The sequence below is a fragment of the Salvelinus fontinalis genome, chromosome 27 (assembly GCF_029448725.1).
Source record: "Salvelinus fontinalis isolate EN_2023a chromosome 27, ASM2944872v1, whole genome shotgun sequence".
In the NCBI taxonomy this organism is placed as follows: Eukaryota; Metazoa; Chordata; class Actinopteri; order Salmoniformes; family Salmonidae; genus Salvelinus; species Salvelinus fontinalis.
In genome coordinates, this window is record NC_074691.1 from 11,139,706 (window position 1) to 11,196,702 (window position 56,997).

Below are 56,997 nucleotides of genomic sequence, written 5' to 3' on the forward strand. Positions count from 1 at the left end.
TACTGTATATTGTGTGCATACATCAGTTATGAGATGGAGGAAAATCAAGGGATATACAGTATCATGTGAAGTATAAATTACAATCTTCAAAAAATAGTATCAAAGAAAACATTGCACATTATCAACAAAAATACTTGCATTTCAATAATATCACCTAAGTGCAAACATGTTTTCACCATGTCATTTAGACATTTATTCAGCTGGAGTTACAAAACAATTAACACAAAACTGAAAGGATACTACATCCACAGAGATCCTATAAAAATGTACTGTGTGTGTGTGTGTGTGTGTGTGTGTGTGTGTGTGTGTGTGTGTGTGTGTGTGTGTGTGTGTTTGTGTGTGTGTTTGTGTGTCTGTGTGTGTGTACTGTTTGTGTGTGTTAGTATGTATAAGATATGGGAGAGGAGAGGCTAACTCCTACTAGATGACATGGATTGATTTCATGTTTTGGGGCCAACAGGATTATACTTGTTTTTTAAACCTACACACCTGTGTCTGATATGGTTTAATAAAGGACTGAGAACAAAGGCACATGTCACACTTCTTTGTCAGTACTGATTTTAGACATACAGTGAGCTCCAAAAGTATTGGAACAAATTCACTTATGTGTATTAAAGTAATAAAAAGTTATGTTTTTGGTCTCATATTCATGGGACGCAATGACTACATCCAGCTTGTGACTCTACAAATTTGTTGGATGCATTTGCAGTTTTTTTCTCGGTTGTGTTTCAGATTATTTTGTGCCCAAAAGATATGAATGGTACATAATGTATTGTGTCATTTTGGAGTCACGTTTTATTGTAAATAATAATAGAATATGTTTCTAAACACTTATTTTGTTGTTATATTTTACTGCCTTTTTCTTCCCAATTACAATCTTGTCTCATCGCTGCAACTCCCCAATGTGCTCGGGAGGCGAAGGTCGAGTCATGCGTCCTCCGAAACATGACCTGCCAAAACCGTGCTTCTTAACACCCGTCCGCTTGACCTAGAAACCAGCTGTACCAATGTTTTGGAGAAAACACCTTTCAACTGACGACCAGAGTCAGTCGCTAGAGCTCAAGTAGTCGCTAGAGCTCGATAAGCCAAGGAAAGCCCCCCCCCTGGGCAAACCCTCCCCTCACCCGGACAACGCTGGGCCAATTGTGCACCGTCCTATGGGACCCCCGGTCTGCAATGACGCCTCAAGCACTGTGATGCAGTGCATTAGACCACTGCGCCACTCGGGAGGCCCATTTCTAAACACCTCTACATTAATGTGGATGCTATTATGATTACGGATAATCCTGAATGAATCGTGAATATTGATGAGTGAGAAAGTTAGATGCACAAATATCATACCCTCAAGACATGCTAACCTCTCACCATTACAATAACGGGAGGTTAGCATGTGTTGGGTGTATGATATTTGTGCGTGGTAACTTTCTCACTCATAATTTAAAGTAAAAGTGACAACAAAATTACACAACACATTATTTACCATTCATTTCTATTGATAGAATTTGTAGAGTCCCAAGCTGGATGTAGTCATTGTTGCGTACAATGAATATGGGACCAAAAACCAAACTTTTTACTACTTTAATGCACATAAAGGTGAATTCATTCAAATACTTTTGGTTTACTAAAATGGGTGGACTATGTACAAAATGGGCTGTAATTTCTAAACAATACACCCGATATGGTTCAAAATATCCTCAAATTTCAAATCCAAAGTGCTGGAGTACAGAGCCAAAACAACAAAACGTGTCTCTGTCTCAATTATTTTGGAGCTCACTGTATTTATTCTGAAAACAATTGTATTTCTGAAGAGTCAGGTTGAAATATTTGACCAGAAATTATAATTCTAAACGCCCTCCTGAACCAACTGTAAAAGAATGCATACACCATAGGATTAATGGTTGAATTCAAATAGCCAAGCCATATAAGTGTTTCAAACAAAACGGGTGGGGTAGAGTAACTAATAAAAGGATCAATGCTGTTGATGACAAAAAAGGGTGTCCAGAATGATAGAAATACCCCCATAATGATAGCAAGTGTTTTGGTGGCCTTCCTCTGTGATTTGCCTACAGAGTTCTGATTGGTTGTACCCTGAATTGAGCGTGCCTGTCTCTGTGCTATTAGGAAAATCTTTAGGTAGATGCTAAGCATCCCTACTCCTGGGATGTAGAATGAGATCACCGAAGCCACAATACTCGAAACTTTGTTTTGAAACAAAATACATCCTCCCTCACAGGCAACATTTTTATAGTAAAAATCCTCCATGCCCCAAATATTGAGCTCCAGAAATATCATACAAAACCCTACTCCGGCAGAAACAGTCCAGGTGACCAGAATCATAATCAGAACAATGTGAACAGTTATTTTAGTTCTATAAAGGAGAGGGCGACACACTGCATAATACCTGTCAATGGAAATAAAACACAAGTTAAGAATGGATGTATTGCACAACATGACATCAGTGCTGGTGTAGATTTTACAGAATAAATCCCCAAAATACCAGCAGCTTTCCGCTGAATATACCATTCTGGGAGGCATCACTAAAACCCCCAAGAGGAGGTCTGACACAGCCAGAGAGAGGATGAGGTAGTTGGTCGGGGTGTGAAGCTGTTTGAAGTGGATGATGGGGATGATTACAAGAAGGTTGCCACACACTGTGAGAACAGACATTGAGCCAAGTAAGAGATAAAGTAATACTCGTATTGTTGGAGGAAAGATTGATCTTTTGCAAGACCCATTCACTGATTCAAAACATAGAAGTATATTCTCAACAATATCAGCCTTGCTGAGACTGATTCCTGGTTCCATGGTCGTGGTTGAAAGAATCTTATCTGAAATATGAAAGATACATTATTGTATGTTAACATCAATTAAAGAATATTTGTTGGAAATTATTACATTATGATGGAGGATTTAATTAAACAAATTCAAATGCTGTATTTTTGTCACTTGATAAAATGTATTAAAATGTACAATACTTTTGCTTATTCGTTGGAAATATTACCACAAACACCGAAAGGGAAGTGTTTTGCCATTTCAAAAGATAGTTAATACATTTTTTCTGTTCAATTCAGCATACCTTACCTCTCAGCCATGCAGATGGTGATGTATCACATGTAAACCATTTTTCTCTGGTCGCAATGTGATGCAAATGTGAACTTGACTCTTGTGCTTTTGTACCTGTAGTCTATTACCATAATGATGATCCCAATATAACGTTGACCAATCAGACATTGCTACGTTCAACTCTACATAAAAAATCTGTAGCAGAGCACTAAAGTTAATGATGTCATACTTGTAACCACTCCCTTCAAGAGGATATGATAGTCTCTTTCATCAGCCACAAGGCCATCCAATCAGTTAGTTCATTAAACATTTGACTGTTTTTGCCAAATTCGCTACAATAAATTGTTTTAAGGTGCTGGATTCAATCCGTATTGCCAAAGTTCCGCATTGTAGCCCAATTGACATTTAAAAGCAATGTTCTATTCACAGCATTATCAGGAATTACCTTTACATTTTAAGAGCACTACAGCGCAGAATTTCAGAGATAAGGCTTGAATCCAGCACTACCCCACAAGACCAGACTTGTGGTTACACGTAAGAGAAATGACTGATAGGGTTATAATACCTACAGTAACCCCCTCCTCATTCCAAATATTGGTGATCCAAATGCACCTTGATCCTGAATGATTTGTTTGCTGATATGGTAGTAGGTTACACAGAATACACAGAACACAGAGCCATTTTAATGTGAGATCATTGCTCAGCTCTTTCGGGTTACTAGGTTCTCGTCATGTTCAGGCAAGTGCACAGATAGGGCTCAACCAGCGCCCGAGCAGCTGCTCTTTTGCCCGCTTATGAAAAAGTGTCCTTGCAGCTTGGTGGATTTTTAAAAATTGTATGAATAATACAAATGTAATAAATTGTCTCTTTTAATTTTTAATATAACGAATTGCACATCAAACTAGCTAATTTCATGAGCTCCCGAATCTCAGAAAATGTCCCCTTCACCTGCCCTAAGAGTGCACTCGTTTGACTTGCATGTAGTGGCCACTGGCTGGCGACGCCGGGTGGGGAGACTTGAATGCTGGTAGGAGGCTATTATTGAGTTGAATCTGTCATATGTGTCTCTCACCGTTAGGGACAACAAATGGGCTAATTCTACTACTTGTTAGTAAGAGGCAGATGTCAGAAGCAGAACAAACTCAAATCATGTAAAACTAGTTTATTTCAACAGCATAGCTAACAGAAGTGTAAAGTAACTATACTGACCAAAAATATAAACGCAACATGTAAAGTGTTTGTCTCTTGTTTCATGAGCTGAAATAAAACATCCCAGAAATGTTCCATACTTACAAAAAGCTTATTTCTCTCAACTGTTTTGCACAAATGTGTTAACATCCCTGTTAGTGAGCATTTCTCCATTTCCAAGTTTATCCATCCACCTGACAGGTGTGGCATATCAAGAAGCTGACTAGACTAAACAGCATAATCTTTTCACAGGTGCACCTTGTGCTGGGGACAATAAAATGCCACTCTAAAATGTTCATTTATGTCACACAACACAATGCCACAGATGTCTCAAGTTTTGAGGGAGTGTGCAATTGGAATTCTGACTGCATGAATGTACGCCAGAGCTGTTTCCGGAGAATGTAATGTTCATTACTCTACCATAAGCCACCTCCGATGTCGTTTGAAAGAATTTGGCAGTACGTCCAACTTCAGACCACATGCAACCTTGCCAGCCCAAGACCTCCACATCTGGCTTCTTCACCTGCAGGATTGTCTGAGACCAGCCATCCAGACAGCTGATAAAACTGTGGGTTTGCACAAGCAAAGAATTTCTGCAGAAAACCGTCTCATGGAAGCTCATCTTCGTGCTCTTCACCAGGGTCTTGTACAGGGAGTACAGGAGGGGACTGAGCACACACCCCTGAGGGGCCTCCATGTTGAGGATCAGCGTGGCAGATGTGTTGTTGCCTACCCTTCCCACCTGGGGGCGGCCCGTCAGGAAGTCCAGGATCCAGTTGCAGAGGGAGGTGTTTAGTCCTAGGGTGCTTAGCTTAGTGATGAGCTTTGAGGGCACTATGGTGTTGAACACTGAGCTATACTCAATGAATAGCATTCTCACATAGGTGTTCCTTTTGTCCAGGTGGGAAAGGGTAGTGTGGAGTGCAGTAGAGATTGCATCATCTGTGGATCTGTTGGGGCGGTATGCAAATTGGATTTGGTCTTGGGTTTCTGGGATAATGGTGTTGATGTGAGCCATGACCAGCCTTTCAAAGCACTTCATGGCTACAGACGTGAGTGCTATGGGTCTGTAGTCATTTAAACAGGTTACCTTAATGTTCTTGGGCACAGGGACTATGGTGGTCTGCTTGAAATAGGTTGGTATTACAGACTCAGTCAGGGACAGGTTGAAAATGTCAGTGAAGATACTTGCAAGTGGATCAGCACATGCTCGGAGTACACGTCCTGGTAATCAGTCTGAATATTAACCTGTTTAAAGGTCTTACTCATATCGGCTACGGAGAGTGTGATCACACAGTCTCTTCCGCATGCTTCAGTGTTACTTGCCTCAAAGCGTGTGTGGAGTAAAGGTGGACTGGAGTTTTTTTCCCCTCTGGTTGCACATTTAACATGCTGGTAGAAATTAGGTCAAATGGATTAGAGTTTCCCTGCATTAAAGTCCCTGGCCACTAGGAGTGCCGCCTCTGGATGAGCGTTTTCCTGTTTGCTTAAGCCCCTATGCAGCTCATTGTGTGCGGTCTTAGTGCCAGCATCGGTTTGTGGTGGTATATAGTCAGCTACGAAGAATACAGGTGAAAACTCTCTTGGTAAATAGTGTGGTGTGCAGCTTATCATGAGATACTCTACCTCAGGCGAGCAAAACCTCAAGACTTCCTTAGATTTCGTGCACCAGCTGTTGTTTACAAATATACATAGACTGCCAGCCCGTCTTACCAGAGGCCGCGGTTCTATCCTGCTGCAAAGCTTAAATCCCGCCAGCTGTATGTTATTCATGTCGTCATTCAGCCACGACTCTGAAACATAAGATATTACAGATATTAATTTCCGTTGGTAGGATATACGTGATCGTAGTTCATCTATTTTATTATAGATTGATTGTACATTGACTAATAGGACCAATGGTAAAGGTATATTACCCTCTCGGCATCGGATCCTTACAAGGCACCCGGACCTTCTTCCCCGATATCTCCATCTCTTACTCCTGTTAATGACGGAGAGGAAGACCTTGTCGGGCGTTTGTAGTAAATCCTTCCCGCCCGACTCAATGAAGAAAAAGTATTCCTCCAGTACGGGGTGAGTAATCCCTGTCCTGTTATCTAGAAGCTCTTTTTCGGTCACAAGACACGGTGGCAGTAATATTATGTACAAAATAAGTTACAAATAACAGGAAAAAAACATACACAAGAGCACAATTGGTTACGGGATCGCAAAAAAACGACAGCCATCTCCTTCGGCACCATTAACCTCTACTTCATCACCCTCCTGGATCCGGGATCCTCCTCATCAGTAAAAGCTGACTAGCATAGCCTAGCATAGCGCCACAAGTAAATAATAGCATATAAATATCATGAAATCACAAGTCTAATACAGCAAATGAAAGATAAACATCTTGTGAATCCAGCCATCATTTCCGATTTTTAAAATGTTTTGCAGAGAAAACACAATATGTATTTCTATTAGCTAACCACAATAGCCAAACACACAACCGCATATTTTCACCGTGTTTCCACCGCATAGGTAGCTTTTACAAAACCGACAAAATAGAGATAAAATTAGTCACTAACCAAGAAACAACTTCATGAGATGACAGTCTTATAACATGTTATACAATACATTTATGTTTTGTTCGAAAATGTGCATATTTGAGGTATAAATCATAGTTTTACATTGCAGCCACCATAAAAAATAGCACCAAAGCAGCCAGAATAATTACAGAGAGCAACGTGAAAAACATAAATACTCATCATAAAACATTTATGAAAAATACATGGTGTACAGCAAATGAAAGATAAACATCTTGTGAATCCAGCCAATATTTCCGTATTTTTAAGTGTTTTACAGCGAAAACACAATATAGCATTATATTAGCTTACCACAATAGCCAAACACACAAAGGCATTTATTCACTGCAAAGGTAGCTTTCGCATAAACCAGCAATAGATATAAAATTAATCACTAACCTTTAGAAAACTTCATCAGATGACAGTCTTATAATATCATGTTATACGATTCATTTATGTTTTGTTCGAAAATGTGCATATTTAGAGCTGCAAATCGTGGTTATACATTGTGAATACGTAGCAACATTTCCGCAGAATGTCCGGAGATATTTTGGACACTCACCTAATCTGACCAAAGAACTTGTCACGTTCCTGACCTGTTTTCTGTTGTTTTTGTATGTGTTTAGTTGGTCAGGGCGTGAGTTGGGGTGGGTAGTCTATGTATTGTGTTTCTATGTTGGGTTAATGTGTTGCCTGATATGGTTCTCAATTAGAGGCAGGTGTTTGACGTTTCCTCTGATTGAGAACCATATTAAGGTAGGCTGTTCTCACTGTTTGTTTGTGGGTGATTGTCTTCCGTGTCTGTATGTATGTTCGTACCACACGGGACTGTAGCGTTTGTTTGTAGTCTGTACCTGTTCGTGCGTTCTTCGTGTATTTGTAAGTTCTCATGTTTTAGGTCAGTCTACGTCGTTTATTTGTTTTGTAGTTTGTTTAAGAGTTTTCGTGTTTCGTCGTTCTGTTAATAAATATTCATTATGTATTCATCACCCTCTGCGCCTTGGTCCGCTCATTCACCACAAGACGACCGTTACAGAACTCATCATAAACTTTACATAAAAATACTTGTTGTATGGCAAATGAAAGATACACTGGTTCTTAATGCAAACGCTGTGTTAGATTTAAAAAAATAACTTTAGCACAACATACAGCTTGGGTTATTGTGAGACAGCGCTCACCAACACGGCGGAGAATAGGCATCAACATATTACACAGAAATACGAAATAACATCATAAATGTTTTCTTACTTTTGCTGAGCTTCCATCAGAATGTTGAACAAGGAGTCCTATTCCCAGAATAAATCGTTGTTTGGTTTTAGAATGTCCATTTCTTCTGTCGAATTCGGGCCACAATGCTAGCCAAGGTTGCTAACATTCCCATCCTCTCTTGGCGCAAAGAACGGAAAACTCCAAAAGTCCCAATAAACGTTGAATAAACTGATAAAACTCGGTTGAAAAAAACCTACTTTATTATGTTATTATCATATGTATCAAATAAAATCAGAGCCGGAGATATTCGCCGTGTATACCGAACGCTTTTCAGAAGACAATGTCGAGGTCCCTCGCGCGCCGTCGAAGACAAAGAAAATACCGGACCTGTCACTCCAAAAGCTCTTGTTCGGCCTCAGATCAAGCTAGACACCCCATTCAACCTTCCACTGCCTGTTGACATCTAGTGGAAGGCGTATGAAGTGCATACATATCGATAAATAAAAGCCAGTTGAATAGGCAGGCCCTGAAACAGAGCCTCGTTTTCAGATTTTTCACTTCCTATATGGAAGTTTGCTGCCAAATGAGTTCTGTTTTACTCACAGATATAATTCAAACAGTTTTAGAAACTTGAGAGTGTTTTCTATCCAATAGTAATAATAATATGCATATTGTATGATCTAGAACAGAGTACGAGGCCGTTTCATTTGGGCACGATTTTTTCCAAAGTGAAAACAGCGCCCCCGTATTGACAAGAAGTTTTAACCACAAGCCATTTTACGAGAGCAGAAATCAGTGAAGCAGATATCAGAGGACAAGTTAGAATTGGGTCTAGCAACAGTAGATGGGCCACGATGTACATGCACATTTCCAGATATCATCAACAGTAATACAATCAAGGCACGGCAGAGGACAGGGAGAGCTCTGCAGTGTTGATTTATGACATTTGAATGTGCATTAGATGGCAACAAGATCATATTGTACAGCAATTTCATCAGGTAACATGAATACAAAGCCGGTGAGAGGTGGTTAGAATAGAATGGGGGGCCAAGATTCCGTGTAACCAATAGAGAGTCAGAGTCCTGAGTGTAGGAACAAACATAGTCTGTCCCACAGTTGGGTAACAAGAAGGTTCATAGTCAACAAAGCATGCAGGCAATCATGAGGCAAATAGCAAAATACACAATAAAAAAATAGAATGACTTGGGGCTCAGTGTCACTCGCTCCAACACTGCCTGTGTGCTGGAGGCGAGCGAAAGTTGGGAAGAGAGGGGGGAGTGTGGTGGGGGTACCTGTACCAGACAGGGGGAGACAGGCCAGGGAAGACCATGAACAGATCGCCAGGTGGAATCCAAGCACCAGTGCAGCAGGCAACGGGAGTAGGTGTCACACCCACTTGGGAGAATCTTTTATTTCTGGGGACAGATTTCTTGTAGAAAATGACATGTCTGTGAATGACGGTAGAGGGCATGTAAGACTCCTGCCATTTGTTTGACTCAAAGGCTTTGACACCTTTCACTTCACACCTCAGTGCTAATTGAGGTTGTTGGTCAGTTTCTTTCCTAGCAGCTTGGTACTTTGTAGCCTTATTTATTAAGCTTTATATAACACATTTCTCTAGAGATTATTGTCTTTTACTTTTAGCGTTCAGAAGTAGGTTCAGACTGAACTTTACTCACTCAGTGTTGTTGCGGACGGTATTTCCAGGTTCCGCTGTGTTTCTTCTGCAGGTTTTGGTTTGTTAGAAGTTTTTTTATTTTTAGTCCTTGGTAGAAATAGTCCATTCAGGCAATTATGTCCAAAATCAAGGTGTTAAGTATGGAAATGTGATTTGGATTGAAGATTTTGATGTTGAGGTTAGTATCCTGTATAAGTCCTGGCGAAAAAAATAATAGTTTATCTCCATTTATCCAACTCTAATTCTATATTTTTCAGGAGAACTCAGGAGCCCATGCTCTCTGTGTGTGTCTCTCTCTCTTTCAGCTATAACCGTATGTCATACTCTATAAAGGGTTCATAAATGTGGCATAATTCTGTGACATAACCACCAATGTCAAATGTGATACAACCCACTATGACAAATATGACAAACGTGTTTTATAAAGAGTGGCATAAGCACCATTTAATAAAGGCTTTATAAATCATATTAAATTGTGTTCACAACAATGGTTAAACCACACCAGGGATGACTTTTGAGGTCTGTGAAAAATCTAAGAAACTTCGATTTTTGAGTGTAGGTGCCTGCTATTTCATAGGGCATGCCCTGCACAGTTTTTTGGGTTACCAGTGTTTCTGTAGCACAATAAGCGCACGGGATGAGTTCACAAATCAAATGACCACCTGTGGTGCCACTGGACAGCATAAAACGAACGAGTAAATTAAAATGTATTTATTGTAATTTAAATGAGTTTGTCGCAGTTAAGTGTTGAGTTAAATTACATAGCTGCCGTACCTCAATCGTTATTTCAAATAATTTCAGTGACTTCACAGCAGTTGCTTGCTACGTTAGCTAGCTAACAAAATGTATTTAGCTAGTAGGCTCAGCTAAATAATAATCCCCCAAGATACACCGACAGAGGAATACAATAGTACGATTCAAATGGAGTTTCCAATCTCCCCTTTACAGACATCCCCTTATCCAGATGGTGTGACAAAGGCATTTCCTAACAGACCTGCTAACTCTCTTTGTTGTTACTTTGAGGTTGGAACCAACATGCAGTACCTCCAGCAGGCAGAGAGTCAAGAACCATTCATCCGCCAGCTCAGAAACAAGCTACACTCTTCACATCCCTGTGTAATGTTCAATGTTATTGCATTGCTGAACTTTTTTTAAACTGAATGTATTTGTATTGTTTAAAAATGTAAAAATAAAAGGATGTATGTTAGTTATTAGTTATAATTCCCTAAGTGTTAATACATTTGTGTTTACATCATTAAGCCTTTATGTGTAATGAATGACCAAAGGTGTCTGACTTTATAGTAAGTACAGAGTCATATGATATAAGGGATTAATGTATGTGTTATAAAATACCAAAAGGGGTCTGACTTAAAGTAAGTACAGCATCATGTGCTATAGAGTCTTTATGGATGTGTTATGAATTATCAAGGTGTCTCACTTCAAATGAAGTGTTACAGGACACGACATAAAGTGTCAATGAATAGGTTATTAACGTTCTACTGATTTATGAAGGTTCTCTTATCATACACAGGTTACTGTAGGGTGTGAAAGGTATTTAAATGGATTGGGCGGAAGTCTCTGGGAACGAGATTAGGTGTAACGTCACTAACATGACTTCACTTTAGAGCGTGTGCCATCCTTCAGCCCAACATGTCACCCTTTATAAAGCACATGTTTATATCATATTCGACATATTGGGTTATGTCACGTTTGACAATGGTGTTTATGTCACAAAGTTATGCCACATTTGTGAAGCCTTTATAAAGCATTATGAAGGCTTTATGAAGCCGAATGTAATTTAAAGCGGGACCAAACATTTGTTTTTGGAACACTTCAGGTGTTCAAGTGAAATTCATGCAGTTTTCCGTAAGGGGTATATCGGCCTTCATATTGGTATGTGAACCTCATTCCGATCTTATGAACAGACTGCAGAGATCTGTACTTGTTTATGTGCGTTTGAATAAAATATTTATAAAAATGTATAAAAATACAATAAAACATCACATTGTATCGGTCTGGAATAAGTTGCCCATCTTGATCATATTTCTCTGCAAAACTGACAGGTGTTCTAGTGAAGAAGTTTAAAGATGATAAAACAAATAGATACAGTAAAGGCTTTGTTCATGCCTGGAGTATTTCAAATGCATTCAAATGTACCATTTCACGTTGCCATCCTTCCCGAGAAGCCTCGGCTTCAGAAGCCTAATGTACCATAACCTGTTTTCATCTCAGATCCAGATGGAAAACACAGGGCCAAATAAACAAACAAGGAAAGAATAAATGCATATAGCATATGACTTATCTGTTATCACATTACAACCTTCATTATGGGCCAGTTTCACAGATCCAGATTAATATGTACAGTACCTGTCAAATGTTTGGACACACCTACTCATTCCAGGTTTTTATTTGTACTATGTTCTACAGTGTAGAATAATAGTAAAGATGTAACGATTGTCATCTGGAGAAGGAGAAGAGGACCAAGGTGCAGCGTGGTAAGTATTCATAATACGTTTAATAAATACGAACACTTGACAAAATAACAAAGAGCACGAACGAACAAACAAAACAGTTCTGTATGGTGAAAACACAGACACAGAAAACAACTACCCACAAACAACAGGTGGGAACAGGATATCTAAGTATGGTTCTCAATCAGAGACAACGATTGACAGCTGCCTCTGATTGGGAACCATACCAGGCCTAACACATAGAAAATGACAACATAGAACAACACATAGAATGCCCACCCCAACTCACACCCTGTCCAAACCAAAATAGAGACATAAAAAGGATCTCTAAGGTCAGGGTGTGACAAAAGATATCAAAACTATGAAATAACACATAAGGAATCATTTAGTAACCAAAAACCTGTTAAACAAATCAATATATTGGCACATCAGGCAAAGGGTGGCTACTTTGAAGAATCTCAAATATAAAATATATTTTGATTTGTTTAACACATTTTTGGTTCCTACATGATTCCTTATGTGTTATTTCATAGTTTTGATATCTTCACTATTATTCTACAATGTAGAAAATAGTAAAAATAAAGAAAAACCCTTGAATGAGTAGGTGTGTCCAAACTTTTGACTGGTACTGTATATTGTGTGCATACTGTTGGTCAGTTGTTATGATATGAAGGAAAATTAAGGGATATACCGTATTATGTGATTTATAAAGTAAGATCTTCAAAAATAGTCAGTATCACAGAAAACATTACACATTATCAACAGACATAATCTTTATTTCAGTAATATCACCTAAGTGCAAACATATTTCACCATGTCATTTAGACAACATATTTTCTTTAGCTGGAGTTGCAGAGCAATACATCAAAAACTGAAAGGATACTACATTCACAGAGATCCTATGAAAATGTGTACGACTATATCCACTCGAGGCCACTAATGATGTTACCATCTCTGCATCCCATGTACTCTATGTATGTATGTATGTATGTATGTATGTATGTATGTATGTATGTATGTATGTATGTATGTATGTATGTATGTATGTATGTATGTATGTATGTCTGTCTGTCTGTCTGTCTGTCTGTCTGTCTGTATGTATGTATGTATGTATGTATGTATGTATGTATGTATGTCTGTCTGTCTGTCTGTATGTATGTATGTATGTATGTATGTATAAGATATGGGAGAGGAGAGGCTAACTCCTACTAGATGACATGGATTGATTTCATGTTTTGGGGTCAACTGGATTATACTTGTTTTTAAACCTACACACCTGTGTCTGATATGGTTTAATTAAGGACTGAGAACAAAGGCACATGTCACACTTCTTTGTCAGTACTGATTTTAGACATACAGTGAGCTCCAAAAGTATTGGGACAAATTCACTTATATGTGTATTAAAGGAGTCAAAAGTTAGGTTTTTGGTCTCATATTCATAGCACGCAATGACTACATTCAGCTTGTGACTCTACACATTTGTTGAATGCATTTGCTGTGTTTTTTCTCGGTTGTGTTTCAGATTATTTTGTTCCCAATAGAAATGAATGGTAAATAATGTATTGTGTCATTTTCGAGGCACTTTTTATTGTAAATAAGAATAGAATATGTTTCAAAAAACTTATTTTTTGTTGTTGTATTTTACCCCCTTTTTCACCCCAATTTCATAATATCCAATTATGATCTTGTTTCATCTCTGCAACTCTCCAACGGCCTCGGGAGAGGCAAGGTCCAGTCATGCATCCTCTAAAACACGACCCGCCAAACTGCGCTTCTTAACACCCGTCTGTTTAACCAGGAAGCCAGCTGCACCGATGTGTCGGAGGAAACACTGTTCAACTGACAACCAGCCCGGCCCGCCAAAAGTAGTCGCTAGAACCCGATAAGACAAGTAAAGCCCCCCTGGCCAAACCCTCCCCTAACCCGGACGACAATTGTGTGCCCTTCTAATGGAGTCCCGGTCACGGCTGGTTGAAACACAGCCTGGGATTGAACCCAGGTCTGTAGTGACACCTCAAGCACTGTGATGCAGTGTCTTAGACTGCTGCGCCACTCAGGAGGACCGTTTCGAAACACTACTACATTAATGTGGATCCTACCATGATTACGGATAATCCTGAATGAATCGTGAATAATGATGACTGAGAAAGTTACAGAGACACAAATATCATACCCCCAAGACAAGCTAACCTCGCACCATTACAACAACAGGGGAGGTTAGCATGTCTTGGGATTTGATATTTGTGGGTCTGTAACTTTCTCATAATTTAAAGTAAAAGTTACACCAAAATTACACAATACATTATTTACCATTAATTTCTATTGATGGAATTTGTATTGTCCCAAGCTGGATGTAGTCATTGTTGCGCGCAATGAATATGGGAACAAAAACCAAACTTTTTACTACTTTAATACACATATAAGTGAATTCGTCCTAAAACCTTTGGTCCACTTAAATGGGAGGACTATGTACAAAGTGGTGTAACTTCTAAACAATTCACCTGATATTTATCAAAATACCTTCAAGTGAAATCTGTAAGTCTGCACCTAAACCTCATAGTCATTGTACCAATTCAAAACCAAAGTGCTGGAGTACAGAGCCAAAACAACAAAACATGTGTCTCTGTCTCAATTCTTTTGGAGCTCACTGTATTTATTCTGAAAACAATTGTATTTCTGAAGAGTCAGGTTGAAATATTTGACCAGAAATTATAATTCTAAACGCCCTCCTGAACCAACTGTAAAAGAATGCATACACCATAGGATTAATAGTTGCATTCAAATAGGCAATCCATATAAGTGTTTCAAACAAAACGGGTGGGGTAGAGTAACTAATAAAAGGATCAATGCTGTTGATGACAAAAAAGGGTGTCCAGAATGATAGAAATACCCCCATAATGATAGCAAGTGTTTTGGTGGCCTTCCTCTGTGATTTGCCTACAGTGTTCTGATTGGTTGTACCCTGAATTGAGCGTGCCTGTCTCCGTGCTATCAGGAAAATCTTTAGGTAGATGCTAAGCATCCCTACTCCTGGGATGTAGAATGAGAGTACCGAAGACGCAGTACTTGATGCTTTGTTTTGAAACAAAATACATCCTCCCTCACAGGCAACATCCATGCCCCAAATACTGATCCCCAGAAATACTATACCAAACACTACTATAGCAGAACCAGTCCAGGTGACCAGCATCATAATCAGAACAACATGAACAGTTATTTTAGTTCTATAAAGGAGAGGGCGACACACTGCATAATACCTGTCAATGGAAATAAAACACAAGTTAAGAATGGATGTATTGCACAACATGACATCAGTGCTGGTGTAGATTTTACAGAATAAATCCCCAAAATACCAGCAGCTTTCCAGTGAATATACCATTCTGGGAGGCATCACTAAAACCCCCAAGAGAAGGTCTGACACAGCCAGAGAGAGGATGAGGTAGTTGGTTGGGGTGTGGAGCTGTTTGAAGTGGATGATGGGGATGATTACAAGAAGGTTGCCACACACTGTGAGAACAGACATTGAGCCAAGTAAGAGATAAAATAATACTTGTATTGTTGGAGGAAAGATTGATCTTTTGCAAGACCCATTTACTGATTCAAAACATAGAAGTATATTCTCAACAATATCAGCCTTGCTGAGACTGATTCCTGGTTCCATGGTTGTGGTTGAAAGAATCTTATCTGGAATATGAAAGATACATTATTGTATGTTAACATCAATTATAGAATATTTGTTGGAAATTATTACATTATGATGGATGATTTAATTAAACAAATTCAAATTCTGTATTTTTGTCTCTTGATAAAATGTATTAAAATGTACATTACTTTTGCTTATTCGTTGGAAATATTACCACAAACACCGAAAGGGAAGTGTTTTGCCATTTCAAAAGATAGTTAATACATTTTTTCTGTTCAATTCAGCATACCTTACCTCTCAGCCATGCAGATGGTGATGTATCACATGTAAACCATTTTTCTCTGGTCGCAATGTGATGCAAATGTGAACTTGACTCTTGTGCTTTTGTACCTGTAGTCTATTACCATAATGATGATCACAATATAACGTTGACCAATCAGACATTGCTACATTCAACTCTACATACAAAAATCTGTAGCAGAGCACTAAAGTTAATGATGTCATACTTGTAACCACTCCCTTCAAGAGGATATGATAGTCTCTTTCATCAGCCACAAGGCCATCCAATCAGTTAGTTCATTACACATTTGACTGTTTTTGCCAAATTTGCTACAATAAATTGTTATAAGGTGCTGGATTCAATCTGTATTGCCGAAGTTCCGCATTGTAGCCCAATTGACATTTAAAAGCAATGTTCTTGTAACGGCTGTCTCTCTCCTCATCCTCGGACGAGGTGAGGAGAGAAGGATCTTCAGACCAAAATGCAGCTTGAGGGAAATAAGCCATCTTTTTATTTATAACGCTGATGGCAAAACAAAACACTTTCAAAAATACAAAAACAAGAAAACGACGTAGACGAAACCTGAACATAAACTTACATAACTAACACGTAACACTTACGGACAGGAAACATACTACATCGAAACGAAACGAAACGAACAACCGAAACAATCCCGTATGGTGTAAGACATAACACAGACACAGGAGACAATCACCCACAAACAAACAGTGAGAACGCCCTACCTAAATATGACTCTTAATTAGAGGAAAACGCAAACCACCTGCCTCTAATCAAGAGCCATACCAGGCAACCCAAAACCAACATAGAAACAGATAACATAGACTGCCCACCCAAAACTAACGCCCTGATGAATTACACATACAAAAACAACATAAAACTGGTCAGGACCGTTACATAACCCCCCCCCTCAAGGTGCGAACTCCGGGCGCACCAGCACAAAGTCCAGGGGAGGGTCTGGGTGGGCAGGTGACCACGGTGGTGGCTCCGGCTCTGGACGCTGTCCCCACACCACCATAGTCACTCCCCGTTTTTGTCTTCCCCTCCCAATGCCCACCCTAAAACTCACATCCCCTAAATAAACATCCAGCACCAGGAGAAGGGGCAGCACCGGGACAAAGGGCAGCACCGGGACAAGGGGCAGCACCGGAACAAGGGGCAGCACCGGGACAAGGGACAGCACCGGGACAATGGGCAGTACCGGGACAAGGGGCAGCACCGGGACAAGGGGCAGCACCAGGATAAGGGGCAGCACCAGGATAAGGGGCAGCACCGGGACAAGGGGCAGCACCGGGACAAGGGGCAGCACCGGGACAAGGGGCAGCACCGGGACAAGGGGCAACACCGGGACAAGGGGCAGGTCCCGGCTGATAAACTCTGGCAGATCCTGGCTGAGGGACTCTGGCAGGTCTATGCAGGCTGACGGCTCTCGACGCTCATGGCAGGCTGACGGCTCTCGACGCTCATGGCAGGCTGACGGCTCTCGACGCTCATGGCAGGCTGACGGCTCTCGACGCTCATGGCAGGCTGACGGCTCTCGACGCTCATGGCAGGCTGACGGCTCTCGACGCTCATGGCAGGCTGACGGCTCTCGACGCTCATGGCGCTCTGACGGCTCTGGCTGCTCATGGCTCTCTGACGGCTCTGGCTGCTCATGGCTCTCTGACGGCTCTGGCTGCTCATGGCTCTCTGACGGCTCTGGCTGCTCATGGCTCTCTGACGGCTCTGGCTGCTCATGGCTCTCTGACGGCTCTGGCAGATCCTGTCTGGTTGGCGGCTCTGGCAGATCCTGTCTGGTTGGCGGCTCTGGCAGATCCTGTCTGGTTGGCGGCTCTGGCAGATCCTGTCTGGCGGGCGGCTCTGGCAGATCCTGTCTGGCGGGCGGCTCTAGCGGCTCCTGTCTGGCAGACGGCTCTAGCGGCTCCTGTCTGGCGGATGGCTCTGTAGGCTCATGGCAGACGGGCGGCTTTGCAGGCTCATGGCAGACGGGCGGCTCAGACGGCGCTTGGGAGACGGATGGCTCAGATGGCGCTGGGGGGACGGATGGCTCAGATGGCGCTGGGGAGACGGATGGCTCAGATGGCGCTGGTGAGACGGATGGCTCTGGCCGGATACGGCACACTGTAGACCTGGTGCGTGGTGCCGGAACTGGAGGCACCGTGCTAATGATAAGCACCTTCCTACTAGTGCGGGGAGCAAGGACAGGGCACACTGCATTCTCAAAGCCCACTCTATACCTGATGCGAGGTACCGGCACTGGTGACACCGGGCTGAGGACAAGCACATCAGGATTAGTAGGGGGAGAAGATACAGTGTGTTCAGCGCTCTGGAGACGCACAGGTGGCTTAGTGCGTGGTGCCGGAACTGGAGGCACCGGGCTAGATACACGCACTACAGGGCGAGTGCGTGGAGGAGGAACAGGGCTCAGGATACGCACTGGTAGCCTAGTGCGTAGTGTAGACACTGTAGGTACTAGGCTGGGGCGGGGAGGTGGCGCCGGAAATACCGGACCGTGGAGGCGTACTGGCACTCTTGAGCATTGAGCCTGCCCAACCTTACCTGGTTGAATGCTCCCGGTTGCCCGACCAGTGCGGGGAGGTGGAATAACCCGCACCGGGCTATGTAGGCGAACCGGGGAAACCATGCGTAAGGCAGGTGCCATGTATGCCGGCCCGAGGAGACGCACTGGAGACCAGACGCGTTGAGCCGGCCTCATGACACCTGGCTCAATACCCAATCTAGCCCTACCAGTGCGGGGAGGTGGAATAACCCGCACTGGGCTATGCACTCGTACAGGAGACACCGTGCGCTCTACTGCGTAACACGGCGCCTGCCCGTACTCCCGCTCTCCACGGTAAGCCTGGGAAGTGGGCGCAGGTCTCCTACCTGCCCTTGGCCCACTACCTCCTAGCCCCCCCCCAAGAAATTTTTGGGAATTACTTACGGGCTTTTTGGGCTTCCGTGCCAGACGCGTTCCCTCATAGCTCCGGTTCCTCTCTCCGGTAGCCTCTGCACTCCTCAGTGCCTCCAGCTGTTCCCATGGAAGGCGATCTCTACCAGCCAGGATCTCCTCCCATGTGTAGACACCTTTTCCTTCCAATAAATCGTCCCATGTCCATTGCTCCTTCTTCTCCTGTCCCTTACTCCGTTTATTTTTCCCTTGCCGCTTGGTCTTAGCGTGGTGGGTGATTCTGTCACGGCTGTCTCTCTCCTCATCCTCGGACGAGGTGAGGAGAGAAGGATCTTCAGACCAAAATGCAGCTTGAGGGAAATAAGCCATCTTTTTATTTATAACGCTGATGGCAAAACAAAACACTTTCAAAAATACAAAAACAAGAAAACGACGTAGACGAAACCTGAACATAAACTTACATAACTAACACGTAACACTTACGGACAGGAAACATACTACATCGAAACGAAACGAACAACCGAAACAATCCCGTATGGTGTAAGACATAACACAGACACAGGAGACAATCACCCACAAACAAACAGTGAGAACGCCCTACCTAAATATGACTCTTAATTAGAGGAAAACGCAAACCACCTGCCTCTAATCAAGAGCCATACCAGGCAACCCAAAACCAACATAGAAACAGATAACATAGACTGCCCACCCAAAACTAACGCCCTGACCAATTACACATACAAAAACAACATAAAACTGGTCAGGACCGTTACAGTTCTATTCACAGCACTATCAGGATTTACCTTTACATTTTAAACGCACTACAGTGCAGAATTTCAGAGATAAGGCTTGAATCCAGCACTACCCCACAAGACCAGACTTGTGGTTACACGTAAGAGAAATGACTGATAGGGTTATAATACCTACAGTAACCCCCTCCTCATTCCAAATATTGGTGATCCAAATGCACCTTGATCCTGAATGATTTGTTTGCTGATATGGTAGTAGGTTACACAGAATACACAGAACACAGAGCCATTTTAACGTGAGATCATTGCTTAGCTCTTTCGGGTTACTAGGTACTCGTCATGTTCAGGCAAGTGCACAGATAGGGCTCAACCAGCGCCCGAGCAGCTGCTCTTTTGCCCGCTTATGAAAAGTGTCCTTGCAGCTTGGTGGATTTAAAAAAATTGTATGAATAATACAAATGTAATAAATTGTCTCTTTAAATTTTTAATGTAACGAATTGCACATCAAACTAGCTAATTTCATGAGCTCCCGAATCTCAGAAAATTTCCCCTTCACCTGCCCTAAGAGTGCACTCGTCTGACTTGTATGTAGTGGCCACTGGCTGGCGATGCCGGGTGAGGAGACTTGAATGCTGGTAGGAGGCTATTATTGAGTTGAATCTGTCATATGTGTCTCTCACCGTTATGGACAACAAATGGGCTAAGTCTACTACTTGTTAGTAAGAGGCAGATGTCAGAAGCAGAACAAACTCAAATCATTTAAAACTAGTGTATTTCAACAGCATAGCTAACAGAAGTGTAAAGTAACTATACTGAACAAAAATATAAACACAACATGTAAAGTGTTGGTCTCATGTTTCATGAGCTGAAATAAAACATCCCAGAAATGTTCCATACTTACAAAAAGCTTATTTCTCTCAACTGTTGTGCACCGATTTGTTAACATCCCTGTTAGTGAGCATTTCTCCATTTCCAAGATTATCCATCCACCTGACAGGTGTGGCATATCAAGAAGCTGACTAGACTAAACAGCATAATCTTTTCACAGGTGCACCTTGTGCTGGAGACAATAAAATGCCACTCTAAAATGTTCATTTATGTCACACAACACAATGCCACAGATGTCTCAAGTTTTGAGGGAGTGTGCAATTGGAATTCTGACTGCAGGAATGTACACCAGAGCTGTTGCCAGAGAATGTAATGTGCATTACTCTACCATAAGCCACCTCCGACGTCGTTTGAAAGAATTTGGCAGTACGTCCAACTTCAGACCACGTGCAACCTTGCCAGCCCAAGACCTCCACATCTGGCTTCTTCACCTGCAGGATTGTCTGAGACCAGCCACCCAGACAGCTGATAAAACTGGGGGTTTGCACAAGCAAAGAATTTCTGCAGAAAACCGTCTCGTGGAAGCTCATCTTCGTGCTCTTCACCAGGGTCTTGTACAGGGAGTACAGGAGGGGACTGAGCACACACCCCTGAGGGGCCTCCATGTTGAGGATCAGCGTGGCAGATGTGTTGTTGCCTACCCTTCCCACCTGGGGGCGGCCCGTCAGGAAGTCCAGGATCCAGTTGCAGAGGGAGGTGTTTAGTCCTAGGGTGCTTAGCTTAGTGATTAGCTTTGAGGGCACTATGGTGTTGAACACTGAGCTATAGTCAATGAATAGCATTCTCACGTAGGTGTTCCTTTTGTGTGGAGTGCAGTAGAGATTGCATCATCTGTGGATCTGTTGGGGCGGTATGCAAATTGGAGTGGGTCTAGGGTTTCTGGGATAATGGTGTTGATGTGAGCCATGACCAGCCTTTCAAAGCACTTCATGGCTACAGACGTGAGCGCCATGGGTCGGTAGTCATTTAAACAGGTTACCTAAATGTTCTTGGGCACAGGGACTATCGTGGTCTGCTTGAAATATGTTGGTAATACAGACTCAGTCAGGGACAGGTTGAAAATGTCAGTGAAGATACTTGCCAGTGGATCAGCACATGCTCGGAGTACACGTCCTGGGTATCAAACAGAATATTAACCTGTTTAAAGGTCTTACTCATATCGGCTACGGAGAGTGTGATCACACAGTCTCTTCCGCATGCTTCAGTGTTACTTGCCTCAAAGCGTGTGTGGAGTAAAGGTCGTCTAGAGTTTTTTTCCCCTCTGGTTGCACATTTAACATGCTGGTAGAAATTAGGTCAACTGGATTAGAGTTTCCCTGCATTAAAGTCCCCGGCCACTAGGAGTGCCGCCTCTGGATGAGCGTTTTCCTCTTTGCTTATGCCCCTATGCAGCTCATTGTGTGCGGTCTTAGTACCAGCATCGGTTTGTGGTGGTATATAGTCAGCTACGAAGAATACAGGTGAAAACTCTCTTGGTAAATAACGCGGTGTGCAGCTTATCAGGAGATACTCTCCCTCAGGCGAGCAAAACCTCAAGACTTCCTTAGATTTTGTGCACCAGCTGTTGTTTACAAATATACATAGACTGCCAGCCCGTCTTACCAGAGGCCGCTGTTCTATCCTGCTGAAAAGCTTAAATCCCGCCAGCTGTATGTTATTCATGTCGTCATTCAGCTACGACTCTGTGAAACATAAGATATTACAGATATTAATTTCCGTTGGTAGGAAATACGTGATCGTAGTTTGTCTATTTTATTATAGATTGATTGTACATTGACTAATAGGACCAATGGTAAAGGTAGATTACCCTCTCGGCATCGGATCCTTACAAGGCACCCAGACCTTCTTCCCCGATATCTTCATCTCTTACTCCTGTGAATGACGGAGAGGAGGGCCTTGTCGGGCGTCTGAAGTAAATCCTTCCCGTCCGACTCGTTGAAGAAAAAGTATTCCTCCAGTACGGGGTGAGTAATCGCTGTCCTGATATCTAGAAGCTCTTTTTCGGTCACAAGACACGGTGGCAGTAATATTATGTACAAAATAAGTTACAAATAACAGGAAAAAAACATACACAAGAGCACAATTGGTTACGGGATCGCAAAAAAACGACAGCCATCTCCTTCGGCACCATTGACCACAAGCCATTTTACGAGAGCAGAAATCAGTGAAGCAGATATCAGAGGACAAGTTAGAATTGGGTCTAACAACAGTAGATGGGCCAGGGTGTACATGCACATTTCTAGATATCATCAACAGTAATACAATCAAGGTACGGCAGAGGACAGGGAGAGCTCTGCAGTGTTGATTTATGACATTTGAATGTGGATTAGATGGCAACAAGATCATATTGTACAGCAATTTCATCAGGTAACATGAATACAAAGCCGGTGAGAGGTGGTTAGAATAGAATGGGTGGCCAAGAGTCTGTGTAACAAATAGAGAGTCAGAGTCCCGAGTGCGGGAACAAACATAGTCTGTCCCACAGTTAGGTAACAAGAAGGTTCATAGTCAACAAAGCATGCAGGAATCATGAGGCAAATAGCAAAATACACAATAAAAAAATAGAATGACTTGGGGCTCAGTGTCACTCGCTCCAACACTGCCTGTGTGCTGGAGGCGAGCGAAAGTTGGGAAGAGAGGGGGGAGTGTGGTGGGGGTACCTGTACCAGACAGGGGGAGACAGGCCAGGGAAGACCATGAACAGATCGCCAGGTGGAATCCAAGCACCAGTGCAGCAGGCAACGGGAGTAGGTGTCACATCCACTTGGGAGAAGCTTTTATTTCTGGAGGCAGATTTCTTGTAGAAAATGACATGTCTGTGAACGACGGTAGAGGGCATGTAAGACTCCTGCCATTTGTTTGACTCAAAGGATTTGACACCTCCCACTTCACTCCTCAGTGCTATTTGAGGTTTTTGGTCAGTTTCTTTCCTAGCAGCTTGGTACTTTGTAGCCTTATTTATTAAGCTTTATATAACACATTTCTCTAGAGATTATTGTCTTTTACTTTTAGCGTTCAGAAGTAGGTTCAGACTGAACTTTACTCACTCAGTGTTGTTGCGGATGGTATTTCCAGGTTCCGCTGTGTTTCTTCTGCAGGTTTTGGTTTGTTAGAAGTTTTTTTATTTTTAGTCCTTGGTAGAAATAGTCCATGCAGGCAATTGTGTCCAAAATCAAGGTGTTAGGTATGAAATTGTGATTTGGATTGAAGATTTTGATGTTGAGGTTAGTATCCTGTATAAGTCCTGGCAAAAAAATAATAGTTTATCTCCATTTATCCAACTCTAATTCTATATTTTTCAGGAGAACTCAGGAGCCCATGCTCTCTGTGTGTGTCTGTAACGGCTTTCTTCCAGGGGTGAAGGAGAGGACCAAAGTGCAGCGCGGCTAGTGTTCAACATGTTTAATTAAAGAACAAGTGAAACACTACAAACAACATACAATATAACAAATGTGAAAAAACCGAGACAGACCAATCTGGTGCAGAAGAAACACAGAGACAGGAAACAACCACCCACAATCCCCAACACAAAACAAGCCACCTTCATATGATTCTCAATCGGGGCAACGATTGACAGCTGTCTCTGATTGAGAACCATATTAGGCTGAACACAGAAACAGACGAACTAGACACACAACATTGAATTCCCACCCAGCTCACGTCCTGACCAACACTAAACAAGCAAAACACAGAAGAACTCTGGTCAGGACGTTACAGTACCCCCCTCCCCCCTGAGGTGCGGACTCCGAACGCACCCCTAAAACTCAAGGGGAGGGTCTGGGTGGGCATCTGTCCGCGTTGGCGGCTCCGGCGGTGGACGAGGACACCACTCCACCACTGTCTTTGTCCCCCTCCTTAGCGTCCTTTGAGTGGCGACCCTCGCCCACAACCTTGGCTTTAGAATCCTCCCCAAGGCCCGCACATGATTTAGGAGGTAGCTCAGGACAGCGAGGTAGCTCAGGACAGAGAGGTAGCTCAGGACAGAGAGGTAGCTCAGGACAGAGGGGCAGCTCAGGACAGAGGGGCAGCTCAGGACAGAGGGGCAACTCAGGACGAATGGCAGCTCATGACTGAATGGCAGCTCATGACTGGAGGGCAGCTCATGACTGGAGGGCAGCTCATGACTGGAGGGCAGCTCATGACTGGAGGGCAGCTCATGACTGTAGGGCAGCTCATGACTGGAAGGCAGCTCATGACTGGAAGGCAGCTCATGACTGGAAGGCAGCTCCTGACTGGCTGGCGACACTGGCAGCTCCTGACTGGCTGGCGGCTCTGGCAGCTCCTGACTGGCTGGCGGCTCTGGCAGCTCCTGACTGACGGACGGCTCTGGCAGCTCCTGACTGACGGACGGCTCTAGTGGCTCCTGACTGGCGGACGGCTCTAATGGCTCGGGACAGACGGGCGGCTCAGAAGGCTCGTGGCAGACGGATGGCTCAGACGGCGCTGGGCAGACAGATGGCTCAGTCGGCGCTGGGCAGACGGATGGCTCAGACGGCGCTGGGCAGACGGATGGCTCAGATGGCGCTGGGCAGACGGATGGCTCAGACGGCGCTGGGCAGACGGATGGCTCAGACGGCGCTGGGCAGATGGATGGCTCAGATGGCGCTGGGCAGGCAAGCATTGCAGGCGGCGTTGAGCAGACGACCGACTCTGACCTGCTGAGGCGTACAGTAGGCCTGGTGCGTGGTACCGGAACTGGTGGTACCGGGCTGAGGGCATGCACCTCAGGGCGAGTGCAGAGAGAAGGAACAGTGCGTACAGGGCTCTGGAGACGCACTGGAAGCCTGGTGCGTGGTGTAGGCACTGGTGGTACTGGGCTGGGGCCACGAACCATAAGGCGAGTGCGGGGTGCTGGAACTGGAGGAAATGGGCTGGGGCGGGAAGGTGGCGCCGGATATACCGGACCGTGCAGGCGTACTGGCTATGCTGGCACTGGGCTATGCTGGCGAACCGGGGACACCATTTGTAAGGCTGGTGCCATGTACACCGGCCCGAGGAGACGTACTGGAGGCCAGATATGTTGAGCCGGCTTCATGGCACTTGGCTCAATGCTCACTCTAGCCCGGCTAGTGGGGGAGGTGGAATAACCCGCACCGGGCTAAGCACACGTACAGGAGACTCCGTGCGCTCTTCCACACAACACGGTGTCTGCCCGTACTCTCGCTCTCCACGGTAAGCCCGGGAATTTGGCGCAGGTCTCCTACCTGACTTCGCACACTCCCCTTTATCCCCCCCAAGACATTTTTGGGTGAGTCTCTCGGGCTTCCAGCCGCTCTGCCTTGCTAGCGTCTCATAATGCCGCCACTCCGCTTTAGATGCCTCCAGCTCCGCTTTGGGGCGGCGACACTCCTCTGGCTCTGCCCAGGGTCCTTCTCCGTCCAGAATCTCCTCCCATGTCCATTCCTCCTTGTACCACTGCTGCTGTCGCTGCTGCCCGTCTCCACGCTGCTTGGTCCGGGTTGGTGGGTGGTTCTGTAACGGCTTTCTTCCAGGGGTGAAGGAGAGGACCAAATTGCAGCACGGCTACTGTTGAACATGTTTAATTAAAGAACAAGTGAAACACTACAAACAACATACAAAATAACAAATGTGAAAAAACCGAGACAGACCTATCTGGTGCAGACAAAACACAGAGACAGGAAACAACCACCCACAATCCCCAACACAAAACAAGCCACCTTTATATGATTCTCAATCAGGGACAACGATTGACAGCTGTCTCTGATTGAGAACCATATTAGGCTGAACACAGAAACAGACGAACTAGACACACAACATAGAATTCCCACCCAGCTCACGTCCTGACCAACACTAAACAAGAAAAACACATAAGAACTCTGGTCAGGACGTTACAGTGTCTCTCTCTCTTTCAGCTATAACCGTATGTCATACTCTATAAAGGGTTCATAAATGTGGCATAATTCTGTGACATAACCACCAATGTCAAATGTGATACAACCCACTATGACAAATATGACAAACGTGTTTTATAAAGAGTGGCATAAGCACCGTTTAATAAAGGCTTTATAAATCATATTAAATTGTGTTCACAACAATGCTTAAACTACATCAGGGATGACTTTTGAGATCTGTAAAAAATCTAAGAAACTTCGATTTTTGAGTGTAGGAGCCTGCTATTTCATAGGGCATGCCCTGCACAGTTTTTTGGGTTACCAGTGTTTCTGTAGCACAATAAGCGCACGGGATGAGTTCGCAAATCAAATGCCTACCTGTGGTGCCACTGGACAACATAAAACGAATGAGTAAATTAAAATGTATTTATTGTAATTTAAATGAGTTTGTCGCAGTTAAGTGTTGAGTTAAATTACATAGCTGCTGTACCTCAATCGTTATTGCAAATAATTTCAGTGACTTCACAGCAGTTGCTTTCTACGTTAGCTAGCTAACAAAATGTATGTAGTTAGTAGGCTCAGCTAAACAATAGTACGAATCAAACGGAGTTTCCAATCTCCCCTTTACAGAAATGCCCTTATCCAGATGGTGTGACAAAGGCATTTCCTAACAGACCTGCTAACTCTCTTTGTTGTTACTTTGAGGTTGGAACCAACATGCAGTAGCTCCAGCAGGCAGAGAGTCAAGAACCATTCATCCGCCAGCTCAGAAACAAGCTACACTCTTCACATCCCTGTGTAATGTTCAATGTAATTGCATTGCTGAACTTTTTTAAACTGAATGTATTTGTATTGTTTTAAAAATGTAAAAATAAAAAGACGTATGTTAGTTATTAGTTATAATTCCCTAAGTGTTAATACATTTGTGTTTACATTATTAAGCCTTTATGTGTAATGAATGACCAACTGTGTCTGAATTTATAGTAAGTACAGCGTCATATGATATAAGGCATTTATGTATGTGTCATAAAATACCAAAAGGGGTCTGACTTAAAGTAAGTACAGCATCATGTGTTATAGAGTCTTTATGGATGTGTTATGAATTATCAAAGGTGTCTCACTTCAAATGAAGTGTTACAGGACACGACATAAAGTGTCAATGAATAGGTTATTAACGTTCTACTGATTTATGAAGGTTCTCTTATCATACACAGGTTACTGTAGGGTGTGAAAGGTATTTAAATGGATTGGGTGGAAGTCTCTGGGAACGAGATTAGGTGTAACGTCACTAACATGACTTCACTTTAGAGCGTGTGCCATCCTTCAGCCCAACATGTCACCCTTTATAAAGCACATGTTTATATCATATTCGACATATTGGGTTATGTCACGTTTGACAATGGTGTTTATGTCACAAAGTTATGCCACATTTGTGAAGCCTTTATAATGCATGATATATGGTTATAGATGCTTTGTAGCACATTTATGTAGTTCTTATAAAGGCATTATGAAGGCTTTATGAAGCCTTTATAACCTGAATGTAATTTAAAGCGGGACCAAACATTTGTTTTTGGAACACTTCAGGTGTTCACGTGAAATTCATGCAGTTTTCCGTAAGGTGTATATCAGCCTTCATATTGGTATGTGAACCTCATTACGATCTTACGAACAGACTGCAGAGTTCTGTACTTGTTTTTTTATGTGCTCTTGAATAAAAATGTTTGTTGAAAAAAATTATAAAAATACAATAAAACATGATACTGTATGAAATTATACTGGAATGAGTTATCCATCTTGATAATATTTTTCTCTGCAAAACTGACAGGTGCTCTACTGAAGAAGTAAAAGAAATGGAAGGTGGGAAAACAAATAGATACATTAAAGGCCTTGTTCATGCCTGGAGTATTTAAAATGCATTCAAATGTACCATTTCACGTTGCCATCCTTCCTGACATGCCTGGGCTTCAGAGGCTAAATGTACCATAACCTGTTTGCATCTCAGATCCAGATGGAAAACACAGGGCCAAATAAACAAACAAGAAAAGAATCAATGCATATAGCATATGACTTATCTGTTATCACATTACAACCTTCATTATGGGCCAGTTTTACAGATCCAGATTATTATGTACAGTACCTGTCAAATGTTTGGACTCACCTACACATTCCAGGGGTTTTCTTTATTTTTTACTATTTTCTACATTCTACATTTTCTACAATGAATAGGTGTGCCCAAACTTTTGACTGGTACTGTATATTGTGCATACTGTGCATACTGTGCATACTGTTGGTCAGTTATGAGATGGAGGAAAATCAAGGGATATGCAGTATCATGTGAAGTATAAATTACAATCTTCAAAAAATAGCATCAAAGAAAACATTACACATTATCCACAAAAATTCTCGCATTTCAAAAGTATCACCTAAGTGCAAACATGTTTTCACCATGTCATTTAGACATCATTTATTCAGCTGGAGTTACAAAACAATTAACACAAAACTGAAAGGATACTACATCCACAGAGATCCTATAAAAATGTACTGTGTGTGTGTGTGTGTGTGTGTGTGTGTGTGTGTGTGTGTGTGTGTGTGTGTGTGTGTGTGTGTGTGTGTGTGTGTGTGTGTGTGTGTGTGTTTGTGTGTGTGTGTGTGTGTGTGTACTGTTTGTGTGTGTATGTATGTATAAGATATGGGAGAGGAGAGGCTAACTCCTACTAGATGACATGGATTGATTTCATGTTTTGGAGTCAACTGGATTATACTTGTTTTTAAACCTACACAACTGTGTCTGATATGGTTTAATAAAGGACTGAGAACAAAGGCACATGTCACACTTCTTTGTCAGTCCTGATTTTAGACATACAGTGAGCTCCAAAAGTATTGGAACAAATTCACTTATGTGTATTAAAGTAATAAAAAGTTATGTTTTTGGTCTCATATTCATGGGACGCAATGACTACATCCAGCTTGTGACTCTACAAATTTGTTGGATGCATTTGCAGTTTTTTTCTCGGTTGTGTTTCAGATTATTTTGTGCCCAAAAGATATGAATGGTACATAATGTATTGTGTCATTTTGGAGTCACGTTTTATTGTAAATAATAATAGAATATGTTTCTAAACACTTATTTTGTTGTTATATTTTACCGCCTTTTTCTTCCCAATTACGATCTTGTCTCATCGCTGCAACTCCCCAATGTGCTCGGGAGGCGAAGGTCGAGTCATGCGTCCTCCGAAACATGACCCGCCAAAACCGTGCTTCTTAACACCCGTCCGCTTGACCTAGAAACCAGCTGTACCAATGTGTTGGAGAAAACACCTTTCAACTGACGACCAAAGTCAGTCGCTAGAGCTCAAGTAGTCGCTAGAGCTCGATAAGCCAAGGAAAGCCCCCCCCCTGGGCAAACCCTCCCCTCACCCGGACAACGCTGGGCCAATTGTGCACCGTCCTATGGGACCCCCGGTCTGCAATGACGCCTCAAGCACTGTGATGCAGTGCATTAGACCACTGCGCCACTCGGGAGGCCCATTTCTAAACACCTCTACATTAATGTGGATGCTATTATGATTACGGATAATTCTGAATGAATCGTGAATAATGATGAGTGAGAAAGTTAGATGCACAAATATCATACCCTCAAGACATGCTAACCTCGCACCATTACAATAACGGGAGGTTAGCATGTGTTGGGTGTATGATATTTGTGCGTGGTAACTTTCTCACTCATAATTTAAAGTAAAAGTGACAACAAAATTACACAACACATTATTTACCATTCATTTCTATTGATAGAATTTGTATTGTCCCAAGCTGGATGTAGTCATTGTTGCGTACAATGAATATGGGACCAAAAACCTAACTTTTTACTACTTTAATGCATATAAAGGTGAATTCATTCAAATACTTTTGGTTTACTGAAAGGGGTGGACTATGTACAAAAAGGGCTGTAATTTCTAAACAATTCACCTGATATGGTTCAACATATCCTCAAATGTCAAATCCAAAGTGCTGGAGTACACAGCCAAAACAACAAAACGTGTCTCTGTCTCAATTCTTTTGGAGCTCACTGTATTTATTCTGAAAACAATTGTATTTCTGAAGAGTCATGTTGAAATATTTGACCAGAAATTATAATTCTAAACGCCCTCCTGAACCAACTGTAAAAGAATGCATACACCATAGGATTAATAGTTGAATTCAAATAGGCAATCCATATAAGTGTTTCAAACAAAACGGGTGGGGTAGAGTAATTAATAAAAGGATCAATGCTGTTGATGACAAAAAAGGGTGTCCAGAATGATAGAAATACCCCCATAATGATAGCAAGTGTTTTGGTGGCCTTCCTCTGTGATTTCCCTACAGTGTTGTGATTGGTTGTACCCTGAATTGAGCGTGCCTGTCTCTGTGCTATCAGGAAAATCTTTAGGTAGATGCTAAGCATCCCGACTCCTGGGATGTAGAATGAGATCACCGAAGCCACAATACTCGACACTTTGTTTTGAAACAAAATACATCCTCCCTCACAGGCAACATTTTTATAGTAAAAATCCTCCACACCCCAAATGTTGAGCTCCAGAAATATCATACAAAACCCTACTCCGGCAGAAACAGTCCAGGTGACCAGAATCATAATCAGAACAACGTAAACAGTTATTTTAGTTCTATAAAGGAGAGGGCGACACACTGCATAATACCTGTCAATGGAAATAAAACACAAATTAAGAATGGATGTATTGCACAACATGACATCAGTGCTGGTTTGGATTTTACAGAATAAATCCCCAAAATACCAGCAGCTTTCCGCTGAATATACCATTCTGGGAGGCATCACTAAAACCCCCAAGAGGAGGTCTGACACAGCCAGAGAGAGGATGAGGTAGTTGGTCGGGGTGTGAAGCTGTTTGAAGTGGATGATGGGGATGATTACAAGAAGGTTGCCACACACTGTGAGAACAGACATTGAGCCAAGTAAGAGATAAAGTAATACTCGTATTGTTGGAGGAAAGATTGATCTTTTGCAAGACCCATTTACTGATTCAAAACATAGAAGTATATTTTCAACAATATCAGCCTTGCTGAGACTGATTCCTGGTTCCATGGTTGTGGTTGAAAGAATCTTATCTGAAATATGAAAGATACATTATTGTATGTTAACATCAATTATAGAATATTTGTTGGAAATTATTACATTATGATGGATGATTTAATTAAACAAATTCAAATGCTGTATTTTTGTCACTTGATAAAATGTATTAAAATGTACAATACTTTTGCTTATTCGTTGGAAATATTACCACAAACACCGAAAGGGAAGTGTTTTGCCATTTCAAAAGATAGTTAATACATTTTTTCTGTTCAATTCAGCATACGTTACCTCTCAGCCATGCAGATGGTGATGTATCACATGTAAACCATTTTTCTCTGGTCGCAATGTGATGCAAATGTGAACTTGACTCGTGTGCTTTTGTACCTGTAGTATATTACCATAATGATGATCCCAATATAACGTTGACCAATCAGACATTGCTACATTCAACTCTACATAAAAAATCTGTAGCAGAGCACTAAAGTTAATGATGTCATACTTGTAACCACTCCCTTCAAGAGGATATGATAGTCTCTTTCATCAGCCACAAGGCCATCCAATCAGTTAGTTCATTAAACATTTGACTGTTTTTGCCAAATTTGCTACAATAAATTGTTTTAAGGTGCTGGATTCAATCCGTATTGCCAAAGTTCCGCATTGTAGCCCAATTGACATTTAAAAGCAATGTTCTATTCACAGCACTATCAGGAATTACCTTTACATTTTAAGAGCACTACAGCGCAGAATTTCAGAGATAAGGCTTGAATCCAGCACTACCCCACAAGACCAAACTTGTGGTTACACGTAAGAGAAATGACTGATAGGGTTATAATACCTACAGTAACCCCCTCCTCATTCCAAATATTGGTGATCCAAATGCACCTTGATCCTGAATGATTTGTTTGCTGATATGGTAGAAGGTTACACAGAATACACAGAACACAGAGACATTTTAACGTGAGATCATTGCTCAGCTCTTTCGGGTTACTAGGTTCTCGTCATGTTCAGGCAAGTGCACAGATAGGGCTCAACCAGCGCCCGAGCAGCTGCTCTCTTGCCCTTCTTATGAAAAAGTGTCCTTGCAGCTTGGTGGATTTAAAAAAATTGTATGAATAATACAAATGTAATAAATTGTCTCTTTTAATTTTTAATGTAACGAATTGCACATCAAACTAGCTAATTTCATGAGCTCCCGAATCTCAGAAAAAAGCCCCTTCACCTGCCCTAAGAGTGCACTCGCCTGACTTGTATGTAGTGGCCACTGGCTGGCGACGCCGGGTGGGGAGACTTGAATGCTGGTAGGAGGCTATTATTGAGTTGAATCTGTCATATGTGTCTCTGACCGTTAGGGACAACAACTGGGCTAAGTCTACTACTTGTTAGTAAGAGGCAGATGTCAGAAGCAGAACAAACTCAAATCATGTAAAACTAGTGTATTTCAACAGCATAGCTAACAGAAGTGTAAAGTAACTATACTGAACAAAAATATAAATGCAACATGTAAAGTGTTTGTCTCATGTTTCATGAGCTGAAATAAAAGATCACAGAAATGTTCCATACTTACAAAAAGCTTATTTCTGTCAACTGTTGTGCACAAATTTGTTAACATCCCTGTTAGTGAGCATTTATCCATTTCCAAGATTATCCATCCACCTGACATGTGTGGCATATCAAGAAGCTGACTAGACTAAACAGCATAATCTTTTCACAGGTGCACCATGTGCTGGGGACAATAAAAGGCCACTCTAAAATGTTCATTTATGTCACACAACACAATGCCACAGATGTCTGAAGTTTTGAGGGAGTGTGCAATTGGAATTCTGACTGCATGAATGTACACCAGAGCTGTTGCCAGAGAATGTAATGTTCATTACTCTACCATAAGCCACCTCCGACGTCATTCGAAAGAATTTGGCAGTACGTCCAACTTCAGACCACATGCAACCTTGCCAGCCCAAGACCTCCACATCTGGCTTCTTCACCTGCAGGATTGTCTGAGACCAGCCACCCAGACAGCTGATAAAACTGTGGGTTTGCACAAGCAAATAATTTCTGCAGAAAACCGTCTCGTGGAAGCTCATCTTCGTGCTCTTCACCAGGGTCTTGTACAGGGAGTACAGGAGGGGACTGAGCACACACCCCTGAGGGGCCTCCATGTTGAGGATCAGCGTGGCAGATGTGTTGTTGCCTACCCTTCCCACCTGGGGGCGGCCCGTCAGGAAGTCCAGGATCCAGTTGCAGAGGGAGGTGTTTAGTCCTAGGGTGCTTAGCTTAGTGATGAGCTTTGAGGGCACTATGGTGTTGAACACTGAGCTATACTTAATGAATAGCATTCTCACATAGGTGTTCCTTTTGTCCAGGTTGGAAAGGGTAGTGTGGAGTGCAGTAGAGATTGCATCATCTGTGGATCTGTTGGGGCGGTATGCAAATTGGAGTGGGTCTTGGGTTTCTGGGATAATGGTGTTGATGTGAGCCATGACCAGCCTTTCAAAGCACTTCATGGCTACAGACGTGAGCACTATGGGTCGGTAGTCATTTAGACAGGTTACCTTAATGTTCTTGGGCACAGGGACCATGGTAGTCTGCTTGAAATATGTTGGTATTACAGACTCAGTCAGGGACAGGCTGAAAATGTCAGTGAAGATACTTGCCAGTGGATCAGCACATGCTCAGAGTACACATCCTGGTAATCAGTCTGAATATTAACCTGTTTAAAGGTCTTACTCATATCGGCTACGGAGAGTGTGATCACACAGTCTCTTCCGCATGCTTCAGTGTTACTTGCCTCAAAGCGTTTGTGGAGTAAAAGGGGTCTGGAGTATTTTCCCCCTCTGGTTGCACATTTAACATGCTGGTAGAAATTAGGTCAAATGGATTAGAGTTTCCCTGCATTAAAGTCCCTGGCCACTAGGAGTGCCGCATCTGGATGAGCTTTTTCCTGTTTGCTTAAGCCCCTATGCAGCTCATTGTGTGCTGTCTTAGTGCCAGCATCGCTTTGTGGTGGTATATAGACAGCTACGAAGAATACAGGTGAAAACTCTCTTGGTAAATATTGTGGTGTGCAGCTTATCATGAGATACTCTACCTCAGGCGTGCAAACCTCAAGACTTCCTTAGATTTCGTGCACCAGCTGTTGTTTACAAATATACATAGACTGCCAGCCCAGCTCACCAGAGGCCGCTGTTCTATCCTGCTGCAAAGCTTAAATCCCGCCAGCTGTATGTTATTCATGTTGTCATTCAGCCACGACTCTGTGAAACATAAGATATTACAGATATTAATTTCCGTTGGTAGGATATACGTGATCGTAGTTCATCTATTTTATTATAGATTGATTGTACATTGACTAATAGGACCAATGGTAAAGGTAGATTACCCTCTCGACATCGGATCCTTACAAGGCACCGGGACCTTCTTCCCCGATATCTCCATCTCTTACTCCTGTGAATGACGGAGACGAGGGCCTTGTCGGGCGTCTGAAGTAAATCCTTCCCGTCCGACTCAACGAAGAAAAAGTATTCCTCCAGTACGGGGTGAGTAATCGCTGTCCTGATATCTAGAAGCTCTTTTTCGGTCACAAGACACGGTGGCAGTAATATTATGTACAAAATAAGTTACAAATAACAGGAAAAAAACATACACACGAGCACAATTGGTTACGGGATCGCAAAAAAAACGACAGCCATCTCCTTCGGCACCATTAACCTCTACTTCATCACCCTCCTGGGTCCGGGATCCTCCTCATCAGTAAAATCTGACTAGCATAGCCTAGCATAGCGCCACAAGTAAATAATAGCATATAAATATCATGAAATCACAAGTCCAATGCAGCAAATGAAAGATAAACATCTTGTGAATCCAGCCATCATTTCCGATTTTTAAAACGTTTTACAGCAAAAACACAATATGTATTTCTATTAGCTAACCACAATAGCCAAACACACAACCGCATATTTTCACCATGTTTCCACCGCATAGGTAGCTTTTACAAAACCGACAAAATAGAGATAAAATTAGTCACTAACCAAGAAACAACTTCATGAGATGACAGTCTTATAACATGTTATACAATACATTTATGTTTTGTTCGAAAATTTGCATATTTGAGGTATAAATCATAGTTTTACATTGCAGCCACCATCAAAAATAGCACCAAAGCAGCCAGAATAATTACAGAGATCAACGTGAAAAAGATAAATACTCATCATAAAACATTTATGAAAAATACGTGGTGTACAGCAAATGAAAGATAAACATCTTGTGAATCCAGCCAATATTTCCGATTTTTGAATTGTTTTACAGCGAAAACACAATATAGCATTATATTAGCTTACCACTATAGCCAAACACACAAAGGCATTTATTCACCGCAAAGGTAGCTTTCGCAAAAAACAGCAATAGATATAAAATTAATCACTAACCTTTGGACAACTTCATCAGATGACAGTCTTATAACATCATGTTATTCAATACATTTATGTTTTGTTCGAAAATGTGCATATTTAGAGCTGCAAATCGTGGTTATACATTGTGAATACGTAGAAACATTTCCCCAGAATGTCCGGAGATATTTTGAACACTCACCTAATCTGACCAAAGAACTCATCTTAAAATGTACATAAAAATACTTGTTGTATGGCAAATGAAAGATACACTGGTTCTTAATGCAACCGCTGTGTTAGATTTTTTTTAAATAACTTTAGTACAACATACAGCTTGGGTTATTGTGAGACAGCGCTCACCAACACGGCGGAGAATAGGCATCAACATATTACACAGAAGTACGAAATAACATCATAAATGTTTTCTTACTTTTGCTGAGCTTCCTTCAGAATGTTGTACAAGGAGTCCTATTCCCAGAATAAATCGTTGTTTGGTTTTAGAATGTCCATTTCTTCTGTCGAATTCGGGCCACAATGCTAGCCAAGGTTGCTAACATTCTCATCCTCTCTTGGCGCAAAGAACGGAAAACTCCAAAAGTCCCAATAAACGTTGAATAAACTGATAAAACTCGGTTGAAAAAACCTTCTTTATGATGTTATTATCATATGTATCAAATAAAATCAGAGCCGGAGATATTCGCCGTGTATACCGAACGCTTTTCAGAAGACAATGTCAAGGTCCCTCGCGCGCCATCGAAGACAAAGAAAATACCGGACCTGTCACTCCAAAAGCTCTTGTTCGGCCTCAGATCAAGCTAGACACCCCATTCAACCTTCCACTGCCTGTTGACATCTAGTGGAAGGCGTATGAAGTGCATACATATCGATAAATAAAAGCTAGTTGAATAGGCAGGCCCTGAAACAGAGCCTCGTTTTCAGATTTTTCACTTCCTGTATGGAAGTTTGCTGCCAAATGAGTTCTGTTTTACTCACAGATATAATTCAAACAGTTTTAGAAACTTGAGAGTGTTTTCTATCCAATAGTAATAATAATATGCATATTGTATGATCAAGAACAGAGTACGAGGCCGTTTCATTTGGGCACAATTTTTTCCAAAGTGAAAACAGCGCCCCCGTATTGACAAGAAGTTTTAACCACAAGCCATTTTACGAGAGCAGAAATCAGTGAAGCAGATATCAGAGGACAAGTTAGAATTGGGTCTAGCAACAGTAGATGGGCCACGATGTACATGCACTTTCCAGATATCATCAACAGTAATACAATCAAGAATCGGCAGAGGAAAGAGAGAGCTCTGCAGTGTTGATTTATGACATTTGAATGTGCATTAGATGGCAACAAGATCATATTGTACAGCAATTTCATCAGGTAACATGAATACAAAGCCGGTGAGAGGTGGTTAGAATAGAATGGGGGGCCAAGATTCCGTGTAACCAATAGAGAGTCAGAGTCCCGAGTGTGGGAACAAACATAGTCTGTCCCACAGTTGGGTAACAAGAAGGTTCATAGTCAACAAAGCATGCAGGAATCATGAGGCAAATAGCAAAATACACAATAAAAAAATAGAATGACTTGGGGCTCAGTGTCACTCGCTCCAACACTGCCTGTGTGCTGGAGGCGAGCGAAAGTTGGGAAGAGAGGGGGGAGTGTGGTGGGGGTACCTGTACCAGACAGGGGGAGACAGGCCAGGGAAGACCTTGAACAGATCGGCAGGTGGAATCCAAGCACGAGTGCAGCAGGCAACGGGAGTAGGTGTCACACCCACTTGGGAGAAGCTTTTATTTCTGGAGGCAGATTTCTTGTAGAAAATGACATGTCTGTGAACGACGGTAGAGGGCATGTGAGACTCCTGCCATTTGTTTGACTCAAAGGCTTTGACACCTTTCACTTCCCTCCTCAGTGCTATTTGAGGTTGTTGGTCAGTTTCTTTCCTAGCAGCTTGGTACTTTGTAGCCTTATTTATTAAGCTTTATATAACACATTTCTCTAGAGATTATTGTCTTTTACTTTTAGCGTTCAGAAGTGGGTTCAGACTGAACTTTACTCACTCAGTGTTGTTGCGGACGGTAATTCCAGGTTCCGCTGTGTTTCTTCTGCAGGTTTTGGTTTGTTAGAAGTTTTTTTATTTTTAGTCCTTGGTAGAAATAGTCCATTCAGGCAATTATGTCCAAAATCAAGGTGTTAATAACTTCTTGCGAATATAGGGGGTGCTGTTTCGACTTAGCATAAATCGGTCTCCAGATTAAACTGCCTAGTACTCAATTCTTGCTCGTACAATATGCATATTATTATTATTATTGGATAGAAAACACTCTCTAGTTTCTATAGCCGTTGGAATTATGTCTCTGAGTGAAACAGAACTCCTTCTACAGCACTTTTCATGACAGGGAGTGAGATTTCAGAAATCTTGTCCCCTGTTCCCAGGTCAGTTTTAATATCCCTGTAAATGCTATGGAGAAACAAACACTGCCTACGTCTTCCTCTAGATGTCAGTAAGTGGTGACGCTTTGAATGGAGTCGATTGCGCAATCAGGGCCTGTATAAAACACCAATGACCGGAAGTAGCTTTCTTTTCGTCTCTGCGCCTGACGCACGATGGACGTCGGACTTGCCTCCTTCCAAGCTGTTGTTTAGCCAGTAATATTTCTCCGGTCATGTTTTTACTCGTTATAGGTGTTAAAAACATCATAAGGTAGTTAATTTGAACCGTTTTATAGCAATTTATATCCGTTTAGGGCGATTTTATGGCATTTCTGTGTGACGCACTTCGAGGAGCTGGGCACTTTTCGAGTGCATGGTGAACGTTAGTGGCCATTTCGACGGGACAAGAGGACCTCTTTCGACCAAAAGACGATTAGACCGGAGAAAGGATTCATTGCCCAAGATTCTGATGGAAGAACAGCTCATAGTAAGAACTATTTATGATGATAAATCGTGTTTCTGTCGAAAAATGTTAAACGCTTATGCCGCCATTTTCTTTGGTGTAGCTTCGCTTTGGCGCAACCTGTATTGAAAAGTAAGGATAATTAAAAAAATGTAATTCAGCGATTGCATTAAGAACTAAATTGTCTATCAATCGCTGTCCACCCTGTATTTTTTAGTCAAGTTTATGAGTATTTATGTATAAGACTAGATCACTGTCCAATATGGCGCCCGACATTTTCTGACCAGCTTGGCTACTTTTCTCTGTGTATAACCACGATTTTGGTGGCTAAATATCCAAATTTTCGAACAGACTCTATATGTATGTTGTAATATGATGTTACAGGAGTGTCATCTGAAGAATTCTGAGAAGGTTAGTGAAAAAAATTCATACATTTTGGTGGTGATAATGCTATCGCTCTTTTTGCCGTGAATCAATGCTGGGGTAATGTTTGCACATGTGCTATGCTAATATAACGATTTATTGTGTTTTCGCTGTAAGACACTTAGAAAATCTGAAATATTGTCTGGATTCACAGGATCTGTGTCTTTCAATTAGTGTACGCTGTGTATTTTTAAGAAATGTTTTATGATTAGTAATTAGGTAATACACGTTGCTCTCTGTATTTATTCTAGTCGAGTTGTGATGGTGGGTGCAATTGTAAACTATGATTTCTACCTGAAATATGCACATTTTTCTAACAAAACCTATCCTATACAATAAATATGTTATCAGAATGTCATCTGATGAGGTTTTTTCTTGGTTAGTGGCTATCAATATCTTTATTTGGCCGAATTGGTGATAGCTACTGATGCAGTAAGAAAATGGTGGAGTAAGAAAATTGTTGTCTTTTGCTAACGTGGTTAGCTAATAGATTTACATATTGTGTCTTCCCTGTAAAACATTTTACAAATCAGAGATGATGGCTTGAATCACAAGATCTGTATCTTTCATTTGGTGTCTTGGACTTGTGATTTCATGAACATTTTATTTTATGATATCCCTATAACTTTAGGCTAGGCTATGCTAGTCAGCTTTTGTGTTGGGGGGGGATCCCGGATCCGGGTTTGTGAGGCGTTAGAGGTTTTAAGTATGGAATTGTGATTTGGATTGAAGATTTTGATGTTGAGGTTAGTATCCTGTATGAGTCCTGGCAAAAAAAATTATAGTTTATCTCCATTTATCCAACTCTAATTCTATATTTTTCAGGAGAACTCAGGAGCCCATGCTTTCTGTGTGTGTCTGTAACGGCTTTCTTCCAGGGGTGAAGGAGAGGACCAAAGTGCAGCGCGGCTAGTGTTCAACATGTTTAATTAAAGAACAAGTGAAACACTACAAACAACATACAAAATAACAAAATGTGAAAAAACCGAGACAGACCTATCTGGTGCAGACAAAACACAGAGACAGGAAACAACCACCCACAATCCCCAACACAAAACAAGCCACCTTTATATGATTCTCGATCAGGGACAACTATTGACAGCTGTCTCTAATTGAGAACCATATTAGGCTGAACACAGAAACAGACGAACTAGACACACAACATAGAATTCCCACCCAGCTCACGTCCTGACCAACACTAAACAAGCAAAACACATAAGAACTCTGGTCAGGACGTTACAGTGTCTCTCTCTCTTTCAGCTATAACCGTATGTCATACTCTATAAAGGGTTCATAAATGTGGCATAATTCTGTGACATAACCACCAATGTCAAATGTGATACAACCCACTATGACAAATATGACAAACGTGTTTTATAAAGAGTGGCATAAGCACCGTTTAATAAAGGCTTTATAAGTCATATTAAATTGTGTTCACAACAATGCTTAAACCACACCAGGGATGACTTTTGAGATCTGTAAAAAATCTAAGAAACTTCGATTTTTGAGTGTAGGAGCCTGCTATTTCATAGGGCATGCCCTGCACAGTTTTTTGGGTTACCAGTGTTTCTGTAGCACAATAAGCGCACGGGATGAGTTCACAAATCAAATGCCCACCTGTGGTGCCACTGGACAACATAAAACGAACGAGTAAATTAAAATGTATTTATTGTAATTTAAATGAGTTTGTCGCAGTTAAGTGTTGAGTTAAATTACATAGCTGCTGTACCTCAATTGTTATTTCAAATAATTTCAGTGACTTAGCTAGCTAACAAAATGTATGTAGTTAGTAGGCTCAGCTAAATAATAATCCCCCAAGATGCACCGACAGAGGAATACAACAGTACGATTCAAATGGAGTTTCCAATCTCCCCTTTACAGACATCCCCTTATCCAGATGGTGTGACAAAGGCATTTCCTAACAGACCTGCTAACTCTCTTTGTTGTTACTTTAAGGTTGGAACCAACATGCAGTACCTCCAGCAGGCAGAGAGTCAAGAACCAGTCATCCGCCAGCTCAGAAACAAGCTACACTCTTCACATCCCTGTGTAATGTTCAATGTTATTGTATTGCTGAACTTTTTTTAAACTGAATGTATTTGTATTGTTTTAAAAATGTAAAAATAAATGTAAAAATAAAAGGATGTATGTGTCACGTTCCTGACCTATTTCTGTTAGTTTGTTGTATGTGTTAGTTGGTCAGGACGTGAGTTTGGGTGGGCATTCTATGTTGTCTGTTTCTATGTTGGCTTAGGGTTGCCTGGTATGGCTCTCAATTAGAGGCAGGTGTTTGGCGTTCCTCTAATTGAGAGTCATATTTAGGTAGGTTGTTTCACAGTGTTCGTTGTGGGTGGTTGTCTCCTGTGTCAGTGTTTGTCGCACCATACGGGACTGTTCGGTTTGTTTTGTACATCGTTCTTTTTGTGTAGTCTATTTTCCCTGTTCGTGCGTTCTTCCTGTTTTATGTAAGTTCATATAATTCAGGTCTGTCTACACATTCGTTTTGTTATTTTGTTAGTTGTTACGCACGCCTCTGAGAAGAGGGAACGCAACTCCCTGCTATAACTCAACTCTCTGAAGTGCAAGAGGTATGGGCTGTAGGTGCGAGCAAGGATGACACAAAAGCAGATTTTACCGTTTACTTGGATTTATTTTCTTACACGGTAATATGGGGAAAAGGGGCTGGACGGAACCAAAGCAAAGAAAGTAAATATCAAAGTATATCCCCCTCCCCTATCTAACCTGCCTACCCACTTAACTTACCTAACTTAGCACCGTCTGGTGCCCTAACCAAAATACAGGGGGTGGTCCGCCCAGGTCTTACCTAGTGTGCCTAGACAGTAAATATACTACGGGTATATGTATGCCCGCGGGCCTCTTGCCTAAGCACTCCCAAAGTGCCTTCTCCTTCCCCCCTGGGAACACATGAAACAGAGTAATTATTAATGATTTCACAAATACTCAAACACAGGACATAGAAAAACTGCTACCAACAACAACAGTACATACCACACTTTCTGATACACAACCCACACTATATCACAATCTAATTTTTCTCTCTCAATCTCCAAATCTCCAAATCTCTACTCCAAATCTCATCTCCTCTCTCTCCCAATCTTCCTCTCTTGGCAGAACACTGGCTTTTATCTTCTGGGGGCAATGGTGATTAGTGTCAGCTGCTTCTTGACGAGGGGGCGGGGTCAGCTCCAATCACCAATTAGCCTGGGGTTGACCAATCAGCTGGTTGGGGAGTACTTCAGGAAGCCATCTCCTGAAACACACACTCAAATACAAAACAGAACACAGAAACTGGGGAACGTAACACGCCCACCACAAAAATTGCAAACATACAGTTTGTAATAACAAAAACCAACGCTTCCCCAGTTAGTAAACCCGTGATAGAGCGTCAGCAACCACATTCGCTGAGCCCTTCACATAGGCTATCTGTACATTATATCCTTGTACAATCAGAGCCCACCGCATAAGGCGGCGGTTCTGATTGTACATTTGCTTTAAGAACACTAAAGGATTATGGTCCGTGAAGACCATTACAGGAAAGGCACTGGATCCCACATATACCTCAAAGAACTGTAAGGCTAGCAATAAAGCTAGCGTTTCTTGTTCAATTGTGGAGTACCTTGACTGACACGAGTTGAACTTACGGGAGAAGAAACTGACGGGCCGATCCACTCCGTCTTCATCTTCCTGTAAGAGAACCGCACCCACCCCCACTATACTAGCGTCAACCTCCAACTTAAGAACTAAATTGTCTATCAATCGCTGTCCACCCTGTATTTTTTAGTCAAGTTTATGAGTATTTATGTATAAGACTAGATTACTGTCCAATATGGCGCCCGACATTTTCTGACCAGCTTGGCTACTTTTCTCTGTGTATAACCACGATTTTGGTGGCTAAATATCCAAATTTTCGAACAGACTCTATATGTATGTTGTAATATGATGTTACAGGAGTGTCATCTGAAGAATTGTGAGAAGGTTAGTGAAAAAATTAATACATTTTGGTGGTGATAATGCTATCGCTCTTTTTGCCGTGAATCAATGCTGGGGTAATGTTTGCACATGTGCTATGCTAATATAACGATTTATTGTGTTTTCGCTGTAAGACACTTAGAAAATCTGAAATATTGTCTGGATTCACAGGATCTGTGTCTTTCAATTAGTGCACGCTGTGTATTTTTAAGAAATGTTTTATGATTAGTAATTAGGTAATACACGTTGCTCTCTGTATTTATTCTAGTCGAGTTGTGATGGTGGGTGCAATTGTAAACTATGATTTCTACCTGAAATATGCACATTTTTCTAACAAAACCTATCCTATACAATAAACATGCTATCAGACTGTCATCTGATGAGTTTTTTTCTTGGTTAGTGGCTATCAATATCTTTATTTGGCCGAATTGGTGATAGCTACTGATGCAGTAAGAAAATGGTGGAGTAAGAAAATTGTTGTCTTTTGCTAACGTGGTTAGCTAATAGATTTACATATTGTGTCTTCCCTGTAAAACATTTTACAAATCAGAGATGATGGCTTGAATCACAAGATCTGTATCTTTCATTTGGTGTCTTGGACTTGTGATTTCATGAACATTTTATTTTATGATATCCCTATAACTTTAGGCTAGGCTATGCTAGTCAGCTTTTGTGTTGGGGGGGGATCCCGGATCCGGGTTTGTGAGGCGTTAGAGGTTTTAAGTATGGAATTGTGATTTGGATTGAAGATTTTGATGTTGAGGTTAGTATCCTGTATAAGTCCTGGCAAATTTTTTTTTAGTTTATCTCCATTTATCCAACTCTAATTCTATATTTTTCAGGAGAACTCAGGAGCCCATGCTCTCTGTGTGTGTCTGTAACGGCTTTCTTCCAGGGGTGAAGGAGAGGACCAAAGTGCAGCGCGGCTAGTGTTCAACATGTTTAATTAAAGAACAAGTGAAACACTACAAACAACATACAAAATAACAAATGTGAAAAAACCGAGACAGACCTATCTGGTGCAGACAAAACACAGAGGCAGGAAACAACCACCCACAATCCCCAACACAAAACAAGCCACCTTTATATGATTCTCGATCAGGGACAACTATTGACAGCTGTCTCTGATTGAGAACCATATTAGGCTGAACACAGAAACAGACGAACTAGACACACAACATAGAATTCCCACCCAGCTCACGTCCTGACCAACACTAAACAAGCAAAACACATAAGAACTCTGGTCAGGACGTTACAGTGTCTCTCTCTCTTTCAGCTATAACCGTATGTCCTACTCTATAAAGGGTTCATAAATGTGGCATAATTCTGTGACATAACCACCAATGTCAAATGTGATACAACCCACTATGACAAATATGACAAACGTGTTTTTATAAAGAGTGGCATAAGCACCGTTTAATAAAGGCTTTATAAGTCATATTAAATTGTGTTCACAACAATGCTTAAACCACACCAGGGATGACTTTTGAGATCTGTAAAAAATATAAGAAACTTCGATTTTTGAGTGTAGGAGCCTGCTATTTCATAGGGCATGCCCTGCACAGATTTTTGGGTTACCAGTGTTTCTGTAGCACAATAAGCGCACGGGATGAGTTCACAAATCAAATGCCCACCTGTGGTGCCACTGGACAACATAAAACGAACGAGTAAATTAAAATGTATTTATTGTAATTTAAATGAGTTTGTCGCAGTTAAGTGTTGAGTTAAATTACATAGCTGCTGTACCTCAATTGTTATTTCAAATAATTTCAGTGACTTAGCTAGCTAACAAAATGTATGTAGTTAGTAGGCTCAGCTAAATAATAATCCCCCAAGATGCACCGACAGAGGAATACAACAGTACGATTCAAATGGAGTTTCCAATCTCCCCTTTACAGACATCCCCTTATCCAGATGGTGTGACAAAGGCATTTCCTAACAGACCTGCTAACTCTCTTTGTTGTTACTTTAAGGTTGGAACCAACATGCAGTACCTCCAGCAGGCAGAGAGTCAAGAACCATTCATCCGCCAGCTCAGAAACAAGCTACACTCTTCACATCCCTGTGTAATGTTCAATGTTATTGTATTGCTGAACTTTTTTTAAACTGAATGTATTTGTATTGTTTTAAAAATGTAAAAATAAATGTAAAAATAAAAGGATGTATGTGTCACGTTCCTGACCTATTTCTGTTAGTTTGTTGTATGTGTTAGTTGGTCAGGACGTGAGTTTGGGTGGGCATTCTATGTTGTCTGTTTCTATGTTGGCTTAGGGTTGCCTGGTATGGCTCTCAATTAGAGGCAGGTGTTTGGCGTTCCTCTAATTGAGAGTCATATTTAGGTAGGTTGTTTCACAGTGTTCGTTGTGGGTGGTTGTCTCCTGTGTCAGTGTTTGTCGCACCATACGGGACTGTTCGGTTTGTTTTGTACATCGTTCTTTTTGTGTAGTCTATTTTCCCTGTTCGTGCGTTCTTCCTGTTTTATGTAAGTTCATATAATTCAGGTCTGTCTACACATTCGTTTTGTTATTTTGTTAGTAAATTCTAGTATAGTTCTTTTTCTGTCTTCGTTGTTTTGTCGTGTCTTTATTAAATATGTCATTTCACAATGCTGCGCCTTGGTTCCATCACTACTCCTCCTCTTCGGTTGAAGAGGAGGAGGACCACCGTTACAGTATGTTAGTTATTAGTTATAATCATTAAGCCTTTATGTGTAATGAATGACCAAAGGTGTCTGACTTTATAGTAAGTACAGAGTCATATGATACAAAGGATTTATGTATGTGTTATAAAATACCAAAGGGGTCTGACTTAAAGTAAGTAAAGCATCATGGGTTATAGAGTCTTTATGGATGTGTTATGAATTATCAAAGGTGTCTCACTTCAAATGAAGTGTTACAGGACACGACATAAAGTGTCAATGAATAGGTTATTAACGTTCTACTGATTTATGAAGGTTCTCTTATCATACATAGGTTACTGTAGGGTGTGAAAGGTATTTAAATGGATTGGGTGGAAGTCTCTGGGAACGAGATTAGGTGTAACGTCACTAACATGACTTCACTTTAGAGCGTGTGCCATCCTTCAGCCCAACATGTCACCCTTTATAAAGCACATGTTTATATCATATTCGACATATTGGGTTATGTCACGTTTGACAATGGTGTTTATGTCACAAAGTTATGCCACATTTGTGAAGCCTTTATAATGCATGATATATGGTTATAGATGCTTTGTTGCACATTTATGTAGTTCTTATAAAGGCATTATGAAGGCTTTATGAAGCCTTTATAACCTGAATGTAATTTAAAGCGGGACCAAACATTTGTTTTTGGAACACTTCAGGTGTTCACGTGAAATTCATGCAGTTTTCCGTAAGGTGTATATCAGCCTTCATATTGGTATGTGAACCTCATTACGATCTTACGAACAGACTGCAGAGTTCTGTACTTGTTTTTTTATGTGCTCTTGAATAAAAATGTTTGTTGAAAAAAATTATAAAAATACAATAAAACATGATACTGTATGAAATTATACTGGAATGAGTTATCCATCTTGATAATATTTTTCTCTGCAAAACTGACAGGTGCTCTACTGAAGAAGTAAAAGAAATGGAAGGTGGGAAAACAAATAGATACATTAAAGGCCTTGTTCATGCCTGGAGTATTTAAAATGCATTCAAATGTACCATTTCACGTTGCCATCCTTCCTGACATGCCTGGGCTTCAGAGGCTAAATGTACCATAACCTGTTTGCATCTGAGATACAGATGGAAAACACAGGGCCAAATAAACAAACAAGGAAAGAATCAATGCATATAGCATACGACTTATCTGTTATCACATTACAACCTTCATTATGGGCCAGTTTCACAGATCCAGATTATTATGTACAGTACCTGTCAAATGTTTGGACTCACCTACACATTCCAGGGGTTTTCTTTATTTTTTACTATTTTCTACATTGTAGAATAATAGTAAAGATATGAAATAACACATGAGGAATAATTTAGTAACCAAAAAAGTGTTCCAAATCAAAATATAGGCACATCAGGCAAAGGGTGGCTACTTTGAAGAATCTCAAATATAAAAGATATTTTATATGATTATTATATGATTCCATATGTGTTATTTCATAGTTTTGATGTCTTCCCTATTCTACAATGTAGAAAATAGTAAAAATAAAGAAAAACCCTAGAATGAATAGGTGTGCCCAAACTTTTGACTGGTACTGTATATTGTGCATACTGTGCATACTGTGCATACTGTTGGTCAGTTATGAGATGGAGGAAAATCAAGGGATATACAGTATCATGTGAAGTATAAATTACAATCTTCAAAAAATAGTATCAAAGAAAACATTACACATTATCCACAAAAATTCTCGCATTTCAAAAATATCACCTAAGTGCAAACATGTTTTCACCATGTCATTTAGACATCATTTATTCAGCTGGAGTTACAAAACAATTAACACAAAACTGAAAGGATACTACATCCACAGAGATCCTATAAAAATGTACTGTGTGTGTGTGTGTGTGTGTATGTATGTATGTATGTATGTATGTATGTATGTATGTATGTATGTATGTATGTATGTATGTATGTATGTATGTATGTATGTATGTATGTGTGTATGTATGTATGTATGTATAAGATATGAGAGAGGAGAGGCTAACTCCTACTAGATGACATGGATTGATTTCATGTTTTGGGGTCAACAGGATTATACTTGTTTTTAAACCTACACACCTGTGTCTGATATGGTTTAATTAAGGACTGAGAACAAAGGCACATGTCACACTTCTTTGTCAGTACTGATTTTAGACATACAGTGAGCTCCAAAAGTATTGGAACAAATTCACTTATGTGTATTAAAGTAATAAAAAGTTATGTTTTTGGTCTCATATTCATGGGACGCAATGACTACATCCAGCTTGTGACTCTACAAATTTGTTGGATGCATTTGCAGTTTTTTTCTCGGTTGTGTTTCAGATTATTTTGTGCCCAATAGATATGAATGGTACATAATGTACTGTGTCATTTTGGAGTCACGTTTTATTGTAAATAATAATAGAATATGTTTCTAAACACTTATTTTGTTGTTATATTTTACCGCCTTTTTCTTCCCAATTACGATCTTGTCTCATCGCTGCAACTCCCCAATGTGCTCGGGAGGCGAAGGTCGAGTCATGCGTCCTCCGAAACATGACCCGCCAAAACCGTGCTTCTTAACACCCGTCCGCTTGACCTAGAACCAGCTGCACCAATGTGTTGGAGAAAACACCTTTCAACTGACAACCAGAGTCAGTCGCTAGAGCTCAAGCAGTCGCTAGAGCTCGATAAGCCAAGGAAAGCCCCCCCCCTGGGCAAACCCTCCCCTAACCCGGACGACGCTGGGCCAATTGTGCACCGTCCTATGGGACCCCCGGTTTGCAATGACGCCTCAAGCACTGTGATGCAGTGCATTAGACCACTGCGCCACTCGGGAGGCCCATTTCTAAACACCTCTACATTAATGTGGATGCTATTATGATTACGGATAATCCTGAATGAATCGTGAATAATGATGAGTGAGAAAGTTAGATGCACAAATATCATACCCTCAAGACATGCTAACCTCTCACCATTACAATAACGGGAGGTTAGCATGTGTTGGGTGTATGATATTTGTGCGTGGTAACTTTCTCACTCATAATTTTAAGTAAAAGTGACAACAAAATTACACAACACATTATTTACCATTAATTTCTATTGATAGAATTTGTAGAGTCCCAAGCTGGATGTAGTCATTGTTGCGTACAATGAATATGGGACCAAAAACCTAACTTTTTACTACTTTAATGCACATAAAGGTGAATTCATTCAAATACTTTTGGTTTACTAAAATGGGTGGACTATGTACAAAATGGCTGTAATTTCGAAACAATTCACCCGATATGGTTCAAAATATCCTCAAATTTCAAATCCAAAGTGCTGGAGTACACAGCCAAAACAACAAAACGTGTCTCTGTCTCAATTCTTTTGGAGCTCACTGTATTTATTCTGAAAACAATTGTATTTCTGAAGAGTCAGGTTGAAATATTTGACCAGAAATTATAATTCTAAACGACCTCCTGAACCAACTGTAATAGAATGCATACACCATAGGATTAATGGTTGAATTCAAATAGCCAAGCCATATAAGTGTTTCAAACAAAACGGGTGGGGTAGAGTAATTAATAAAAGGATCAATGCTGTTGACGACAAAAAAGGGTGTCCAGAATGATAGAAATACCCCCATAATGATAGCAAGTGTTTTGGTGGCCTTCCTCTGTGATTTGCCTACAGTGTTCTGATTGGTTGTACCCTGAATTGAGCGTGCCTGTCTCTGTGCTATTAGGAAAATCTTTAGGTAGATGCTAAGCATCCCTACTCCTGGGATGTAGAATGAGAGAACAAAAGACGCAGTACTCAATGGTTTGTTTTGAAACAAAATACATTCTCCCTCACTGGCAACATTTTTATAGTAAAAATCCTCCATGCCCCAAGTATTGAGCTCCAGAAATACTATACCAAACACTACAATAGCAGAACCAGTCCAGGTGACCAGCATCATAATCAGAACAATGTGAACAGTTATTTTAGTTCTATAAAGGAGAGGGCGACACACTGCATAATACCTGTCAATGGAAATAAAACACAAATTAAGAATGGATGTATTGCACAAAATGACATCAGCGCTGGTGTAGATTTTACAGAATAAATCCCCAAAATACCAGCAGCTTTCCGCTGAATATACCATTCTGGGAGGCATCACTAAAACCCCCAAGAGGAGGTCTGACACAGCCAGAGAGGATGAGGTAGTTGGTCGGGGTGTGAAGCTGTTTGAAGTGGATGATGGGGATGATTACAAGAAGGTTGCCACACACTGTGAGAACAGACATTGAGCCAAGTAAGAGATAAAGTAATACTCGTATTGTTGGAGGAAAGATTGATCTTTTGCAAGACCCATTTACTGATTCAAAACATAGAAGTGTATTCTCAACAATATCAGCCTTGCTGAGACTGATTCCTGGTTCCATGGTCGTGGTTGAAAGAATCTTATCTGGAATATGAAAGATACATTATTGTATGTTAACATCAATTATAGAATATTTGTTGGAAATTATTACATTATGATGGATGATTTAATTAAACAAATTCAAATGCTGTATTTTTGTCACTTGATAAAATGTATTAAAATGTACATTACTTTTGCTTATTCGTTGGAAATATTACCACAAACACCGAAAGGGAAGTGTTTTGCCATTTCAAAAGATCGTTAATACATTTTTTCTGTTCAGTTCAGCATACGTTACCTCTCAGCCATGCAGATGGTGATGTATCACATGTAAACCCTTTTTCTCTGGTCGCAATGTGATGCAAATGTGAACTTGGCTCTTGTGCTTTTGTACCTGTAGTCTATTACCATAATGATGATCACAATATAATGTTGACCAATCAGACATTGCTACATTCAACTCTACATAAAAAATCTGTAGCAGAGCACTAAAGTTAATGATGTCATACTTGTAACCACTCCCTTCAAGAGGATATGATAGTCTCTTTCATCAGCCACAAGGCCATCAAATCAGTTAGTTCATTACACATTTGACTGTTTTTGCCAAATTCGCTACAATACATTGATTTAAGGTGCTGGATTCAATCCGTATTGCCGAAGTTCCGCATTGTAGCCCAATTGACATTTAAAAACAATGTTCTATTCACAGCATTATCAGGAATTACCTTTACATTTTAAGCGCACTACAGTGCAGAATTTCAGAGATAAGGCTTGAATCCAGCACTACCCCACAAGACCAGACTTGTGGTTACACGTAAGAGAAATGACTGATAGGGTTATAATACCTACAGTAACCCCCTCCTCATTCCAAATATTGGTGATCCAAATGCACCTTGATCCTGAATGATTTGTTTGCTGATATGGTAGTAGGTTACACAGAATACACAGAACACAGAGCCATTTTAATGTGAGATCATTGCTCAGCTCTTTCGGGTTACTAGGTTCTCGTCATGTTCAGGCAAGTGCACAGATAGGGCTCAACCAGCGCCCGAGCAGCTGCTCTTTTGTCCGCTTATGAAAAGGTGTCCTTGCAGCGTGGTGGATTTAAAAAAAATTGTATGAATAATACAAATGTAATAAATTGTCTCTTTTAATTTTTAATGCAACGAATTGCACATCAAACTAGCTAATTTCATGAGCTCCCGAATCTCAGAAAATGTCCCCTTCACCTGCCCTAAGAGTGCACTCGTTTGACTTGCATGTAGTGGCCACTGGCTGGCGACGCCGGGTGGGGAGACTTGAATGCTGGTAGGAGGCTATTATTGAGTTGAATCTGTCATATGTGTCTCTGACCGTTAGGGACAACAACTGGGCTAAGTCTACTACTTGTTAGTAAGAGGCAGATGTCAGAAACAGAACAAACTCAAATCATGTAAAAATTGTTTATTTCAACAGCATAGCTAACAGAAGTGTAAAGTAACTATACTGAACAAAAAAATAAACGCAACATTTAAAGTGTCGGTCTCATGTTTCATTAGCTGAAATAAAACAATCCAGAAATGACTCTCAATTTTTGTGCACAAATTGGTCAGCATCCCTGTTAGTGAGCCTTTCTCCGTTGCCAAGATAATATATCCACCTGACAGGTGTGGCATATCAACAAGTTGACTAGACTAAACAGCATAATCATTACACAGGTGCACCTTGTGCTGGGGGCAATAAAAAGCCTGTCTAAAATGTGCATATTTGTCAAACAACACAATGCCACAGATGTCTCAATTGTTGGTAATGTGTTATGAGATGGAGGAAAATTAAGTGATATAAAGTATCATGTGAAGTATAAAGTACGATCTGCAAAAATATTCAGTATCACAGAACACTTTACACATTATCAACAGACATAATCTTTATTTCAACAATATCACCTAAGTACAAACATATTTCACCATGTCATTTAGACAACATATTTTCTTCAGCTGGAGTTGCAGAGCAATACATCAAAAAACTGAAAGGATACTACATTCACAGAGATCCTATGAAAATGTGTACGACTACATCCACTCGAGGCCACTAACCCTAACCCTACCTTTTTCTTTAAGGTATTTGTGACCAACAGATGCATATCTGTATTTCCAGGAATTTCCCTATGTGAGCTGTTACGCAGTAAAACATATTTGAAATTGTTTCATTTTACATTTATATTTTTGTTCAGCGGAATTACAACTACTCTCGCTACTGTAATTGTGTAGGTTTTCCGAGTACTTGTACTTTTTTTTGTATTTTTAAAAGTCAGTCATTTTTCTCTTACTTGAGTAAAAGTGTATTAAAGTAATAATATTTCTACTTGAGTAGGATATTTCCATACTCTTTCCACCCCTGGTGAGTGAGTGAAAGAGGTAGTTTGTGAGTAAGGGAGTGAGTGAACGAGGGAGTGAGTGAAGGAAAGAGTGTGAATGGGTGAGCTAATGTCAGTCGGTCCCATGGACAAGTAACTTTTGGTTAAGGTATGTAACCCCGGTTCTATGTAGCACATGAGACATGCCCTCTCTAGCGTGTCATAAGTTGAATCCTTATTCAATCATGGCTAACAGGCCAATCATAGCTTTGTGTCTATATAGAACCACTCAATGCTCTGATCTCCTCATTCTAAGAAATACTTCTTACACAAGTCTTTTTTTTTTTTTTTTCACGAGTCTTGCAAGAGGGGCAATCTGGTGAGATGTCTCCCTCCTCTCCTTCAGAGAACCGGGGTTACATACCGTTAACCAAAGTTCTCTTTTAGTTGACCCGGTTCGACATCTCACTATGGCACTCCCCGATTGCCAATAGCACGTTTCTGGAGAAGTGTGTTGTGGTACATGGTAATATGCCCAATCCATCATACACAGCTCTAGCGTTGAGGACTGTGTGCGCCACAGAAGGCAAAGTGACACCCAGATGATAGAACCTCACAAAGGTGTGAGGGGAAACCCACCTAGCCGCCGCACAAATCTCCAAGATGGAGATGGCCCTGAACAGTGACCATGACGTAGCAATTCCTCTAGTGGAATGCGTCCGGACACCCAGTGGAGACTGCAACCCCCTAAAGCTGTATGCCTTGACAAATCCCTACCCCGAGCAGGGTTGGCAAAGCAAACAAACAGTTGGTCAGACCCCCGTAAAGGCCTAGTCCTGTCCATGTAGATATGCAGGGCGCATACTAGTCACAACGTGTTTAGGCGCAGATTCTCTGGGGAAGAGAACGGCAGAGGGTGGAAAGGGAAGAGGTCAGTGGCTAGACCACTATAACTCTTAGTAATAACTTTAGGAACTAACGCTGAGTTAGGACATATCATAACATTGGAGTAGTTGGGGGAAAACTGAGTACATGAAGGATCAACTGAGAGTGCATAAAGGTCACCAATGCAGTTGGCCTTGGCAACAAGGCCGTCTTATAAGACAGAACCTTAAGCTCCACCTTCTTCAGGGGTTCAAAGCATGGCTATTATAGTTTTGTGATTACATTTCTTTCAGTACAACCTTTCAAAAAATATTTTACACACATCATATGTGTCCATTAAAATCTATGGAAGAATTGGAATGCATGATTTGTCACCAGTACTTTTACATGTGAATAAAACAGTAAATACAATATGCTCCAAACATACATACAATATGCTACAGTAGAAACAACAACACGATCAACAGAAAATAAGGCACTTACTTTGATAGGAACGCACACACGTAAAAAGTTATTATTTGTAAGGAAAACAACAATGAAGGCAATGTGGGCGCCAGCCAGAAAATATGCCAGGGAGAATAAGTTTATGCAAGGCCTGTTCTGACTACAGATGAGCAATTGTCTTCTAACTTGATCTGGGGTAACACTGGGGAAGTGCTTAGGCTCCCGTCGAAGAGAGAAGTTTGTCAGGCTCAGTAAAGCCTCAAAGATAAACTGTCTGCAAAAGTGAAATGGGCTACTTCTTATGTGAATTAATGAGGAGGGGGACACACATCTCAATTCAAACAAATTTGACAAGTTGAAACATAGCCTAATTTGCAGCCAGTGTACCTTGGTTTGAGGGCAGAGCGGGTTAAACTGTCCTGTTGCGTAGCAATCACATTTTGGAACAGTGAGTGCATTCTGACATCACACGCATAAAACACTCACGCTGGGGTGACCGTTAGAGATATTTGGAACTCACATGTGAAAAGGTTCATTCGGTTTAGTTTCGGTTTGTTTTCAGACTTGATTTACTCGTGTTTTTTTAGTTTCTGTATAATAAAAACATTTTATTTTGCTTTTATATGATTTTGTTTCAGTTTCAGGGTTAGGGACCAGAATCTGATCTGTTTCACCTGTCTTTCTGCTTGTCTCCACCCCCCTGCAGGTGTCGCCCATCTTCCCTGTCATCCCCTGTGTATTTATACCTGTGTTCTCTCTTTGTCTGTTGCCAGTTTGTCTTGTCTCGTCAAGCCTACCAGTGTGTTTTTCGTACTCCTGTTTTTCTTGAGCCTGTTTTCTAGTTATCCCAGTTTTGATCATTCTGCCTGCCCTGACCCCGAGCCTGCCTGCCGTTCTGTACCTTTTACACTGCCCTGGATGTCTGACCACTGCCTGCCCTGACACTGAGCCTGCCTGTCGCTCTGTACCTTACAGACTCAGCTCTGGAATAACGACTTCTGCCTGCCCTTGACCTGTCGTTTGCCTGCCCCCTGTTTTATTAATAAATATATATTATTCGAACTGTCTGCATCTGGGTCCTATCCTAGTCGTGATATGTAAACAAAGCAAAAAAAGAAACGTCCCTTTTTCAGGACCCTGTCTTTCAAAGATATTTCGTAAAAATCCAAATACTTTCACAGATCTTCATTGTAAAGGGATTAAATACTGTTTCCCATGCTTGTTCAATGAACCACAAACAATTAATGAACATGCACCTGTGGAACTGTCGTTAAGACGCTAACAGCTTACAGACAGACGGTAGGCAATTAAGTTCAGAGTTATGGAAACATAGGACACTAAAGAGGCCTTTCTACTGACTCTGAAAAACACCAAAAGAAAGATGACCAGGGTCCCTGCTCATCTGCGTGAACGTGTCTTAGGCATGCTGCAAGGAGGCATGAGGACTGCAGATGTGGCAGGGCAATAAATTGCCATGTCTGTACTGTGAGACGCCTAAGACAGTGCTACAGGGAGACAGGATGGACAGCTGATCGTCCTCGCAGTGACAGACCACGTGTAACAACACCTGCACAGGATCGGTACATCTGAACATCACACCTGCTGGACAGGTACAGGATGGCAACAACAACTGCCCCAGTTTCACCAGGAACGCACAATCCCTCCATCAGTGCTCAGACTGTAGGCTGAGAGAAGCTGGACTGAGGGCTTGTAGGCTTGTAGGCCTGTTGTAAGGCAGGTCCTCACCAGACGTCATCGGCAACAACATCGCCTATGGGCACAAAGCCACCGTCGCTGGACCAGACAGGACTGGCAAAAAGTGATCTTCACTGACACGGTTTTGTCTCACCCGGGGTGATGGTCGGATTCGCGTTTATCGTCGAAGGAATGAGCGTTACACCGAGGCCTGTACTCTGGAGCGGGATCGATTTGGAGGTGGAGGGTCCGTCATGGTCTGGGGCGGTGTGTCACAGCATCATCGGACTGAGCTTGTTGTCATTGCAGGCAATCTCAACGCTGTGCTGTACAGGGAAGACATCCTCCTCCCTCATGTGGTACCCTTCCTGTAGGCTCATCCTGACATGACCCTCCAGCATGACAATGCCACCAGCCATACTGCTCATTCTGTGCGTGATTTCCTGCAAGACAGGAATGTCAATGTTCTGCCATGGCCAGCGAAGAGCCCGGATCTCAATCCCAATGAGCACGTCTGGGACCTGTTGGATCGGAGGGTGAGGGCTAGGGCCAATCCCCCCAGAAATGTCCAGGAACTTGCAGGTGCCATAGTGAAAGAGTGGGGTAACAACTCACAGCAAGAACGGGCAAATCTGGTGCAGTCCATGAGGAGGAGATGCACTGCAGTACTTAATGCAGCTGGCGGCCACACCACATACTGATGGTTACTTTTGATTTTGACCCCCCCCCCCCACCCATTTGTTCAGGGACACATTATTCAATTTCTGTTAGTCACATGCCTGTGGAACTTGTTCAGTTTATGTCTCAGTTGTTGAATCTTGTTATGTTCATACAAATATTTACACATGTTAAGTTTGCTGAAAATAAACGCAGTTGACAGTGAGAGGACGTTTCCTTTTTTGCCGAGTTTATATATTTTTGGTGGATGTAACATCTTGCCACTTGGTGGAAGTAATACATAAGGTCATAGGCCAGGACCATAGACTTTGATCAAATCAAATCAAATCAAAACCAAATCAAATCAACTTTTATTTGTCACATACACATGGTTAGCAGATGTTAATGCGAGTGTAGCGAAATGCTTGTGCTTCTAGTTCTGACAATGCAGTAATAACCAACGAGTAATCTAACCTAACAATTCCACAACTACTACCTTATACACACAAGTGTAAAGGGATAAAGAATATGTACATAAAGATATATGAATAAGTGATAGTACAGAACGGCATAGGCAAGATGCAGTAGATGGTATCGAGTACAGTATATACATATGAGATGAGTAATGTAGGGTATGTAAACATAAAG

General features: G+C 41.4%; 3 protein-coding genes and 1 pseudogene across 3 annotated transcripts; all 4 read right to left on the reverse strand.

Annotated features, from left to right (window-relative positions):
- Positions 1–1,779: 1,779 nt before the first annotated feature.
- LOC129825697 (trace amine-associated receptor 1-like) lies at positions 1,780–2,805 on the reverse strand. Its single transcript, XM_055885883.1, has one exon. The coding sequence runs from the start codon at positions 2,803–2,805 to the stop codon at positions 1,780–1,782; it is 1,026 nt and encodes a 341-aa protein (XP_055741858.1).
- Positions 2,806–14,823: 12,018 nt separating this feature from the next.
- LOC129825698 (trace amine-associated receptor 1-like) lies at positions 14,824–15,831 on the reverse strand. Its single transcript, XM_055885884.1, has one exon. It carries the CDS (start codon positions 15,829–15,831, stop codon positions 14,824–14,826), a length of 1,008 nt encoding a protein of 335 aa, XP_055741859.1.
- Positions 15,832–30,583: 14,752 nt separating this feature from the next.
- On the reverse strand, positions 30,584–31,609 carry LOC129825699 (trace amine-associated receptor 1-like). The gene has a single exon (XM_055885885.1). It carries the CDS (start codon positions 31,607–31,609, stop codon positions 30,584–30,586), a length of 1,026 nt encoding a protein of 341 aa, XP_055741860.1.
- Positions 31,610–49,331: 17,722 nt separating this feature from the next.
- LOC129825700 (trace amine-associated receptor 1-like) lies at positions 49,332–50,355 on the reverse strand (annotated as a pseudogene).
- Positions 50,356–56,997: the final 6,642 nt, after the last annotated feature.

What these genes read in the sequence shown, in the direction of transcription:
- LOC129825697 (XM_055885883.1), bottom strand. Translation starts at nt 2,805, where the DNA reads ATGGAACCAGGAATCAGTCTCAGCAAGGCTGATATTGTTGAGAATATA.
- LOC129825698 (XM_055885884.1), bottom strand. Translation starts at nt 15,831, where the DNA reads ATGGAACCAGGAATCAGTCTCAGCAAGGCTGATATTGTTGAGAATATA.
- LOC129825699 (XM_055885885.1), bottom strand. Translation starts at nt 31,609, where the DNA reads ATGGAACCAGGAATCAGTCTCAGCAAGGCTGATATTGTTGAAAATATA.